Here is a 68,555-nt window from a genome sequence, read left to right on the forward strand (position 1 = left end):
TGTGACTGTGTAGACCTTGACTCAATTTTTGGTTTTGTCAATTGACATACTGTGGCATCCCACTGGTTTAACTGCCAGTTACGGTGAGCCACATCTCACAGGCATTAAGTACATGCTCAAACAGAAAATAAATTGAGATGATGTCAGAGGCATGTGCACGTATGTGGGTAGGAAATACCCATCTACCTAGCAAGAGAAGAATTACGAATAGGAGGACTCTCCATATTACATGCAAATAATATTCTTGCAACATTTATCAACTTGTGTCATCAGCTTTCTGCTGCTTAAACTCCTTACAAATTTAAAAGAAAAGAAATCTATGAATAAATGGAGGAATTAAAAAAAAAAAAAATCAAACAACATAAAATAAAAAGCTTCCTAAAGTGAAATGTCTGTTCAAAGGACTTTTTCAAGGTTTTGCTACCTTGCCTGAATATATCTTTTTTTTCAGGAAACAAGGTACTTACAAGCCTCAGAACAGAATACCTCTGTAATAAAAATGGATTAAAATTCTGCACACTCCTCCCCTTTGAAGTCTACAAGAACAAATTCAAACAACTTCGAGCATGACATGTTTAATTAAAGGCATAAAATTATTTTTATCAACATGCCTTGATGTGGAATTGAGATAAGATTTCTCTGAGGCCAGCTGTCAGGTCAGCAGCAGTATTACTATTACTAACTGGGAGTCCTTGGTTCCTGACCCTATGCCGATTCCTAGGGCTGTAACTACTGCCCTTTCGGCACCACTCAGGAAGACTCTGGGGTCCAAGGTAGCCATTCAACACTTGCACCTTGTCACGCTGTAGATCCACTCAGTGCTATGAAACCTCAGGAAGTGCAAACTACTCCATAATTTTCAAGTAAATTGAAAGCCATTGCCTAGTCTCAGCCATTCGCTTTGTGCCTGTGAACCCTCGGTATTTGCTTAAGCTTTTGCACTTTGAGGACACTACTTACCAGCCTAAGGCTGACCGGCACTGAGGTTTCTGACAGGCCTCCATCCCACCACGTCTCTGGGAAGGCCAAGCGTTCACTCGGCAGAGGAGCACGCCAGCCGCCGCCACGGCCGAGGCCGGCCGGGCTTTCCCGCCCGCTGCCTACGGCTGCAGTGGCTCCTCCAGGGGCCCAGGCGGCGGTGGCGCCCGGGCGGCCCCGCAGCGTGACCGCGGCCGCGGCCTCCTCCGCCTCTCAAGATGAACTCGCGGCTGCGCCACTGGCGGGAAGCAGCGACGCTGCTGCTGGCGGCGGGCACGCCGGCGACGCTGCCGCGCTCCCCACTTGGCCCTTTTGACTATGAGCTGCTGCTGCTGCAGCGGAGCTCCCGCAGCGGCTTCATGCCCAGCGCCCACGTCTTCCCGGGGGGCCTGGTGGAGGCGGCGGACTTCTCCGCTGACTGGCTGGGGCTGCTGCCCGCCTCGCCTCAGTGCGGGCTGGGCCTCGTGAAGCCGCCACCGCTCGGCAGCAGCCGGGCGCCACTCTTCGCTACCGACCGGGAGCGGCTGGGCTCGCCGCTGCCGGGGGAAGTCGCCTTCCGCATCTGCGCTATCAGGGAAACTTTCGAGGAGGCGGGAATCCTGCTGCTGACGCCCGGGCGCGGGCCGGCGGCGGGTCCGGCCCCTCCGCTGCCAGCGGAGCGCTTGCCCCCCGCCGCAGAGCTGAGCGAGTGGCGGCGCCGGGTGCAGGAGAATCCGGCGTGCTTCCTGCAGCTGTGCCGGCACCTGGGCTGCGTCCCCAACATTTGGGCGCTGCAGGAGTGGAGCAACTGGCTGACCCCTGTGGGGAGGGCTGGCCGCGGCGGCCGGCGCTACGACACGGCTTTCTACCTGTGCTGCCTGGAGAAGCGGCCGCCCCACACCTCCCAGGACGACCGAGAGGTGACAGCCTTCCTGGTAAGAGGGGCTGCAGCCCCGCCGCAGGGCTGGCGCAGGAGGCGGCGCCTGGGCTTCACCGCGCTCCTCGGCACGGTCCGGCTGTGCGAGCGTCCCGCCGGCAATGAGCGGGAGGGACCCTGCTGCCGCGAGCTGCCCGCCTCTTCGCCGCCCAGCCCCTGCCCTGTTCCCTGCACAGATTAAATAGTCGGACAAAGGTCCGGCTCTGCAGCCGTCCTGATAACGCTCCCTTCAGACGTGAGAAAGGGGGAGTTTTCATCTTCATGGTAATCCCCTTCCCTGTACATCTATCCTTCCAATCCGTAACGGCCACGGCCCTCTTTAATCCATCCTGCAGCTGTAACTGCTGGCAGAAGAGGGTGTTTCTTGAAGGTCTTTTTACATGAAGTTTTATGGCATAGGATGTGTGACACGTCAGATCACTTTCACCCTGAATTACCGTATCTTTCGAAGGTGGATGACAAGTAATCACTTTTTATACATTCTTTCGTGCAGTTTTCATTGGAGCGTTGCCATTATACCCTTAATGTTCAGTATGTTTGGAGAGATCCATGTGGCACGTTCAAAGTGTTCCATGGCTGCAAGATCTACTAATAATTTCTGTCTTTTGTGGTTACTTGGAGTATTTTAAGTAACATACAAGCTTGTTGAAATATTGTATTATCAAAAGCTTTTTTGGAGCTGTATTGATTTTATTACCTTCTTTTTTCAATTGGAGGGGGTAAAAGAATAAAAAACTTCATAAAGAAACTTCGTAAGAACAGCTCAGGGTCAGGCATATTAGGGTCTTTACATTTGAAAAGTTTGAAAGTAAGTTAGAAGTCAATGAGGAACCAGACAGTTCTGTAAAAGTTTACCTCACGATTTTGGTATTACTGATGCATTTATTTTTTGAACAGGTATTGCTACAGAAATTTAAATGTATCTGAGATCTTATCTTTAAAAGAGTTCATGTTTGTTATAATTTTGTTAGTAACTGCATAAATCTACTGCAAATGTTTATGCACACAATTATATTATTAAATTCACCATCTGTGATGAAATGAAGGTTACTATTTAAACTATTGTTTAAACATGCAGAACAACGCAGTGTTTAAGCATGAATAGCTGAGTGTTCATGCTCTGAAGCAGTTTCTACAAGAAGCATATGTTTAGAGGTATTTTTAATCCTTGAAGCATCAGTAGCAACCTCTAAACTGACTTTACATTCAGTTTAAGGTTTTCTATAGGTTTCAGTAGACTTTTAGCCAGGTCCCTAAAACCAGTCTCAATTTCAGTTTCCAAACTTGGCCTACCTATGTGTAGAATAAAAACTTATTTTTATAGGAAAAAGTAATTTTTATAGATGGCTTTTATTACATTTTTCTTTTTGTTGTTGTTGTTGTTATTTTGGTATAGTTTATACATGGTTTTTATTGTGTTCAGAAAACATGGACTGTGGCAAGCTGTTTTTCTGTAAAGACTTCATTGATAATGGCTTTTAAAGTTACTGATACTTTCTATCTGCTTGTTTTCATCTTAGTGGTCATCACCTCCAGAAGCCATTGAACGCTTCAAATCTCAAGAAATATGGTTTGCTCCACCTCAGTTCTACGAGTTGTGTAGGCTGTGCAACTTCTGTTCACTCCATGAATTACACCAGTTCAGCTTGGATCGAGCTCTAGAGGGATGTGAACGTTGGATGCCTGTGCTGTTAACTGCCTCAGATGGCTACATTCAGCTATTGCCAGGTAAGAAAACCAATGAAGGGTCTTTTACATATTAAAAAGCTTGGGAATTAATACATACTCAAGCTACATGGCAAACCCATTATAACTGCAAGGAAAATATTCTTTTAAGTCAAGTTACTGCACACTTTTTCTACTGTTTGACTCCCTTCTTTGAAATAGTTGATAATGGCTACTGTCAGAGACATGCTACTGAGTCGGAGAGACAGCGGAGTTATTTCTGTGCTTATTCATAATCCTTGTCTCATATGGTTGTCATTAATATGTTTATTACGAAATTCCAGCATTTCAACTTTTTTTATCTGAAGGATGTATTAGAACACCTCCTATATAGTCCTTTTCAGTGGGAATTCTCATTTACTTCAGTTACCCATCTTTGTAAAGGCAAGTGGATCAAGCATTGCTGCAGTATCAACCTTCGCAATTGTAGCGACAGGGCAGTGACCTACAAAGATACATGAATTAATTTCCCTCCTGTCCTTTCTCCTACTTGAGTCTCTCTCATTTCATAATCATGTACTTTTTTGCCTGAATGTATTTATTATTTTCTGCTTTTTTAGTTTGCTTTTAGTTATGCTTTCACCTGTCTTTTTTTGTGACTATTGACCTCTAGAATTTCTGTACTTGTGGTATATTAGCCCTGTTGTACAAGAGTAACATGCATTTATATGGCAAAGCACTGTTTTTTTCAACAGAACAGAAGAAAGGAACAGTTTCTATTCTTAGTCCTACCATAGCCTATCTTTATACGCTTGGAATTTGTCTTGTTCACCAATTATATAAACTCATATCGACCAGCTGTGATTATAGCCTATTAGTGTTATTGGGAACACTGAAACATTCAAATCAACACCTCAAATGTACACTGACTCAAATGTACATCACTGACATACTTCACAAATTTATAGCTCTATCTTTAAATCTGAATATGTTCAGAGGCAATTTACTTCTGTATTGTGAAATACATTCCCACTGAGTTTCATGTCCTGATAAATATTAAAAAATTGCTAGTGTTTCTCAATCAAAATGCTGAAAAGTAAGGTAGGCAATTTATAACTAAAACTTTTTTCCTGCCCCCAGGAGATGAGTTATATCCAGAAGATCCAGATTATACAGGAGAAGAGAAAATAATCATGTCAACAGATAAGAAGGTTGAAGATATCATGAAAGAGGGTAGTGTATTTCATAGAATAGTAATAAAAAACATCAACAATCTTGCTGTCTATGTTAATATTCAAGCAAAATATAAACATATGAATCCACTGATGATGAACTCTGACTGTTCAGATTACAATAGCAGATTATAATACCCATTTGGTTTAAAGCTAGAATATTTTTAATTACATACACATTCACTGTGGTTTTGGTCCTTTCTAACCATTGCCAAATAGTCAGGAAAATATTCCTTTGTCCTGCCAAAGAATTTTGTGTGTGTGGTTTGAGATTTATGTGTACCCAATTCTTTGAGTGTTTGAAACAGCACAGTTGTACCAGTTACAATGCTTAGAGGCTACTGAAAATTCAACATAATCATCAACTTAATCAATAATTAACTTAAATATGATTTGATGGTAATTATACTGAGCCATTACCACCTTATTCTACTTACTAATTGCAGAATGTGCTGCAACACTGGTCTGTTTGGTCACACAGGTCCTTTTCTCACTGAAAATTTAAGTATGTATTATGTTTAGAACAAGTATGTTTTGAGTTGAAGAATTCTTTTACTATGCCTCCCAAAGTTATCCATTAGACAACTGTAATACGTGTCTAGGAATGAATGAAATCTCCCATTCTATATCTGCTGACACATATCAGTCTATTCTCCCTTTCATTTTTGGGAAAACCAGTGTATATGTGTATATATGGATTTACTAGCTAAAACTTACTTTTTAAAAAAATTATTATGAAGTTGATATTTATATTCTATATACATAAATTTTTTCTGCTAATGGTAATCTATTAAAAACTTTACAATTTTCAAAGGTAGAGATGATTTAGACAAAGTCATCTATCAGATTGAGTGCATTCCCAACATTCTTTTTACTCATGATAATTTTTATCTTCAAGTTGTTAGCAATTTAAAAAATAGAAAAATAAATTGTTTAGCTCCAAAAAGATACCAACAACTTCAGGGAATAATATACTACCTTGGAAACATCTATTTCCATATTTCAACATCCCACATTTTGCTTCTCAACTACTTTACCAAATTTATCTCAGATTTAAGAACTTAAGAACAGAGGAAGGATTGCTGCTTGCTTTTTTGTTTTGGATTTTTGGTTGGTTGGTTTTCTTTTTTATGGAGTAAATGAAGTCTTTTTAAATGGAGTAAATGAAGCAGTGATTCAAGTTATTCTTTATCTGGAAGAAGAATGACTGATGACTTGAGATTAGCCAGTAAAGCTGTTCAGAAAGCTTTTGTTTCAGCTTTTGTTCTGTATTTCAATTAAAACCTTATGCAATATTTTAATTAAATTGAATTGATTTGTAGCATTCATTTGGATTGAAAAAAGTGTCCTTCTCTTCTCTCTGAACATGCTCCGACTGTTCTTGGTTTTACAGACCTTGTTGAAATTTGTACACCTCTACTAAACACAGATCATATGAAGCAGATATTATGTATATGGTTTATTATGCAATATAGTATCTCCTTCAGAATATTCTGGCTAACCCATGAAGACAACAGCAAAATTAAGAAAATGTGGAATAGAGGAAGCAAAAGTACCTTGTATTGCTGTGTTACATGATTTTTAGCTTTTTGAGATTAACACTGGCCACTAGTACTAGGAAGACATGAGGTAAAGACGTGCTTATGATCATAGTTGTGGTGTCTATAGTAACAAGTATCTTGGCTTCAAAATGATTCAGTTATTTCTTTATAATGGGCAAAGTCAGTCATCTGAGCAGGATACGGCAGCATCCCCATATTCTCCCCTATGGATACATATTCCTGCTTCCAGTGCCTATGCATTTATTTCTTGCATTTTAGTTTGACCAGAAGCTGGTCAGCTATGCTGGTCTCCTGCTTTCCTTGCCCGATTTCTTACACAGGGGAATTGAGAACTTCTGTACTTTAAGAAAAACATCCTTGAAGAGCTGCCAGCTCTCTTCTGCTCCTTTATCACTGAGGGCAGTTTCCCAGGGGCTCCCATCCACAAGTTTCTTAAACAACTGAAAGTTCACTCTCCTAAAATTCAAGGTCTTCACTTTACTCTTCATCCGGTCCATATTCACCGAGGTCATGAATTCAAATATACAAAAAAACCACATATATGTAAAAAAAAATACAAAAAATAAAGAAATTATGTAATCTGCAACAGCTTTGATTTTGCAATATAGTCTTTCATAGTTGCCTGAGAGCTTCCTTGATGATTTTTTAATTGTTCTGTACCTTATGGTTGTTCTACCAGTTTACTTTCATGGTAGAAGGTAACTATTAGGAGGAAATATTTCTAGGAAATAAATGATTCAGCAACCTAGACACAGGTTATTCTTACAGAAGTTTTTACACACCTGCATGTTGCTGTACATTATGCCTTTAATTCTAATATCAGTTTTGCTGTGTGTCAGAAAGAGTCAACTCAATACTAAATCCGCATCTTAGGTGAACAGTCTGCATTTCCATCTTCGATTGTCTCCTGTAACTTTTTTTTTTCTCCACCCAAAAAAGCAAAATGGTCCAGTAGAGGGAGCTTGAAGGCCAAAGGACAAGAAGTAACAAAACAAAAAAAGTAACAAAAATACACTATTTTACACAGAAAGTAACGATACATTGCTAAATAACTGGTTTTGAATAAACATACAGTAAATACCTTTTAATATGAAGTTAAAAGTAGTGATGATTAAAGCTGTAATTTCAAAATACCGAGCCACTCTTAAGTATGGGCTTCTGTCCAAAGAGGTGGGCCTTATTTCCCAGCTGCATGTTTCATGCCCTTCTCTTAGGCTGGCTCCTTGTCTGTGCAGCCTTGCACAAAACTAAATCAGGCCTGGAACACTTTTTGTTTTTAAAGTCTGCATGGAAAGAGTAGTATACACAGGATGAATTAAAAAATTAAAAAGTGGCTGCTCTATCACAGAACTTGAGATACTAGAGTGAAGTAACATTTTCTTTAAAGCCTAAATGCTATGGGACATTTACAATAGCTGTTTTCTGTTGCGGGTATGTGTAAGTTTAACTAGCGTGACTGAACACTGATAGAGAAATGGCAGGTGCTCTTTCTCCCCACCTGCCTAACCTTGCACACCTTTCAACAATACGCTCCACTTCCGACTTTGCGGCCTCTGGAATAAACCCGTGCCGCAGGAGCCCTGGCCGATACCACCTCACGGTGCGGGATGCGACCCTGCGTCGGGGAGACACCGCCACAGGAGCAACTCCAGGCCGCTGCCTTCCAGCAGCTCCACCGCGCTCCTTGCCCGGCCCCTTCCCTCCTCCGCCTGAGGCGCCGCCAGTGCTGCGCGGCGAGCCTTGCTCCTCCACGCCCGGGGCAGAAACAGCAGAAAGGCAAGACTCTCCCTTCAGGCTCACCTGCCACAACAATACACTTAAGGAGCCGACAAAGCGCCATTACAGTGCCCTAACCTCGCGCTTCCTCGCCTCACCCCGCCGCGCGGCACGCGCAGGCAACACGAGGCGGAGCTGCGAGCGCGCGCATCGCCTCACGGGAGCCTGCGGCCTGCGTACGCATGCGCACTGGGCGGAACTGCGCTTGCGCACTGGGCGTGGCTTCGGAGGCGGGAGGGCTGCCTGTTTCTGGAAGCATCGAAAAAGAGGTAGGGCTGCGTTTGGGTGCTCCTGGCTGTGGTGATGTAGGTGGCTTAGGTTAGGAGGAACAGCGTGAAACTATGGTAGGATACGAAGGAGGTGGGGTGCGGTAAAGCAAAAAGCACAGGTTTTTAGAAGTTTTTCACCTACTCTGCTCTTTTTTCCTTGTACTGTGTCTGTTAGCGGTGGGTTTCTTAAATGGAGTAAGAGTGACTAGAGGGAGAGAGGTAGGGATAGCGAGTTGGTTGGTTTTTCTAGGAGTGTTTGTGTCGGTCTTGTGTTGCTGGAGAGGCATCTTTTTACCTTCTCTTGTTATGTCCTTCTCAATGGAGTAGTTGGGAGTGAGGGCTTTAGTGACCCCTTGCATCTTTACAAGGTAAATACCCTTAGCATTGGATGTGGGATTTGAGCAAATGTTTGCGTTCTCATTTAGTTCTTAATAACAAAGTGGGTATGTTGTTATTAGGGCAGCTCTCCTAATGTATTTCTTTTACATGGGTGTGCTTTATCCTTGATACTTTGATAGATCGTTTATTGGTTTTACACTTCTCAAACTGAGAGATTAGGAGAGATTGTTTATGCCTCTCATATGTTATTCCTGAAATAAAAATGTGTATTTTTGAAGTGGCTAAGGCAACATCTCATTTTATAGTATGTTATAGGGCAGTGTTAGAGACTTATGTGTAACCTGAATGGTATGCTTGTGTTGTATGATATCAGGTAAAGCTTCTAAAATAGTTTCAGCTGTTTCATTTTAAAGTCAAACTGGGAATAATTCGTACCATCTCTTAGCAAAGCATGTTGCTAGTTATGACCACGGTGTAGCTGCATTGCTTCTTATTTAGTGCTGGCTTGTTCAATGCTAGTTTTAGAAGTGGAAGGCCAATGTCTTGCCTTTTCCAAAGCATTTTATTAGGCACCTGCTTCTAGTGTGAATTCTTTTAAGTGGTAAGCTAGACATTGCAGTGATGATCTTGTGATGTGCTGGTTTGTGCCAAAAGGAAATGCAAATTACTTCAGTCTGTAGGTACTTTATTATTCCGTTGTAATTCCTAAGTATGATGTGTACCATTGCAGATGAATGTAATGTGACATACCGGTAAAAAAACTGTTGTGTTAAAATTATTTGCTAAGTTTGGGACTTTTCTTGTGTGTTAGTTTTGGGGTTTTTTTAAATGATGTGAGCAGTTCCCTCTGGTGTTCCTTGTCCATTTGGCCATGTAGATAGACTGTAGCAGCCCTTGTCTTCAATCAGCCTGTTTCTGTTGGCCTTTGAATGTAGGATAAGGAGCTATGTACTCTAAGTAGGTTGAGGATAGCAGGTATGTTTTGGTGTATTAAAAATTGATGTGGTTGAATGTAAATAAATCTGGATGGCACATCTGAAGTAAGCTTTAACATGGTGCTTCATTAAGAAGACTGGTTTGAACCCTTAGATATGTGTAAATCGGGTGCCTAGACTAATACTCCTGAGACAAGTAGCAAAAGTCTATAGGTTTGCTTTAGGTGTATGCTTTTTAAATATGCTTCAAAACAAATGACGGCTTTAAAAATGGTTAATCAAACATTTGTTGTTCTTTTACAGCAGTGTTAAGGAAGACTGTAGCTGAGAAACATGGAAGTCTTGCTATTAGCGGTATGCTGGTGGTTTTAAAGTTTAAAGGAATGCAGTTCACTTAATTCAATGCAACTCTCTGGAAGTCAGATTTACAAATAAGATGATGCCCCTGTATTTCCATTCAGCAGCAATTTCTTACACGTGTGGGGTCAATATGGATTTTATATGTTTTGTCATTTCTTTTAAGTGTTTATGTTGGTTTCATCTCAAAAGACATCAGTAGGGATGCAGCTAAAATCTAAAATGGGAGATGTGCAACATAATCATAAGTAGAGTGCAGTATAGTACTAGATTCTATTGAATCCCACAAGAGATAATGGAAAAATCATTTTCCCAGAATACAGCCAGGACAGCTGACCCCAGCTGATCAAAAGAATATTCCATACCGTATGATGTCATGCTCAGCAATAAAAACTGCAGGGAAGGAGGAGAAAAGGGGCTATCTGTGGTTATTGAATTTGTCTTTCCAAGCCAGTGTTACATGTGATGAAGCCCCGTTTTCTTGGAAATGGCTGAAATCTGCCTGCCAATGGGAACCAGTGAATGCATTCCTTATTTTGCTTTGTTTGTGTGTGCAGCTCTTGCTTTACCTATTCAGCTGGTTTTTATATCAACTCACTATAAAAAGTTTTCTGACTTTTACCCTTCCAATTCCTTCAATCATCCCACTGCCTGGGAGTGAGGGAGCAGCTGCAAGGTGTTTAGCTGCCTATGGGCATTAACCCACAACAACTGGGGACCCAGATGAGCTGAATGACTGTGATACGAAGGTTTACAAAGGCTGAGCAGAAATCTATGATCCCGTTTTAAAGAAACTGAGTGTCTTGGAGACTCTCTGAGCATGAAGAAAAGCCCATTGGTGGGATTTGTTTTGGGTTTTTTATACACACTTCCTGAAGACGATACAAAAGTAAAAAGCTTTATGTTTTCGCACTTTATCCACTGTTTGGTTTCTTCAACTCTTTAGGTAATGCTATTACCTTTTAGACTATGCATGCCATTAATTGCAGCGCTAAAGAAACTTGCAAGCTGAGAAGTCATTTAATGAACTAATGGTCTGAAGTTGAAAGATGTTTTGCTTGTTAATGTTCTGTATGTTAAGTATCAGTCACCATAATTCTTAAGGTGTGTCACTAAAGATTTTAACTTTTATTGTTACATTTGCTGCTCAGATGTTCTTAAAAACAGCCTATCATTTTAACAGAAGCTGATAGTATTTGTTATTGTTGTCTACACTTTGACCCAGATCGAAGATCCAGGTTGCTTTTGGGTTACTATGAAAGGATGTGGGCCTTACACAGTTGATGAAATAGAGTATAAAAACCTGAATGCTGAAATGAATAAGTTCTATGACAAATCTTATAAAGATGTGGATGAAGTAAAACCACTAATGGTAGAAGAAGGCCAGGTAAATTCACTGATATGCTGTGTAGATACAAAGAATCGGTTATTTCCAGTGGTTTGGGGGTGAAGTATCCAAGATGCACATTGATCTTTTTTTGATATTGCTATGTAGAAAAGTAGATAATGGCATCTATATGGCTTACAACTTCTTATCTGTTATATGGGTTATATCTTCTTATCTGTAAATTTCATAGTTACATAAGCTGCAAGGCTTGCATTTTAAAAAGAATATTAAGGGTGGTATAATAAATACTGTATTCTTTTAAAAAAATTTTTGAGTGTAATTTGTTCCATTTATAGGAACCCGCTGTCTTGTTTGTTCTTTTTCAGATTTGTGTGGTTTTCAGTGAGGAACTCAAATGCTGGTGTAGAGCAGTTATTAAATCAATCATGTACTGTACAGATCATTATCAAACAGAATGTTTTCTTGTGGATTATGCCAAATACATTTTTGTTAAATCAAAGGAGTAAGTGATTTTTTTTTTAGTTGTAGAACTAAGACTCGTTTGTGTTGAGCGGTCATTTTATTTTGTCATTGAAGTGTATTTGTTAGTTAATACGTACAAATACTATTGATATTTATTTAGATTGATAGTGGCAAGGCTTTGATTTAATTGAGGTGTGGGTTGGGAAACTGCTAGCCATATGATAGGCCCTTGCAAGTGTGGGTGCAAACCAGTCTTTGTTTTGTGAATTTTTAAAAAACCAAAACCTAAAACAGAAAGCATCTTTAAAGATTTGAAAATGAAATAATGGCAGCTTGTTATGACTAAAATGTATGATTGCCAGTTAACATTAGTTATATATACTTTCCTCCCTTATTAAGTAATAATATACTGAAAAAATTAGAAAATTATAACCAGTGAAGAGCATTCAAAAAGCATATATGGAAGCAAGGTTTCACTTGCTGAACCAGCTTTTGACATCTAGACACAAATGTGCAGGGTTTTTTCCCACTGCAGTTTACTAGCTTGTTTACTTTACTAAGAGCTGACAGTCTGTCTTAGCATGGTACAAAAAAGGTGAGTTTTCACAGGTTCCCAGTTTCTAATAAAACCACTATGAAATCTCCTGTTTCTAAAATCTTGCAAAGTGTGTTTTAAAAAATAACTGTTCCAGTGCTTAGCTAGATTTAAAAATAAATTTCTTTAATAAAACATGCAACTCTGAGTACAAGAAGCTTTATCAAATGTTATTTTGTAGTATTCCACAAAATTAAGAAAGCCTATTTAAAATATTTAAAAATAAATCTTAAGTAATGTCTTTAAATTGAATGTTGCTGTATTGGAAAACAACTTGACAGTGCCCTGAGTTTAAAATTATGTTCAACTAGAATTGAATGCATGATTTACTGCTTTTTCATTGTAAAATAAAAATTTGAACAGAAGTGATCAATATATGGATCTTAAAAGCTTGCTATATACGGTGTCTTGCTGATTATTAGAAGTCTCCAATCAAACCAAGTGTAAAGGATAAGATTATCACTCTAGTGATAGAATCATAGAATTGTAAAGTAGTTTGGGTTGGAAAGGACCTTTATAGGTCATCTAGTCCAAACCCCCTGCATTGAGCAAGGACTTTTTTAACTAGATCAGGTTGCTCAGAGCGCTGTCCAGCTTTATGTAAGACTAAATTCTTTCTAGGAAAATGAGTAGAAATGCAAATTAGTGTATTTATTAGACTTCCTTCTTGCTGATGTTAATCATACCTATTTTCTCCCACAGAAGTAATAACTGAAAAATGGAATATGCAGTTCCAAGTGGTGTATGTGGTAGTATGAGGGCTAAATATCGTGAAAAGACTTCAAACTGCAGTGGTGAAGGATCAGAAAGATTTCAAGTAAACAGGAAGTGTATTCATATCCAGAGCAAATCAGTTCACTCATTGCTCCTGGTAGCACCTCTCCCAGAGGGAGAAATAAAACGATTGTTCCACGATGTTTCACAGTGGGAGCCAAATGACTGCAACAATTGTGTTGTCAGATACAGGGTAACGGAAGGGTGTGTATGAGACCAATGATTTCTGGAGAATAAAATCTGCTCTGTAACACGAGGTTATTTCTGCTTTGTTTTTAAGCATTCGAGTTGCAATGGAAGTGTTTATGCAGATCCCATATAGAGCAAAAAAGTGTAGACTGTATCGCACAAAGCCAGTGACATTGCGTGTTGACTTTTGTGAAGATACTGCAAAAATAGTGTAAGTAGAGTTTAATAAATGTATTTTATTCATAAATTTCTTAAGTGTGATGTTTTGTTGCAGAAGGTTTTTTTAGAAGAGATTATGTTTCAAGAAGAACATAGGAAATCATATTTGGAAAATTGTTCCTGTTTCAGAGGAGCAGTTCTTAAATAGAACTGCTTCCTTAATGATTCTTCCGGGATCATTTGGGGTTTATTATTCACCTGCTTGAATCTTTTGATATTTACTTTAAAACCTTTGGAAGCTTAAACAAGTTTCGAGCTGTTCTTGTACTTTGTCTATCATCCCAGAGCTGTGTTTCTTGATTCTTAGCACATGAACTTCATTACTAATCTGTCCCTATGTGCTGTTTCTTAAAGGTAGCTCCTCTTACTCCTGATGCTCTTTTTTTTTTTTTTTTGGTGGTAGTTACATGCTTCTCTGAACTGAAGTTCTATAGCTGTTTATAGGTAGCTCTGTTTTTCCCCATTCTGTCTTTTTTTCTTGACATATTTTGGCTTCCTGTAGTGCTTTCCTTATATTCATGTCAGCTTTCTCACTGCAGTTTTGAAGGACTTGAGTAAGGTTTTCACTGGGGTCTGGTAGTGAAGAAAAATGCTTTTGTATCCTTGAGTTCCCGGATGCTATTGTCAAAGATCCTACCAACTTGAGAGGGACATCATTAGATCATTAGATCCACAGCAGGAAGGCTACTTTGGTTTCTGTCATTAAAGAATATTCAAAACAACATGTGGTCAAGCAGTTTTGGGGGGTTTTTTATACTCCTGTTTGGAAGAAGAAATTAGTATTTGACTTCCAGTATTCTGACAGAACAAATATTAGCATGGTGTGGATAGGAATAACATTCGTCTTGAGTGGACCATCATTGTGAATTATCAAAAAAGTAGCGGATTGTCATATTTTGTTTACAGTGCTTTTCATTTGATTCGTTTTTTATTTTTTACTTAAAGTTGCAGAAGATGGTAAAGAGTGAACTTGATTTTCTGCTACAGACTTTTCAGTCTTTGGCACTTCAGTGTAAGTGCTTGTTCGAAATTGCTCAATACCTATTTAATATATTCCACAAATGGATTCTTTCCTTTTTTTTTGTTACTCTGTTTCATTTCTAACCATCATATTTTATGTTGGATATAAGCCCTTATACATTGACAAAGCAATATCCAGTAATTTTTTATCAGTTCACTTTATTGATGAGCTGAAACAATATTGTCAAGACTGAAGTTAGAATCTTAATATTAAGAATGTGCTAAGGTGTCTAGTTGGTGCACTACTTACGATTTAGCGTGGCTTGAAATAATTTCTTCATGTGCATCTGAAGTTTTTTCAGAAATTACTATGTAATTTTGATGATGTGGAATAACTGGTTGTGTTTATTTTCCTAGACCAGCCAAAAGATGGGATAGTGCTGCTACTCGGTATTTTCAAAACCTTCTCAAAGGTAAATAAAACATCCTGCCAAAATTGTAATTGGCACTTCTATTTTGGGAAGAATAAACTGTTAGAGAAATGTAGTACTTGTGTTTATGTATTTGAGTATATTTAAGAATGTTGTACATTAAAAATAAAGAGGAAGGAGCTCCATAAGGTTTTTTGTATAGACTAAGGCAAAAATATTTGTGGAGCTGCATCAGTAGTGTGGGTTTGCATGCTGCATAAATTTTGGTAGTTGACTAGATGGTATCTGGTTCTTGGACAGGCTACATAAGGTAGCACTCATGTAACTTTTTTTTTTTGAACAGCAGAGCTTTTCTGTGTGTTTAGCTAAAATCTCTGAATCAGCATCAGAGCTGTGTTTCTGTAGTTTTGTACAGAGATGGCAAGCTCTGGTTTAGGAGCTTACACTCTCACAGTTGTTTTTTGACAAGGATGTAAGCACCAGCTCGGAAGATGAGTATCTTTATTATAGTTGTTAACAAATAGATTGGGCAGTTAGAACTGCTTTTTCTTCAGATTGCTCTTGTCCTTTCCCATGTTTGGTATTTCATTAGGTCATCCAGTCTTTCTCCTATCAAGCCTTCTATCTTGGTATGAGGCAGTTATTGGTATTACTAGAAAAGCAGCTCTTTACTGAGATTTTTCTAATCTTCCTGCTTACATGCTTCTACCTGAAAAAGTACCTGGTTAGTCACAAGTATAACAAACTCCACCTAAAAGGTATTTGGGGAGGAGAGGATGAGTTTATGGAAGCAATAAAGAGTCTTTAGGCTGATAGTTTCACACATTAAGTGCAACATAGCACTTCTCATGAGTGCAACATAGCACTTCTCATGGTTTACTTTCCCACTCCCCAGTCTGAGTATTGCTGTGCAAAGTAAAGGTTAGTAGGGAGCAATAATAATGTTGAATTTAATTTCACAGATATTCCCAGGCTGTACCATAGTAGCAATACATACTTTGTTTTAATTGCTAGCATATCATTAGTGTATGTAGAAGTGCTTCAGAATTTACTAATGGACTTTTATCAGCTAAATTTGCTTAAATGAAGAGCCTAACCAAGCTATACAAATATGCAAATACAACTTCTTTCAATAAAAGTGAATGTCAAGTTTGGAAAATGTCTATTTGTGCTACAGGTTGTCAGAGGCTAAAATATAAACTGTCTTTTGTTGTAGAACTAAGACTAGTTTGTGTTGAGAGGTCATTACTCTGTTTTGGCTCTTGGTCGTCCTTCAAAGACTATGGACAACTTCACTTTTGTAACTTAAGTTTTTATTGCCTTGTTACTTTCTAGTTTCATTTAGAAGTTATTACATTTGTACTAGCTTCTCTAAAGAAATAGATTATACATCTAATTGTGATTTTTGTTCTTGTTTATCTCGGAAAGTACAAGTGGAAAAATACTGACAATTTGGTAAAGGTTTAATCTTTTTACTTGTTTTTGTGTTTATTACTACATGTAGCAACTACCCAAATGAAAGCCAAGTTATGTGCTGTAGAAGATAACACATTTGATGTTTTTCTGTATGTGACAATAAAAGATGAAAAGGTAAGATAATTTTATATGTACAAACCTGTTCATGTGCTTTGCTATGTAAGTTAGAGCTTTGCAATTAGTTTAAGACTGAAAAGCATTACTTGCAAGTGAGTTTTGTAATTTGTCGGATACAGCAGAAGCTAAATCATTAGCTTATTAGAGGTTTTGTTTTATATTTCTGTTGCTTGTAAACTTCTGGAGGAATTCCAAGAAGCAGAAATACCATTTTTCTTTGTGAACCTCTTTTTGGAAGGTATTGATAAGCAAGTGAAGTCTAGCAAGTACTTCAAATGGACAACTATATGAATTATTTAGTGCACTCTCATACCTTTTTATGGTATCATTAAAGCTGTTTCAGTAAGGCAGTTGCATAGTATTGTAAAAATAAATAGAAGTTCGCACTTGCTTTTGTGTAAGACTGAGTCCTCAAACCGGGGCGGGGGGGGGGGGCGGAAAACAAACAACTAGTTCCACTTGCCAAAATACATAACTTGTGCTAAGTCTCTGCTGTAGCTACTGTCAGACCTTAAGCAGCTGTATGGTGGATACAAATGAATTTATTTGAATACTGCTTCTACTTGGAGTGTTTTACTAAAGCTGGTCTTTGTCATAGACAATAACTTTGAAGGTACGTATGAATTTGAATATCTTCTCTGAGTTCAGAATCCCATTTGGCAGTAGTGTCACTGGTCTCTGAGCCAATGGAGTTTAGGAAGTTTTAGGTTTAATATTACTTTCTTTTCTGCCGGATTTTGCATGCTGAATCAAAAAGAAATAAACCAGCTTGACTTATTGACAGATTTTTAAAAATTTTTAGGGCTTGTAGAAAAAGTTAATTGAGTACAGAATTTTAGGCAGAAGCATGGAACTGACAACTAATTAGCACCCGTTTAGAGAACATACAGGAATATATGACTGACTTTCCTATTCTGGAGTTAACATTCTTCGGAAAGCATTCACTGATACTGTGTATGTCTTACTGCTGTCATTTAAAGCTTCAAATAAATTCTAAACAAGTATGTGGTGATGATTGCATGTTGATACTTGTCAGTAAAGATTTTTTTTTTTAGGTATGTGTTAATGATGATCTTGTTTCAAAGAATTTTGCTCGTTTTGAGGAAGCTAAAGAGAATACAGGGAGTTCTGCAGACTATCAGGAGAACCAAACATCATCAAATGTTGAGTCTCTTCCAATGAAAATTGTTAATCCTGCGGTTGCTTTCAATCCAGTGCTGTTTCAGGAGAAGGTATCAAGAAATCTTGAAACAGGTGGGAACCATGTGTGTTGGAAACAATCATACATGCAATCCATCATGTGTCTTTAACCGAGTATATTGAACATGAACCTACTGTCTCGGTTCAAATCCAACAGTTGGATCAAATGGTATCCTAACAAGCGATGCTTATGTATCAGACTTTACAAACACCAATCAAATCATCAGATGCAGGAACACTGTAAAACTTTTTGTACTATTTGTACTTCCTTTGTAAGACGAAGGCTGAAGATGAGTTACATGGACATTTGTTGATAATGCATAATAGCATTAGATATCATGGAAATTACTTGTGGCATCAGTGATGCATTACTGTTTGAGTTTGGAGGGATTTACTTGAACAGAGGTAATTTTAAAACTAATGTTTGCCATGAGTTGTCCCATTTATAGTGATTCGAGTCTGTCTTACTTTTGAGAAGTATGCAATTTCCCATTCTCCTTGTTCACTCAGTTCATCTGCGTAGTTATCTTTGTGTAAAGATAGTTATTTTTGGTTGTTGTTTTCGCAGTTAGGAAATGATGCAAGCAACTAAAGTCAGTTGCAACCCACTGTACATAGAAATACTGCCCTTTTATCTGGTCAGATAATCAGAAATGTGTTTCTGCATTTTTTACATAATCTTTCTAGGTCTTGCTATTTCCAGTTCCTTTCTTGAAGAGACATACCAAAGGTCAAGCAGAGATCTAAATGAAAGTACTGTGTCTGTGAGTATTATATTTTATATTAAGTTGTCAAAGATGAATGAAATTAAATGTATGTAGGACAGATTAGGAATACGGTAGTCATCTAGCTTGGTTTTCTATTTAACAGATCTGGGGGACTGCACTAATTCTTGATATACTTAAGGAATATTCTACTTCAGTTTCTTTCTTTAAATTGCAGAAATTTAAAAAAAAAAAGTAGTAGTCCTTGAAAAGGTTGTGCCTCTTTTTGCACGCCTTTGCTATAGTTTTATGAAGATGATCGCTGGAAACAAAATAGTCCTTATGCTGTACTATGCTTAGCATTCATTGGAGTCCCTTCTTATTTGTAGAGTCATCTAATACTTTAAATGTCTAGTCTGGTTTCTTGCTATTTTAGGGGGGTTTTTTGCTTGTTCTTTTCAGAAACATTTTCAAAATGTCAGTGCTTACTGAGTGTTCAGTTGTGTGAATTGCACATTTGGAACTATTACAACATCCATGGGAGGGAAGGAAAATGAACCAATAGATTCCAGGAAAATAATCACCGTTGAGTGTATCCAGTCTTGGCACTTTTCAAGAGTCTGTGTGCTGTTCCATGTCCTTTTCTGCTAGATGCTTTAAAGGAGCAATTTGCTCCTGTGATAGCAATGGAACTACTACTTCTGTCAGGTCAGGGGAAAAAAAGGAGTTTTATGGAAGTTATTTTTAGCTCTGCTGACAGTTGAAGGATGACAACCACTCCGGAATTGAAACTGTAATAGCTTGTTAAAAATATTTTTGAAAGAATAATGATGATAGTAGTAGTGTGGATTGTTACTAAAGCTGAGCAGGATTACCTTTATACCCTTCTGCAAACAGCTGAATTACCTTTACCGGCCACTTAAATGATGCAGGTCTTTGACCAAGTCATGGCTGTTGATTGCTGGTGACTAATGATGAATGCTAGAAATTCCCTGTTTGTAACCAGACGTCTTTGGGGTAACTCTGCATCCAGTATCTGCTACTGGTTACTCCCTAGAGGATTTGCAGTGTTTTTTCGTTTTTTCACTTTAAGCTCATGTGCGCTGCCTTTGTAAGCATGCAGCTGGGTACCCTGTTCTTGTTTTTTCTCCTGTCTGTGGTGTGCAGGCTATCTGTGATTTTTTTTCTTAATTTTGTTTTAAAAATGAAAACGCTTAAAAACTAATTAGTATGTGTTCATGCTAGCTCAAGTCCCTGTACAACTGTAGGTTACAACTGCAGCTTGAGAGGTGACCATGAACTAATTTTTCTTTTTAGTGGGCGGTATTCTTGTCATACACTTGATTCTTAGTAAAGAAAATACTGTTCTGAAACAAGTTAGTTTTTCTGAAGTTTATTGCATCAAAATTGTTGCCTTACTCAAACTTACAATTTGTACAAAAAATCTCCAAAATATTTGGAGAATCCTAGAGTTAGGTGATAAAACCACTTTCAACTCAATAGACTAAATAAGTAATTTTTCTAATATGCTGCTCAAACAGTATTTTTGTGCTAAAAATGTGTTCATCTTTTCTTGATAGATTGTCAAAGCAATTTCAGGTTTGTCTTGCAAGGAGAACGCAACAGTTCACACAGACAGGTATGGTGCAGCATGTTAAATGTTTTAAATGGTTATGTAATCAGGTGAGTAGGAGCTGTAGTATGTTTCCAGTTATTATTCTTAGGCAGTTAAAAGTGGAGAGGGTAAGAGAAGATGCACACACATGATTTTGGGGAAGAAGGGAATTTGAAGCTGCTGATACTTATCCAGACTACAATAAAAATAGCAGCTCTTTCTAAACAGTAGCTTGACAACAAAGATATATTTTTTTTTTTTCCGGCACACTAAACATGTTAAGTTGCTTTTGTATTTTTAAATTACATTTTAGTTTTGTATTTATGCTGGATTTAATATTTCAATGTTTCTCAGGCTTCAGCAGTTCTTAAATTCTGATCCTCTAAAGACACACATAATTGAAGATGACCAACAGGTATTTCAGACATTAACTTTCATTTAACTTCTCTTGTGCAAATGTATTGTGTATATGTAGAAGGTTTTGGTAGTGTGGGGGCTGCAGGGCTTGTCTTTGTGGAAGGAGGTCAGGGGCTGATTCCAGCTGCATTGACAACAAGACCCACTGCAGGCCAAAACTGAGCTAACCAAGTTGGTGGTTCCTCTGTAAAAATATATTTAAGAAATGGCAAAAAAAGCAGGGGAGGGAACAAAAAAAAAAGTGAGAAACAGAGGCAATGCCGAGGTCAGAGGAGCAGGAGGTGCTCCATGCTGGAGCAGGTGTACCTGAAGGGACTGCAGTCTGTAGAGGACTCATGCTGGAGCAGAGGAAAGAAGTGAGAGGCAAGGAGCAATGGATAGAAACTGCTGTGTTCTAACCGCAGTCCCTGCCTTGTGCTGCTCGTTGCCTCTGGTGGGACTGAGTGCAACCTGCATTGATTATAAGAGGAGAGGAGTTTGGAGTGAAGTTGAACTTGGGAATGGGGATGGAAAGATTTTTCTCTGAAGTGTGTAAATGTTTGTTTGTTTGTTTTTGTTTCCCAAAAACCAGAGCAGTACTCAAATATATATTAATTGGCAACAAATTAAGTTAACCTAAAGTTAAGTCTGATTTGCCTGCATCAGTAACTGTTCAGTAACAACCCTGTCTCTGTTTTGACCCGTGAATCTTCTTGCTCATTCTCCCTGTTTTTCTCCCCCACGCATCTGGAAGGGGAGAGTGAGTGAGCAAGTGGCTGTGTGGGTGCTTGGCTGTGAGCCGAGGCCAACCCACCACAGTAAATTTTACTAGTTGTTTTTAACTGTATTTTGACTTTTTTTTTTATACCTGAGTGCTAGCTGTACACAGAACGTGTAGTGCATTCTCTTGAGTGGTTTAAGACAGTTGTGTTAAAGAAAAACTTATCAAGATTGTCTTAAGAAATACTACTAATAAATATTTCTCTCGCCACTGGTCTGTGTAACTTACCAGTATGTATGAGTCATATCTAAAATGTATTTGTGGGTTCTTTGGCTATTTTTCATCAACATACCACTTTTTAAATACAATAAATGCCTTTGAGTTGTATGTAAGCTAAAACCCTTTTGTTAAGTATCGCTATTGTCATCTATTTGTCATACCGTTTCAGAGTTTTCAAAACCTTAATGAAGAAAGAAACTTCATCTTTCTTAGCAACAAAATTGAGCCATCATCCAATCTGGAAACAGCACCACTTTTTGATGATCTGAGAAAGGTAATGCTAATGTAATACATCACACTGAATATCTTCTTAAGGCTAGTATCATACCCCAACTTCAGATATTAAATACTATAGTAATACCTAATTTTGATTCTCTAGGAGGTTGTTCACATGGTTGAATAAATGAAGCTTCAGAGGGATGCTGTAAGAATTGTACACACTTATTCTTTTATATCAACCACTGCCGCAAGTCATGGGATTTGAATTTTAATATAACAATTTAACTCCTCAGCCCAGAAGAACTCTTTCATATTGTGCGTTAAGGACATTTATTATGTAGTGGGTCAAAAGCTTTTAAATTGCTCAGTGTTGTCTTTTTGTCTTGTTTTGTTAGTGTTTAAGTACACAGTTTTCTTGTGTAACTCTTAATATGTCTCTCTGTAGGAACTTACTCGGAAAAAAATTTTAGGCCCTAACTTCACAGAATCTTACTGTTGGCCGCCAGTAGCTCGAGGATGTGATGTAGTTGTCATCTCTTATCAGGGAAACGATCCTTTCTTATATATTCCACCAGTCCTTACATTTTTGCAGTCAGGAAGTTGCTACAAAGCCTTGCCAAACAGGAATGGGGTATGTATATGTTAGTGGTAACAGTTTTTTGTTCTGAAGTGCAGATGTAGAATAATGATCCAAAAGTCAGTGGATGTTGAGAATGTATACATTTAATGTGATTATTAGTGTGTCTTCATGCTGCTTGCCAGTTTATATCTCTGCTTAGAGGCTTACAGAGGTGGACTGTGTGAATGTGGGAGTCTGTAACTTACATATCAAGTAATATCTAACCAGTGGTGCATGTCATATCACTGTGATACTTGATGAAGCTTTATTTTTAAGGGGATAGCATGTAGTCATTAAAATTTGTATTAGCTGTTTTAAATACTGTAATTGATTTTCTAACTTGTATTAAATCACAAAAGCATAGAATTATTGAGGTTCTAAGGGACCTCTGAAAATTGCCTAGTTACAACCAAGTAAGACAAGATCCTTCTGCTTCTGTTAAGTTTTTTTACTTTTTACTATATGTTGCTGCATGCTTCCTTTTTTGTCTCCAGATAACCTGGTGTATGGTTCCTTGGATCTGTAACATCTGCATTTAGGATGTGATACAGTACTAAAAGCTTCAGTTTTTAAGTACATAAAGGCCTGTGTAGCAGATTTTGGTTTTTTCCTAAGTGCTGAAGTAGTTCAAGTCTTAAGCTTCTGAACTCTTGTCTAATACGACGGTGTAAAATTTTGTATATGTGTATGTAGCCGCTAGCACTTATTTTATGTCCTGGGTGGAAGAAGGCACAACTTGTTTTTGAGCTACTGAAAACATACGAGAAATGTTCCAGACAGCTTCATCCAATGTTGATAATTCTTGGGCAGAACAAAGAAGAAGCTAGAAGTGTGAAAATCCGAGGATGTAAGAATACTTTCTATCTTCTTAATTATGCTTGAAAACAATGTGGGCTGCCTTAATTGCAGGAAATTGTGAAAGATGAAATTTATATTTCTGAAGTTTTTTGTTGTGTATAGTGGTAATTCTGTTTCTTTAATGCTGCAACTCTGCAGTGAGACATGCAGCTTCAATAGTGCCATTTAACAGTAAATGGTGTTAACGTTGTTCGAATATCTACATGTTCAGCATCTTTTTTGTAAGTTCCATAACAATTATTTTTAAGCCAAATTAGTGGTAGGGATTTACTGAAGATCATGCTGAATTAGGATTAATTGTGGAGTTTCTCGATTTAGAACCAGCGTTTATAATAGCTTTTTTTGATACATGAGCGTTCTCTGCTGGACAGAGGTACTGGGTCTGCCAGGGATGGAGTTAATTCTCTTTATAGTCTGTATGGTGGTATGTTTTGGATTTGTAACTGGAACAGTGTGGATAACACGCCAGCGTTTTGGCTCTTGCTGAACATCACTTACATGGCATCGAGAATTCTCTTTTTCCTAGTCTACCACCCAGTGAGTAGACCAGGGGTGAGCAAGAAGCGGGGAGGGGACACAGCCTGGACAGCTGACCCAAACTGACCAAAGTGATAGTGTATAATACAGTGTATGATATACATATAGTGTATAATGTTGTGCTCAGCAATAAAAACTTGAGGGGTGGGGATGATCTGATGAGTGGCTGGGCATCTGTCTGCTTGTGGGATGTTGCCAGTGGTTGCCTCTGCATCGCTTCCCTCCTTCACTTATTACACTGGCTTTTTCTTGACCCATGAGTGTTCTCACTGACAGTTCCTGTTCTCTCCCCTGTCCTGCTGGGGGCAGGGGGAGTGAGCAAGCATCTGTGTGCCTTTTAGCTGGTAGACACAGTCATCCCACCACAGTAATGCAGATGTGTATGTTCTTAAAAAGTATTTTTAACAAATACATAAACATTTCAAGTACATGGTTTTTATTTTTTTAATTGACAAATATTTGGGGGACACGTTTGATGCTGCTTTACTGCTTATATACACCTAACATTTCTTCTCTACCTTTAAAAAGAATATTGGAAAAGTGAAGGATTATAAAGGAGGTAATAGTTCTCTGCAGATGAAGTTGCATAAATGCCCAACTTTAAAATTTAGTTGGAAGTAATTTTTTTTAATGGTGGTTTCCAACTTGTTTATTGCAATAAATTCTAAGTAATTTGTGCATATAATTTCAGTAGTATGCAGAGGATATTCCATAGAGAAGAGGAAGCATAGAAGTAGTAAAAGAGCTGTTGGGAGACTTGCCCTATTTACATGTATTTACTTAAAACACTTAATTTTATTATTCTTGTTTGGTCTTTTTGTTAAGCCTTAATTGATAGCTGCATTTTTTAAAGCAGCGCTCTCTGCCAAGAAACGAAGAAATACGGGTAAAACTATGAAGGACTGTGCAAAACTTTCATCAGATTGTATTCTTACATCAGTTCTTCAAGTTGAAGAGCCTGGTGGATGAATTCAGATCTTCTATTAGTATAACTGTTGCTATATTTGCACAGATTAAAATTGGTGTGTTTGTATTTTTATATACATACATATGCACACACATATGTGCGTAGGTATCTAAGCTACAATGCGTGCTTTATTCCATTTGTAAAACTGAACTTTTCTAAAGGTGGCCCTTGTACCTACTGTCTATCTGTTCTGAAGTTTTTGTCTCTACTTCCATTACCTTACCAGAAAATGAGATGGCATCCTGCTTTGTAACCTTGTTAATATTCAGACCTTTCACTGTTTCAAAAACTCATAGTTTTACCCACTTGGGTCTTGAAGACATGCATAGGTGGAAAATACCAACAAACTAAAAAATGACTGTTGACCAGAAGTCAGAAAATGGAATTCAGTGTTCTCTAGTTAAAAAAATGAAAACAAACAAACAAACAAAAACCCCAAACAACCAAACCCCAAACCAAAACCAACAAAACAACACCAACAAAAAAAACCCCACCAAACCCAACCAAAAAAGCCCCCCCAACTTCAAGATGATGCATCTGAAATGCAAATGTGGCCTTTTTAATAAATCTACCATGTCCTCTGGTGTCTTCTTAGTGTTCTTTCAAGTTGTAAGTTAATGTGAAGTCTTTTCTTCCTACTTCTAGGTGAAGTAATTGTGACTACACCATATAGTCTCCTGAGACTCTTTGAACATCATACCTTATTGTTTTGTAGACTTTGTCATCTTGTTCTTGATGAGATTGAAGTACTGCTGTCTGATGCTACTGAACAGGTAAACGGCTTAAGTGTTCAGTTGGTAAAATGCACAGTTGTTGCATGTGTCTTAAACAGTGGCACATACTGAAAAAGACAACCTTCCTGAATCCCTGTGGTAAAGTTGAGACAAAAACGGAATTAAAAAAATCACATCTGTATACTTCGGGCAGAATGAAACACTGGAAAAGCAGAGTTGTAATCCGTTAAATTTTTTTTATGAGCGAGCTCTGTATTTTCCTGTTCTATGCTGCTGCTCTGTTGTGGTGTCTGACTTTGCTGTGAATGGTTTTCCAAGGACTTGCTTTTTTTATAACTTCATAGCAATAGGTTCAGTGTAGGGGTCTTTAATCTACTTTAAAGACTTGCATCATCTGTCTGTAAGGAACTTCCTTTTCCCTGTTACCAGAGCTATTTGAACAGCTTCATTTCAAGAACTGTCTTTATTGATAAGCGTCTCAGTCTCTAGAATGAAAGGCAGAAGTGAATGATCAAACAGTCTTGGAAGTAATCATTAAAACTTTCCTGAGGCACTAACGATAGTGCAGGCAAAAGGAGAGGCTGATTGCAAGTCAAAGAATCTTGGCAGAGGAACAGCATTAAGTTCCATGTTTACAAGGATGTATAGTATCAGTTTTTACATGTTGACTTAAAACTCAAGTTTGAGGAAATTCTGTATTTTTTTAATTGCTGCTTTGAGGCTTCATAGGACAGAGGCTTTCTGTTAGTATTCCAGCATATTACATCATCAGTATGCAAAAAAAGCTTTTTTCACTGTCATTGATTTTTTTTCTAAAACCATTAACTTACTAATATTACTTGTTTAAAATTTGGTGAGAAGACTGAAGGACCGTCTTTCTAACTGTGGAAAAGCTAGAGAAACTTCTTAATCGAGATACATTGCCCAATTTGCTATATGTGAAGCTGTTAAATGTGCCTTTGTAGCAGCAAATTTCAAGTCATGAATTAGATGAAATGTGATCCTTATCCAGTGGGACATTACTTCTTTCTGTTCAGGCTGTTCTTTCTGTTGTGTTCCTGTATTTCTTGAGATGGAGTGCAGGTATACCGTATGAAGGTTGTGGGAAAGGTAGTTTGTAAAATACTGTGCATGTATCTGCCGGTTTTGTAGGATCTTCTGAAGTGTCTCAGAAGTGTCAGTCTTGGGGGGAGAAAAAAAGAAGAGATGCTCTTTCAGATGGAAGTGATTGTTTGATGATGTTCGGACTATTGTAGCTCTTCTAAAGCATTATGTTACAGAAATGTTACATTGTTAAAAATATTGCTGCTATGGGTAAGGTTAGTGCCAGGTTGAGAGGGATCCCTTAGAATTGTGCCAGAGCCCTAGAATACCTCTTAGTATAGGATTTGCCAGAAATCCTGATGTTCCACAGCTGATTGCTTGTCACTTATGCATCACTTATGTGAGGTGATGTCATCAGGATGTATTCATTCTGTCTGAAAATCACTAGGTTTTTATTTTTTAATAAATTATTTTATGGTGCACACGCGCCCCCCCCCCCCCCCCCTTCCTTTTTTTTTTCCAAACTACTCTATTGGCAGGTTGGGCTTATCTTCTGTTTGCCTCGTAGTTTTTGCTGACTGCCTCTGACTTATTGGACCTGCTTTTGCCTAGGCTTAGTGTTTTTCAGATTGAAACAGATCCTTTTCCTGAGATTTCCATCTTGTCTGGGAAGCATCCTGTGTGCGTGCACTTGCTGTTCCTTCATACTGTCCTGTCATTTTCTTCTTGCTTCTGAAGTCCTTCAAATAAAATAAAAATGCACAAACCAAATGCTTCATTTTGGGATGTGAAATTTGTGTTTTGCTGTGATGGTGTTTTTGTGACTGGAAAAAAGTGTCCTGAAACAGCATGCTTTTCACTCCTGTTGGAATAGGATAAGAGGGTAGAAGAAAAAACTTCTTTTTTTGTTTATAGGTTTTTACTATATTAGATTGTTACAAGAAAGCCATGATTACTGAAGAGTGGGAGTATTCACCACATCAGATTATTGCTGTTGGAACTCACTGGAATAAACATATAGCACACTTGATAAAGGAGTTCATGAATGATCCTTACATTGTGATAACAGCTATGGAAGAAGCTTCCATCTATGGAAATGTGCAACAGGTAAAAATTTGGGTATGATGTCACTATTTGTTTACTAAGATACTTTGCTGTTTGTGCTGATCAAGGTCAGTACATGTGGCTGCTGTTTATGTGGGTGGTGCTGCAGTCCTAACTTAGACTATCCAGGTGCACCTCCCATGTATGAACTGAGGTGACTCTTAGAAGACCTGTGCAAGTTAATCGCTGAATGAGCTGAAGGTCTTTTACCTTGCTTTGTAGGACTGAGGTTAAGATACTCCTTCAAGCATTTCATTGTTAGTGCAAATGAATCTGAATTTTATGTAAAGTGTTTGCAAATGGTATAGTGTTTGATCAGAATTTCATCAGAATGTTTCTGCAATTTCCAGAAAGTTAGTACATGTTCTTAGGTGACTTCTCGTTTAATTTCCAGTCAGTCTGGTATAGCTCTTAGTAATACAAAATATTGTAAATATGGTCTGAATTCTTTTGTGTCTCAAAATGTAATAATTTGGCGATAGAGAATGTTGGGAAGTGTCTAAAACTAGACATTCTGAGCATGACGTCAAACTGAAAAAATGGAATTTTTTGTGAGAAGTCTAATGGTTTGGCAGGACTGAAAATGTCAGTGTTTTGATGCTTTAGTTAAGAGTATTTCAGGTGGTTCAGTATGCTTTTGGAGTGTGAAGCTTTTTTAATAGGTACTTGAAAATGCCAAACTTAAAGATTGATAAATCACTTGAAGAAATGAAAAATCTTAATATGGGATTTCAATTCTGTGATAGATTTTAATGATACTTCTGGAAGCTGTCCTAAATGCATACCTTCTAAGAGAATCTTCTGTAAGTTTTAACAGAAGACCTGCCACTTACTGGAGCTGCCATTTATTTGGTTCGCTTTGGTATTATATAACAATGCTTAGAGCTTATTAAAAGGAAGAATTATATAGTAAAATACATATAGCCCTCTGTTTTTTGTATCTACTTCTAGGTTGTGCGACCTTGCCCGAACAGTGAGAGAACTGCTGTGTTACTCAAAACACTGGAGTTTACCCACAGTAATCTTCAGAAAGTGCTGGTATTCACTAGCTCAGTAAATGAAGCAGAAATGGTTCATAAGGTAAGAAAGTACTTAAATTTACTTACATAAGTGCTTTTTCTAATTGTTAAGGTATAACAAACTAAAATACCTTGGCTTCTGAGAATGAGAGGAGTGTGAATTTGGAAGTTAATTATTTCTGCTAAAAACAGCCCCAACCCCGCCCTTCTGCCAACTAGAAGAAAGCCTAGCTGACAGGAATGTCTGACATAGAATGCATTCATTACTAAATTCTTAACTATGTCTTGTCTCTCAGGTTTGAACTTCGAGTTGAATCAAACTGACTTTTTTCCAGTGAAAGTTCTGTCAGGTTTTTTAAACTTTATTTTGTACTGTTTCCAGGAGTGGTATGGGGGGGCGGAACTTAAGCCACTGTGTTAAGAAGTTCTATTCTGTTGCTTTCTACTCTGGGGTAGTTGAAATTGTAGAAGGCTGTTTCTTTGATTTGAAACAAACAGTTTCTGTCATCCTATGAAAGTCTACTAGGATTTAGTTAAGCTTCAAGTCATTGGGTACGGGGGGGAAGATAGCATGCTTAATAGATATTTTCTTAAACTGGCATAAAACTGCTTCAAAGATAACATCTGCAAAAGAACATGCTCCAGTTTCCCACCTTTGGGATTGTATACTCAGCATTTCAGAGGTAGAGACTAAGAAGGAATTTTCCTGCAATAGTTCCTTCTTCAGATATTACACCAATAAATACACAACTATAACAATAGAAAAATCTCTTCTGTACTTTCATTGTCTCTTTGCTGGTCCTCCAACAGTGCGAAGTAGGAGGAGTGCAATCTGATCTGACTGCGAAGTAAGGGATGGGAAGCAGTCTTAAGCCTGGAAAGGGTGATGGGGATGGTGGGGATGATATTGCTAAAAGAGACAAGCTAAGAGAATGTTAGAATTAAAACCTTTAGCGATAGCTTCAAGGATGGGATAGCAAAAGGATACGTAGCTGGACTGCTCAGATGTCATAGGAAGAGAGATGTCAGTCCTGAAACATGGGAATGTATCCCTTCCAAAGGCTGGAATAGATCCTTTGATATTTAAAGGATTGTTGTGGTTTAATCCCAGCTGGCAACTAAGCGTGACACAGCCACTTGCTTACTCCTCCCCACCACCCTGGTGGGATGGGGAGGAGAATCGAGGGGGGGGAAGGTAAAACTCACAGGTTGAGATAAAGACCGTTTAATAGGACAGCAAGGGAAGAGGAGATGATGATAATAGAATATACAAAATAAGTGATGCACAATATAATTTCTCACTACCTGCTGACTGATGCTCAGCCAGTTCCTGAGCTGCAATCACCACCTCTTGACCAGCTCCCCTCCAGTTTGTATGAGCATGACATTATATGGTATGGAATATCCCTTTGGCTGGTTTGGGTCAGCTGTCCTGGCTATGCTCCCTCCCAGCTTCTTGTGCACCTCCTCACTGGCTGAGCATGGGAAGTTGACAAGTCCTTGGCTTAGTATCAGTGTGTTAAGTAGCATTTATGTTTTAGTTGTTGCTATCAACATCATTTTCATACTAAATCCAAAACACAGCACTATACCAGCTACTAGGAAGAAAATTAACTTTACCCCAGCCAAAACAAGGACAGTATCCACCCCTTATTCTGTACCATCTATATCATGCCCAGGTTGTACACTTCCTAATACATTCCAATTAATTGCCACCATTTTTCCTGTCTTGATATCTATATACACACCGATGACATTCCCTTAGTCTATGGCCCGTCCCCCTAAAATGTCCTTTGAGTTCATTTAGTCCATGGGTTTAGGCTCTATCTGTTATAACAGCCCTCAGGGCGGGAGAGATGGTGTGTGGTGTTGGATTGTTACATGCTGAAGCCAATTCTGGTTCCATTAACTGTTGCACTTTGCTTGGTTTCATGAAAGCTCATTCTTCATTAATTGGGTGATCCTTACTGTAATATCTTTGATACGGCATACAGCAACTACAGAAATGTTGACATAACAGTATTATATAGCAATTAATATCATACAGTTCAAATTATTGGCCATTTTCACCCAAAATCAAATCCCCTTGAGGTACACACATAGGACTTCTCCAACCCTCTGCATCACCCACCTTGGTCCTTGAGCAAAAACAATCCTGTGGATGGACTTGCCTCTGCCTGACGCAGGAATAACGCAGACTGTCTTCCCTACATATTCTTTGTGTGCACTATGGGAAACTTATCCTCTTCTACAGTATGTGAAAGTTACGACTGGGCAGGGCCAGCTCAATTGACAGATCCGCTAATGTTTACTAACCAGGAGGCCTTTGCTAAATGTGTATCCCAATGTTGAATGTCCCACCACCCATCGCTCTCAGTGTAATCTTTAACAGTCCATTTTATCGTTTGATTTTCCCAGAGGCTGGTGCATGTGATACACCCACTCAGTGCCATGCTTTTTGACCGAGGTGTCTATGAGGTTGTTTTGGAAATGAGTCCCATTATCTGGCTCGATGCTTTCTGGGGTGCCCTGTCACTATAAGACTTGCTTTTCAAGGGCCAGGATATTATCTCAAGCGGTGGCATGGGGCACAGGATATGTTTCCAGCCATCCGGTGGCTGCTTCCACCATTGTGAGCACATGGCACTTGCTTTGGCAGTTTTGTGGGAGTATGATGTAATCAATCTGCCAGGCCTCCCCATATTTATATTTCAACCATAATTCTCCATACTAAAGAGGCTTTAACTGCTTGGCTTGTTTAATTGCAGTACTTATTTCACATTCATGGATAACCTTTGCAATAGTGCTCATGATCCAGTCCACCCATTGATCACGAGCGCATCTGTGTGTTGCATCTCTTCCTTGATGGCCTGAGGTGTCATGGGCCTTCGAAGCTATAAATAATTCACTCTCATGTTGCCAGTCCAGATCCACCGAGCCACTTCAGTCTTAGCAGCCTGATCCCACCTGTGGTTGTTTTGCTGTTCTTCAGTGACTCAACTCTTGGGTACATGGGCATCTACATGGCATACTTTCACAACCAGATTCTTTAGAGAGGCAGCAATAGCTTGCCATAACACAACAGCCCAGATAGGTTTGCCTATACAGTGCCAATCACTTTGCTTCCCTTGCTGAAACCACTCCCACAGAGCATTTGCCACCATCCATGAGTCAGTACAGAGACAGAGCACCGTCCAGTTCTCTTGGTCAGCAATGTCTAAAGCTAGCTGGATAGCCTTCACTTTGGCAAATTGGCTCAATTCACCTTCTACTTCAGCAGTTTCTACAACTTCAGGCCATGATAGTCTACTGTTAGTCTCCACTATCCATGAGACTTTTGTATAGTTTTTCCACAGCCAAGACACAGGCCCATAAGGAAGAGGAGAGATTTTCTTCACATTGCTGGAGTTGTCCAGCCAATTCATCCACTGTTGGTCCCTCTTCATCTTTCCAGGACGTTACTACCAGTGAGTTGGCATACAGTGGTGATGCGCTCCATACAAACTTCAGCCATATGGGTTGTGTGCGCTGGACTTCCATTTGGTTCTGTGTTTTCTGGGTCATTATAAATCACATCCACTGCAGCTGATTCCTCAGATACTGGATACCTCTCTCCATGGTGGTCCATTTGCCTGGGTGACATATAACATCTACCTTGAAGGGATAGTCTTCCTTCATGCCAGACAGGAGTCACCTTCAGAAGCTGAGGGCTTGTGTCTTTTTTGCAATCGTCATGTTAATGCCTCCTTCCCTAGACAGGAATCCCAGCTGCTTGGCTTCCCTAACCTCTAATTCCAGGCTGCTGGCCCTGTTATCCCAGCATCGGAGCAGCCAGGTGACCATGTGCTTGCCTGGATGGTGGCTGAAGTCTTTTCACGTATCTCGCAGCTCACTCGGGGGTAGGAGTTGGGTAGTTATCTCTGGTTCTGTATCCTCCTCCTGTTCTTGTGATGGCCCTTCATCATCCTTTACTAAACGAGCTGACTTTAGTGTTCATTTCTTCTTGTTTATCGGCATGGGTTGGTTCTCTGTGGTGCCCGTTGGCAGGAGTGGCTGCAGTGTGCCTGCAGATGGGGTGGTATTTTTAAATTGTTTAACTTTTAAACAAGACCTGAAACACGTTCAGGAGTAGGAGCAACAGGAACGTGCTGGTTTGAACATTGCAAACATATTCAAAATTTTCAAGAGCTATTGTAACTAGTCTGGAGGAGAAGGGGAGGGTGAGGGAAGGTGTCTCCCCTGTAAATTTGCTCTCCTGAGGAGAAAAGGTAGGAAATGTAATCATTTTGTTTGAGATGATGGCTCCCAAAGTACAACCATGATGGCAATGTTGAGTACAAATACCAGATTAGCTGTTACAAGGTACATTCAGCACAATGATAACCTTGACACAGCTCTCAGAGATGATAAACAGCACAACAAGGAATATGTGCTAGATGTAAGGTGTTACATAGCGTAACTCAGAATAAGCACAACTTTGAGAGCAAATAAATCGACATTGTGAGCAACGACTATCAAACTAATATAATAAATGCTTATAACAAATTTGTTCTAACATGCTCTAGTCAGATTTGTCATTACCTGAACCTATCAAGCCCCACACCGGGTGACAAAAAGGACTGTCATGGACAGGACAAGAATTCTTATGTAATGTTAGTGTATCTGAAACATTTAGGTTTTGACTATTGTTAATGGAAGCAAATCTGGTTTTCTCTCGTGACTTTCTAACAGCTTTTCCTTGAATACTTGAGGGTTAATTTCTTCAAGCATACCAAAACCAACCTCACCACCATACAAATGAGTGTTTGTTGATGCTAAAGAAGTATTGAAGCTTTTTGTAGTAATCGTTGTGTACACCAACTTCAAATATCTTAAATGGTCTAGAAAAATATTTTAAGTGTTAACTTAGTTCATTAGATGTGCCAGTTTACCAAATAACCAAGGTTTTTGTAGTGATTAATTTGTGAACCTTGAACTTGTCATACACATAAAGCCTTTTGAGAATACTACATTGACACAAGTTAGGTGTAGGTAATTAGTTAGGGGGTTTTAGTGATTTTTCTGAGAGACTGAAACATGAGCCTGCATGTTAGATGATAGAATCCACTTAGAATAAGAGGACACCTTAATGATGGGCAAAGCTTCAAATGGAATTTGTACTTTCTAAACATCTGTTTAATTTATTAATCCATAGGAACCTGAGTTTTATTACTTTTCTTTTTATATAGGAAACTAATAAACTTAATCTCCATAATCTCAATTTTCTTTTTTTATATAAGCAACCTAAATTTCATTAACTCTTTCCCTTGGTGCCCTTTACAGTACCTAGGATATGCTAGATACTAATAAGATATACTGTTTATTAGTACAGTTATTGCTTTATTGGAAGAACATATTACTTTTTACTTTGTCTTCCAGGCACTGAAGAGCAACTCAATATGTTCCTTGAAAATACATAAAGAGAGTGAGTTTAATTTGAAGTATATTTTAGAGCAGTGGACAAAAAAGTATAGTTCTGGCACTCACGTTGTGTTAGGTGAGTATTTTCTTTTTGTCTTGTTGTGATTATGTCTTTATGGTGACTCATGTTCTACACTAAATACTTACACTAGGTTATCTCATCACTTCTACAAGGTCAGTTCCCTATGAATTCTTCCTAGTTATCTCTACTTACTAGTGCTACAGTTAGTCTTTTTTTCTCCCCCTGCCCTTTTTTTTGTTGTTGTTGTTCCTGGGTCCCAGGGTTAACTTTTGCAAGGGAAAACCTTCCTTAGTACAGAAAACTTAAAGGATTTTTTTTTTTTTTGATGCATTAGTTAAAAGAACTACTAGTACTTTCAGAGAATTTCTATTGTTTCACAATTGTCTCCTACTACAGAGGGTATTTTCAGTTTGAAATAGTTTAGAAACTCAAAAGACTTATGATAATCGCTTCCTATATGTTCTAGTAGAATTTTATTTTCAAGTTATCTGCAGTAGCAAAGACTCTTACCCAGTTTCAAACTTAATTTTTTCCATTTTGTACATCAAAAGCAAGAAGATTGACTTAATTGTATCTGCTTTATAGGTTCATACAAAGTTGTTAGCATTCCTGCATTACTTCAAGTGTTTTCTGTCTTTCTCTTGTGGAGTACTTGGCTGTGGGCAATTCTGTTTATTCCATGATAATGATATGAGATATAGAATTATGCTAGATTATTAGAAATGAAAATGAAATGCTCTTTCTGCCACATGCTTATGAAGTGTATTGACTGAAGAAATGTAATGCCTTATGTAAGCGTATTGAGAAGAGACCTTTTTCTTAATTCTTAAGTCAGTGGAAGGGTAGAAGGAAACAGCTATTGCTAATGTGATGTCATACTTCACATGCTTGAAGTATTACAGTTAACTTACATGCGTGTAAAACATGTGCTTAGTTTTAACAGATGACTGCATGCAGTCTTTGGGAATTACAGATGCAACTTGCGTGATACACTTTGGTTTTCCTTCTCCAAGAATCTTTGGTCAGCGTCTATACAGCATGTCTGACAACTTCTGTAACGTGATAAAGGTTTGAGTAAATCTTTAACAGGTTAATATTACATTTGATTATTAAGTGCTGGATACCTAAGAGCTTTTAAAATTAATTTTTTTTTTAGGATTCTTCTGTAGATCAGGAATATCAGGAATATACAAAGGCAAGGTCAGTCATTCTGCTAACAGAAAACAGTGTATGCCATGCGCTTTGGATCCTGCGTTATCTGCAGCGTGCAGAAGCTGAAATTCCACCAGAGCTGCATGATTTTACTGCCAAGCCTCTAGAAGCTGAAGAAGATAAGAAATTTTCAAGGCCACTGTGTGCCTACCTTAAAGCATTTGGGATTTGCAAGTAAGGAAGTACCAAATATTCTTGACACAGGAAGGCATTTTATACCCTGAATGATGACTGCTGCGTCCTTGATGAATTTTCCTGTTGGATACTTTTATTCAAACCAGGTTTTGATCATGACTTTTTGTTCACTGTTGCATCCATTTCGCTCTTCGTAGGTACTTTATGAAAACAACAATATTAACGTTGTTAACAGAGACCAATAATACGTAATCTGACATAGTAGCATAATTCATTATAACTCCTGCCTAGAGCTACTTGAAGGAACTTTAAGCCATTGTTTAGTATTGATTGATTAGTATTCTAACCATAATTGCATGAGGTGTGTGCTTTACGCTCTTCCCTATTATCTCCTTTTTCCTCCAGAAGTGGGTAAGTAGATGATGACTTCTCTGAACTATGTGTAACTGGATTGTAAGTAGTGCTTGAAGGAGGAAGCTAAGTGTTCTCAAGTATGACTGGTAGTATAAATAACTGTTGTTGAAGGTAAAAAAAAAAAAAAATTGATGTTGGTATTTGTTTTACTCTGAAACCAGTTTTCTGCTGTTTTTTGTTTTATTGTACAAACTTTTCCACCGAGAGCTTTTTGGTTATTTCTGTCTAACCCCTAGAGTCATTAGTGCTATTTGAGTCAGAAATTGAATATTGAGGGCTGACGAAATTTTAGTGTTTAAAGCTGTTGTAAGTCACATCAAAGTAGTTTACAACTGAAAACAAAGGGCTCTTTTCTAAAAACGTTTTCTTAATACGTAGGAATAGAACAGCGTGTCCAGATCGTCATCAAATTAATTTACAAATAGATGTGCCCCAGAATATACCAGATAAAATTATACGAACACCTGGATGTGTGACAGTAAGTTGTTATTATTTATCTTGGGTTTGGGTACCAAGACGACAGGTCTTAAATAGCTACTTAGCATGTTACCTTTTGTATATTACATTAATATTACTGTAGTATGTATACTGTATCTTGTGGATATTTGTTGGTTTTTAGCTTTTTTTCATCTCTCCCTTGCATAAGTAAGTGTGCCAGATTTCCCCTTAATCCTTAGCCTGAATTGAAATTGTTTTGCAGGTCATTCTGAGTTTGCCCCAGGATTTCTTCTGCATTGAAGATTCCCGTTCTATGGGCCAAGGTCTTATGTTCTGTTTATTCCTTCCCTCTATAAATTGGGACGATGTATATAAATACACCAAAGTTAACAAAGGTTGAAGTTCCTATAAACTTCAATTATACTTATTGTAGAGGAAACACAATCCTTTGGAATGAAGAGAAACTGAAGTGGGAGATGATACATGTTTTGTTGGAAGTGAGGGGTTTTTTCTAAGCTGACATATTCATGCAAACTTGCTGAAAAATGAGCATATTCTGGCCTTGTCATTTGACACTAGTGTTTTCATTTGCAGTATCCACAGAAAATGGGATACAGCTCCTCCCTTATCTTCTAGATGAAATGGTTATTTCTTACTAACATGTCAATGCTTTTTAAAAACCATTTTGATATAGACTGCTGTTCTAATTGGACTTTCTTCAATAGTTTCACAGTTGGGAAACCTTCATGGTTATTGGGTTGCCTTTGCTATGGTGATTCTTCACATCCCGGTAACAGTTTGTATCTCCAGCTCCCTTCACCTGGCTTTTCAGTCCCATCTATGCTGTAGTGTCTGCCTGTACAGCAGTATTGTACAGTCTCTCTCTTGTCTCCTTGTCAGATGATGATTGCTAAGGGCAAGTTTATAGACATGAGTGTTTCCTTCCAAAATTAGAACTTGCGTCTAAGAAGTGCTGGATGCCTTCAATTTGGATGAGCTGCTTCCGCCTTCTTCCTGTCCTGTCTTTTGCAGAATTCAGGTACCTTCAGGTCATGCAGTTAATAGGTGTCATCCATTTCCAAAAGTCATACATAGTGAGAACAGAAAATATAGAGAACTGGGAATATTCTTTGGTGTCACTCCACCTCTGCCTAATAAATACGCTTTTTTTGGTAGGTATGAGTTGAAACCCTTTGACAACCTGCATGCATCTGGTCTTAGTGCCGGATAGATTTTTCTGGATTTAGTGGACAAGATTTAGTGACACTCCTGTTAGAAACTTGCACTTGCCTGTGGTGCCCTCAAGACAGCAGTTGTGGCCTCTTCCATTTCCTCATCTACTTCTCCTGCTGCTGACTGCAGAGCCTGGGTGTCTGTCTTACAAATTAGTTATCGTTTTGATAAGTATTCACTTTCTTTTTTGTTTGGAACGCAGTATAATGTTTCCTTCCTTTAAGAACCTCCAGTCTCATTGTGCTTTTTTAGGATTTCTATTAAGTGGAAATTACCTTTCTGGTCTCCATACTATCCTGTCTGGCCTCATATACCCAGCTGTACCTCGGACTTCTGCCTGGCATGACCCTTTAGACAGAATGCACCCAGCATTTTATGCATTGGTGTTGATAGTAGTATATTCATAGTGTTTCATTTAAGTACTTTTAGTGCAAAAAGAGTGAAGGCCATGTTTTCCCAGTCAGTTCTTCTAAAACTCCCTGTAAGGTTGGAGAACACTTAGAATTAAGCTTGAATGGTGTGGAATGCCGTAGTGGTTAGTAGCTTGGCAGGTAATAGTATAGTTCACTGGTGTTCATTTAAGTGGAATACCACCAACTGAAGCCTAACAGTTGTTGCTCTATAAATTTCTGTCCACTGTTAACGGGACTATGGGCAGTTAGTATTATTAAACATATTATGAATAATAACTCAATCTTCTGAAATGTGTGTATGCAGCAGCATCTCTCTCACCACTCTGGGCTGGAAAGAGGTAGGTGATCTCGAATATGAACACTTACATTGCATTTATTTAAGAAATCCTCCAGTCCTCCTTTTTTTAATGTATTTTATGCTTTCAGATACTTCCTCTCCACATTGTAAATGCAACAAACTACTTTGGACGAATAGTAGATAAACAAAAGGACCAATATACAATTCTTGCTGAAGAAATTAATGAGTATTTTAAGAAACCTAGTAATAAAATTTCTGTTAAAAACGTGGAGAAGCTAGCGTTTTATGGATTATGTGAGAAAACACTTTTTCACAGGTAAAAATGTTGTTTTTTTAAATTATTCATGTGGACTTTTTGTATACAGAGTAGTTTAGAACTTTCACTGTTTAATTAAAAAAATGAACACACCCCCCAAACCAGTAAAAAATCACTGCTGTTCAAATCATTCAATCATTCTTTAAAAAGCTGTCACACTTTAAGTTACCAAATGGAAAGCCAAATGACTACCCACACACACACAGTTAGATATTTTGCTATGAAAATACCATTTTTTTGAAAAAGAGTATATTAAAAGAATTTTTACAACTGATTGTATGAATAATTCTGTTTCTTTTCCTACTGTTTGAAGGGTTCAAGTGGTAGAGATTTCCCCAAAAGAAGAGGAAAATTTGTTCTTTAGCGTTGTAATTAAATATATAGATGAAGGCAGAACAAGTCAAGTTCAGAGCTATCAGCTTCTTCACTTACCCACAAGGTTTCAGTGTCTGCCACCTCAGGCTGTGGAATTTGTAGTTTGTAGAGTGAAACCCATTGATAATGAAATTGAATGGAACCCAAAGGTAATATTTATCAGGTTTTTAATGGGATTTCCTTTATGTTCTTTAATTTCTCTGTGTGCTATTTTATACAAGAAGAGAGTTATGAACTGCAAATTCAGTTAACAAAAATTCAGTTAACAAATTTCATTGCTTATTAGTGTTACCAATAATATCTGCTCTTGGGCCAGAGCCTAAGTTGTCAGTTTTTCTTGTTTGTTTTCCTACGGGATAGTAAAGTGAAACTTATGGGATTTTCTTATCTATGATTTAAATGTCTGCTTCTAGAACAGGTTATTGCTGCTTTTGATTCTGTGGGGAGTAACAGAGGAAGGGTAGCCTCTCTGAATTGACCTGTGTTTGAATATTCTTCTGTTAAGGAAGCTCCTTCCTTAAAGGCTAATACTATTTTAACCTACAGTAAAGATGAAGTATTTCACCAGTTTACTCAAAACTGTTTTTATTTATTGAGTACCCTCTTCATTGTTAAGCTCAGTCATTAGAATTAAAAGAACTGTGGAATTATGTTGGTATACATCTCAAGTGCAGTGAAAGCTTGTTTTTCCTAGGTAACTCATTACATTCATCACAAAATTAAAGGAAAACTACATGAAGCAAAGGTAGTACATACTTTGGGAAATACAGCTTGGCTTGACCCAATGGTAGGTATAGAATTGTAGCAACAACAAAAGTATATTTTGGAAGTACTGATTCTGTAGTTCGTCACACATTCCTCTGAAAGAATGAAACTTTGATCCTCCAAGATTGTTTGTTGATATCTAAGACCTCTTATACTAGACTTAATTTATTCTGTTTATATTTCTAAGTCTTTGTCTTTTATTGTTCTTGCACTAGGTTAGGGTTAGTTTTATTCTAAAATTTTCTGCAAATTAAAAATGCTTGTAAGCTACTTCCTTAGTTTTCTTGATCAGAATAGGAGAGTGGGTGTTCTTGTTACTGGATTATTTTTTTTACAATTTGACTTAGCGTTAATGCATAGTGTTGTGAGTTTTCCTTCATAAACTGAATTTCCTTCTGCCAACATTCAAAAGAGGACCTGTAACCATCAATTGGATATAAAGACTATGATTCTGACCTTTTGGATATTAATTTCTTTTAATTTAATTTTATTTTATTTTTTACATCTTCTCATTGGGTAATCTCAGACATGCAATGAAATTGCTTTAATTACTGGTTCTCTCTGAGTTGACTTTTTAGGCTTTCCCGAAACTAAAATGTTATGGTCAGTGCCATGTTTGTATTGTTCCTCTCTGTTCCCTGGCCCGTAGGAAAGGCAGTACTGGCCTGGACCAAGTATTGCTGTTGGTAGTGCTGACTGGAAGGTGATAGCTAGGAAAAAATTAGTGTGTCATCCATGCAATGTTGTTTCCTCTGAGTATTCTCCTGTTCTCTCAAAACTTTGCAGGTAGGAGATTGCCTTAGGGCTGTGTTTTACTTGAGAGGAGGTGGGGTTTTTTTGAAAGGCAGGAGCCTATTTTGACAGTTATATCAAAGGACAAAAAAAAAAAATCATGTGCCTTTTAAGCCTTCACTAATGGAATGAATAAGCTAGTTGCATTTTTGTGATGTGTGTTAAGAAATAACTTCAGTTTATGAGCAAGGAGTTCTGTGAAGAATTGTTATCAAAGGTAGCTCAAAAGTTGAGGGATGTTTTTGTTATGATCCAGACAAATTCATCAGAAGGCCCTCCCTGTATCTCAGGATCATGATGTGTCTCTTGTGGCTGCTTGGCCCTGCCAAAGAGTACAGTAATTTATTCCTGTGCTTAGGAATGTATCATGCTATGTTTTCCATCTGACCGTTCAGTCAGCTGAAAAATAAAGTGGAATGAGGAAAATGATCTGGAAGTAATTCTCTTTAGTAGCTTCCTTTCCCATATGGCCTATCTCAACCTTTCTGCAATGTCTGTGCTTTTGGTTTTGTTTAGGGTTTTTCTTACTGTGCCCCCCAGCAGTTTTATTGTTACTTGGTTCTAGAAGTTATTCTATGTGGTGTGTATTTTGGCTGTAATTTGTGTAATCAGGGCTAGGATTGTTCACTTCATTGCCATCTTGGTTTTGTTAGATGGGGCTAGCTACTGGTTACTTGAGCCATTATCACAATGAAAAAGATGGTGATACTTTGAACACAATTAAATATGGGTAGGCTCCTGTTTGAAAATCAGAGAAAGCTAATTGCTTACAGGTATAATTAAATGGGGGTATGTTTAAAGTTTTATTTAAAGAACAGCTTAGAGTTGGAGAGAGACCATTTATGAACAATGGTTTCCATTTAGTATGTTTTGTAATTCAAGGTCCAGGTTACCAGGCTTTCAGATTTGAAGATGTCTGTCAATGAATACAACGTTCGATCTGAGATTTTGTCTACGGGTCTGGGAACTGACAATCCAGAACATATAACGCGACTTCAGAAGTTGTGTGGACACATGAAAGTATTAAATCATGCAAAGAGCTTGGAGCTTTTGTAAGTGTTTACAAATTTTTTCAGCATATACTTCACTAGCAAAAAAAATTCTGGTATTTAATTCTAACTGGATATTTTTATGATTGATACTACTGAATGTGATTTTTTTCATGTAAACACAGAGACAATAGTGTTTGTGATATGTCTGCTTTCCTCTATTCTTCAGATGCATAACCATCATGGAAAGAAAAATATCAATTCTAGAAAATGTTAAACTAGTGTTTGATGCAGATAGACAGACAAGTTTATCACAAAAACATAGAGCCTGAATTCAAATTCTGTTATCATTTATTATGATGAGTGGCTTTTTTGAATGCTTACCAGTCAGTACATAGTACCAGTCAGTACAGTAGAGCATATTGTTGGTGTTTTGTATGTATAACTGCAGGGTTCAAGCTGTAAAATTTAAACAGTTTACTTTGAAAGTATTAGGGCCATACACTTAATGAGTGAGGCTACACGGTGGTTTTTGCAATAACAGTGCTGTACTTTTTCTCCTTGCCTTTTAAACTTTTAGAACTGAGTAAATACTGTACATGGTGGAAGTGCACATCTCCCTGTGGTCAGTGCCAGATTCTACGACCCTTGATTTAAAATGCTTATGAGCAAGACATCCGTAGCTTTGTTGTTCTGGCCTCTGTGTGGCACCTTGTTCAGGAGTTTCTTTAGCTACTTATTCTTCAGTTTGGAGAGTCATCATTGAAAATATAGTTTAAATGCTTTTATCTGACAAACCAAGTTGGGTTTTTTCAATATTTATAAGGAAGAGAGAAATTTCAAATATTTTCTGTCAGAGAGTAAATATTGCTTCATAAACAAACAAGGTTCCTGGAATACTAGCAAGGGCATTGTATGTGTTGTCTCTGGGCTGAGCAAGTTAATAAGGCTGCTGTTTCTGTGACTTGGCCAGTCAACAAGATGAAGCCTAACCCCCTCCATGGTCCATTTCCATCCTAGATTGAAGTTCCTGCATTTCTGTTTAGAACTGTACCAGAGTTCAATCATAACCAAAGGATTTGGATTTTCCCGTATTTTGTTCAACCTTAAAAATCAGTATTTGAGAACAGTGTTTGCACTGATGCTTGGAAGTCCTTTTTTCAGGTTTTATTTCTTACAGAGGACTCCTCAGGCTCTGAGGTTTTTGCTGCCTCAAACACAACCTTTTTGAATTTATCTTCTCTTTCATGCTGTTACTGAACAGGAAGGTTGGTAATCTCCTAATGCCCACAGAACACGTAATGCCAGAGACCAGACAACTTCATCATGGCGCTGTGTGCAACAGTTTCATCTTGGATATCTGTAATGCAACTGCTTGTGTTACTTCCTGCAGATTCCACAAACCTGATGCTACTGTTAAAACATGCAGAACTGACTGCAGTCTTTTTTAGTAAGGTACAAGTTAAATAAAGGGGACTCAAACAACTCTTGGAAGGTGAAGTTGACTGAGTAACCTCATTTGTGTTTTTTGCAGGAATATCTTCTCCCTATTGTGTAATATGCATACTTACATATAGGTTATGCAGATTTTGGATGCTTCATTGCAGATTTACATTTTAAAAGAAAATTTTATAAGTCCTATAAAATAAATTTATACTTCTTAGTACGTGGCAGATCACTTTGCCTCTCCTTAATCTGTGCTAGTTCAATAAGCATTCTGTATTACTCTGTTTTTTGGCTAGGATTTGTATGTGTGATGTGGTAGCCTCTTATTGTTCTTCATGGCTATGAGTATGGCTCATTACTTAACAGGTACCCATAATGGTTATATCATCCTGTTTTTCTCTGGTCGTGATAATTACATCAAAGAATGCTTCTGCCCAGTAAAATATTTCATAAAGTAACACAAAGATAAAGGATACTTTCCATGCTATTTTGAAAACAGTCATTTTTCTCTGAACTACTTGGTGAATTGCCTATATTGCAGAACTCCTGCCTGACATCAGCAGCCCAAACCACCTCCTACTAGTGCATCAAGCAGCACTCAGTATAGCGGGTATGTTTTCTGTTCTTTTGTCTTAGCCAGTCACTTAAATTTTACATCCTAGCTACGGAGTGCTGGTCTTTTTGTGTTTCTTCATCAGTTTCCCTCTTTAGTTCAAAAGCCAACAAGATTCTTCAGTTAATTAAATGCCTGCAGTTTGTCATGTGCAGGGCAATAATATTATTTCTCTGACCAGAATGAAAGTTGTGTTCCACTCCTCCCACAGATACTAAGTCTTCTAAACCAGTGGACCTTAGCATACGTAAGGTGGACAGCCTTTCAGGCAAGCTTGGCATAGCCAGAATTTTGCATGTTGTGTAAGCAGCACTTGTCAGCAAGATCAAGTTCAGTCTTAATTGCCTTAACAAACATTTTTGTCCTGGAAAGACAATGGCTCACATCATCTCCAAGATGACATGGACCCTGGATATAAGCAGTATCCTTGCTATGGGAATAATCCCTCAGTTATGAATAAAGCCACTCTGTCTCTGGGCCTTCTTTACAAACCTTTTTGATGATAATGGAGGAGGTTTTGACCCACTTCTAATGCATAGGCAGCTCTCTAATTTACTACCTTGTTGACTGTTCAATAGATGCACACTCAAAGCACTAGATCCTTCAGTCTTTTTACATGGTCTTTGGATATTATCCCATGAAGACTTGGCAAGTACTCCAGGCACTCCTCATTAATGGTGTTTGAGAAACACAGGCTGTCCTTCACTGCAAGTGTTTCCACAGTTGGAGAGGTACTAGGCCTAGGTTGAAAAGTTGGTTTTCTTGCAGAAATATCTTCTCCTTGTTGCAGAATATGCAGTTACATGTTGCTTGTGTTGATTTTGGGTGCTTCATTGCAGGCTTCGTGTACAAAGCTTTTGTCTAACTTCATGCTCTATTTGCCCAGTTTTAAGCCCCCTACCTTTCAAGTCCTCCTTCAGTTTGTGAGGCATCTCGGTACTTGGTGGCTGTTTTTAGGGTTTCTGTGTGGTGTGTGAATAATTAAACATTTCTATAGAACTTTGGTTGCTTTAAGGTAAGACTAGGTTCTCTCAGACTTTGGCTTTCCAAAGCTATTCAGTAAATCATAGGACACTTGACTTTTTTTTTTTAAAAAAGTGTTTGATTCCTTCAAGTATATAACTCAGAAATAGTTTCTAAAAATACCGTAAGTTGAATTTGCTGTGCTATATTTTACCTAGCCTCAAAGATTTGTTTATTTGGAGAAGCTGCTAAGCCTTTTTTAAGGGTGGAAGTGGTTAAAGGCATTCCTCATTTAAGATAAATGTAATTTTAATCTTACTAATTCATCTCCAGAGTAATTAAGGTAAGCTATATCAGTTCTGAATACAAGTGGCTGCACAGGTATCTAATACTAAGTCTTCAGTATGGATTAATTTAAAAAAGTTAGTATTTATTTATGCAGATTGAAACATTAGGTGATGTCTTACTAGACTGGTTTCAGTCCTCTTACGCCACTATGGAAGAAAGTATTTTTTCATTTGGACAGATGACTCAGTGTCTCAAAAATTATGCAGCGCTGTGGTGTTCTCAGTAATGTTTTGATGGAGACTTCCGAGGCTGTGCAGAACAGAGGGTTGTGGTGCCTGTCTCTGAGCTGTCAAGTAGATGGACTCTGTTGCACTGTTTACTAACTCTTAAGCTAGCGAAGTCCCTAGCTCTACAGCTGGAAAGCTAGAGGTCTCTGAATATTCTGAAGTTTTTACTACTTTGAAATTAGAATGAAATATGACCCAAAAGCCCTCAAACCTACTGGAATTCTTTGTGAAAGGCAATAATTTTCCTATTTAGGTCTGTCACACACAGTAAGGCCAATAGATTTTTTTTTTTTTTTAAAGATTCAAAGGAAATGCTGGTAACATCAGAATTTTAAATGTTCTCCTAACTTGGATTGCTGTATAAATGCTTGTTACTGAGTTACTGAAGTTCAGCAACCCTGTGGTGAAATTTACGGTTTGCTAGAAGTGCATTTTATTGTATTTCTGTATATTAGAATGAAAAAGTTAACTTCAGAAGTATTTCCAACTATGATTAGGTATCCTTTAAATACTAAACACATTTAAGTCCTTTATTTTAAAAATGCCTGTTTCTGTGTTCAGAAGCATAAAGGAGGATACAGCTGGTCCAGAGAACACATACAATCCACAGAATATGTCAATACAAGAAAACTCTACTGAAAACTGTAATTCTTCTGAAATTACTTCTGGGAATTATCCATGTGGTAAACCTTTTCATAATTAAAATTTCAATTTTTTTTTTTTAAATTAAAACATTAGGTGCTTAAATGTCAACCTGAAAGTCATTTTACCAAATGTAGACTTCACTGAGTATACAGAATAGCACCATATAGCTAATGCTTACAATAAGCCACAAATACCTTATAGTTAGCAGCCAGGAGATGCTGTGAGAGTAAGCCATATTAACTAACTGTATTACTATTTGGGAAATAGTCTGTCCTTGAGAGACTCAGAATTGTTTAGCTCTGAATGGAATGTGTGAGCAGGAAGTCTCTCCTGTAGAGAGGATGAGTATTTTGCTGTCAAAGGCCATAGGTTTTAAGGAAGCTGAAATCTGTTGAAATGTGACGATCTCCAGATCATCCTCTGTATGATGCTTCTGTTCTTTTTCTGTGAGGGTGTTTTGTTTTTTCCTGAGATTCAGGGTGGTAGAAAATGGTGTGCTTTTTTTTTTTTTATACCTAATGCTGAAGAATTCAGTCAGTAGAGGCTTAAAAGCACATGGTTTGTCAGTTGTAGACGGGGGACGGAGGATGATCTGGCAGCAGTTGGCACCTGAGTTTGGAGCAATGAAAGCTGAGTGATGTAAAAAGTTGCAGCAGACAAAAATCAAATAAGATACTGGAGTGCTTATAGAAGGCTTTTTTCCCTGGTGAAGTAGAGTGACTGTAATGCCATGCTTCAGGCTGTGATGGTAACATCAATATTAGTTGTTTCATCCCTGAAACTCTTAGTCAATTTCTGAAACGCCATGTTTCAGGTTTCAAATAAATAATGCCTGGAAACTGGAAAAATCTTTACTTGACCTGGAAAACTCTGCATTTTTGGTGGTGTTTTTCTAATTTTCTTATGCCCACTATAATGATCTTTTTAGTTTAAATTTTCAGTTGAATTATTAAATTTACAAAATCTTTCCAAATAGGAAGAACCCAAATACAGACTTGCAGTAGTAATTTGATTGCTAGCAAGTTATTCTTATGATGGCACTGGGGTATTTTGGAAGTATCTGGTTTCTATAGTATAGACGAGTATAAAATATCTTTCTGTATTTCTTATTTTTTAGATGGTGTAGCTCAAACTAAGGAAGCAGAAGACTCTACCCTGCATCAGAGTAAATGGTATAAAAACTCAGAGTGATTTGTTCCTATGCTTACTTTTTAATGTGAATTGCCAAACAGGACAGTCATCCTTACTGAGATTATCTGTTTTGTGAGTAAATAGGTATCGTACAGGTAGAAGTATTCTGTTACATCAGTGTTGATCTTGAGAGATTACTGTTGCTGTTAAATATATATCTATATACACACATCATCTTGTGAATCCTTTAAGTAATTAAAATTGATCTTTTGCTTACTCCTGGAAGCTAACATTATCTGTTGAAATTGCATAATCTGATTAGGCACCGTAATACTCAGAAGTGAATGAAAACACTCTTTCAGCTCAGTCCGTGGGTATAAGTTGCGGTTGTCTGGATTATTTAGCCAAAGACTGTCCTATTTGAGGTCTAAATTGTAACTCCTACCCTTCTGTCTCCTGCGTATTGGTACTTAATGAGATTAATCAGTTTTGTGTCTCTCCCCTTAATGCAATTCTGTTCTTAAAAAAAAAAAAAAACAAACCTTATTATAAATAATTGGAGAAGCATGCAGTAGAAATGAATGCTCGGTTTTTGATTACAAGTATGCTGAGGGACATCTTAGGTGTGGTTTGTGGGCGAAGTCAGCAGATAGTGGATCCTGAGAAGTTTTTCAATTTCTTACACACTTTGTGACTAGCTAGTGCATCCCTTTGGCAGCTTATTCTTTTTTAATTCTACCTATTAATGCCAGTTATGGGTGACTGACTTCTTCTTGTGCAAGTACCAGAAGTATTTCGTATTTTAGCATGTTGGAAAAGTTCTTGGTAGGGTGATTAAATCCACATATATCTCCTTCTGCAGCTTGGCTTGCACAGTTTAAGATCGTCTCCGTTATGTAATACACGTTGAGGTATGGCTTAGGAGTTAAATTAATGAGGGTTGGGATATGACTGAGGATATGGTAATGGAAGTAACCTGAATGAATGGATATTGCAGTCTGCTAATAGGATTTGTCTTTCACTGGTTAAAACCTTTCAGCATTTGGGGGAAGTTTGAGGCATAACAGCTGTAGAATAAGCAGTTGAAATTCTTGATGAGAAATGTGTATTTGTGTCTATGGTCAGTTGAAAAGTTTACTTTGTCTTTCAGAGGTTGGTCTTACTACTTCCCTTTGTCATTTCAAGATTAAATAATGATAGCATCCTTAAATGAGGCAGTAAGTTTGATTCCTTTGGGTATCAAAGTAAATGGAGTGTGTCTCCCCACTTGAACTAGTACTAGTTCAGATGTACTCCTCCAAAGACTGAGATTGCAGTGCTTTTGTAGCAAGCTTAGCTGTCATCCTACCATGGTGCTTTCCTGACACTGTTGTTCAGTGTCAAATTATTATGGCTGAGTACACCTACAGATGCTGAAACTCAGCTGGTTTGTTGTAACCTAATGGGAAAATTCTGGCTGTATGTGACACAGCTTGTCTACAACTCAGTTGTTTTCTATTTTGGAAAAAATCCAATTAAACTTTCATTATTTTAGCTTTTATCCAGAAATAAAGTGGTTTCAAAATGAAGAGACTGTTACAGTGAAGGTAAAAATACCAAGTGTAGCAGACTGTAAATGGGAGTTCTCTAAAGAGAAGGTGGTTTTCAGGTAGGTTTAAGAAATTTAAGTATAATAAAATGTTTGACTGTCTGCTTGCATTTAACTTCATTACATTTTTTATAATGTAGTGCTAAAGGAGACAAACTTTATTTGGCTGACATGGAGCTGCATCAATATATACTCGCAGAAAAGTCTACATGTGTGATTAAGGATAAAGAGGCTATTATTGTTCTCAGGAAAGAGAAAAAAGGAGCATGGTCCAAATTACTGAAGAACAAGGTGAAATGGAAGTTAATTTGAGAATTATTGAATGTTCTGAACATATTCACTGTGCATTAGTGCAGGTATTTCAAACAATGTTTTTGTCAACAGAATCCTCACGTGTCTTTTGATTTTGAACACTGGGAAGATTTTGAAGATAAAAGCCCTTTTCCAGTTGGTAAGGAATGAACGAGTCGGTGCTGATAATGCATAAAGTGATTAGCATTCTCATTTTTCTGTAGGCTTTATCTGAAATAATCATTCATTTCAGATATGTGACACCTAGCTGACTTGCCTAAATTCCCTGAAAACAGATGAGAGGACCTCTAATAGCAAACTATAGGTAGCAGGGTATTTTTCTTAGCACAGGCAAAAAGCAGTTTGAAGTAGTTTAGTGGTTTGGTCTAGTTTATAGTCTGAAGTGCGGGGGGCAGGGGGTTGGTTTTGTTTGAACACTACTACAAATTTGTTCTGAAGCTCTTATTTTTTTCTTGCTTTATAAATACTACACTTTGTTAATTACTTCTAGGTACTAAAAAACTGTATTGCACTGCTGCAGTAACCGAAGAATTGGTTGACTCCTCAGAAGACAGTGGAACAGAAAGCGATGAGTAATTTGGAGACAGATCTTTTCCCTCTGATAAGAATTATGCTTCAAAATAGTGTCTCTTGCACAAGTACCTCCACTAAAATTGGTAAAACTAAACATATAAGTTGCAGAACTGTCCTTAGTTTTAGGAGGAAAATAGTGAACAAACTCCTTACCTTTCGGGCTCCGAGAAGCTGAAGAAATACTCCATAGAAGAACATTATCTATGTTTTCAGGTGCCTTCAGTTTAAGATTGTTGGCTTCAATGATGATGTGCACATATGTATGTGTGCTGTCCAAACAGGAAAATATAAAGATTAAACTTGGGGTGTGAAGCAGTTGAATTTATTAGTAATTATAGAGCTTCTAGTTTACTTTATCTGGGTGAATTTGCTGCGTTAGCAATAGTTAGTAATTCTTGGAAGTTTCATAAGTCTTGATGGATCTGTCTCTTGTTTCGCCCATATCCCTCTTATTCATACAGTATCTTTTTTTTTTTTGCAATTATCACATTTGTCAGTTCTGCATCAAGAAATGATGCCTCAACTCCAATGGCAATTTTTGTTACTTGATTGGAAATATGTTGACTTGGTATGAAATATTGTACAGTGCAGTTCACTGTAGTAACTAATTGCTGTACAGTTTTTTTGTGGAACAAGCACTGTGATAGTAGATTCAGTATTTGTTTTCAGTTTGACAATTTCACTTTTCACAAATGCTTTTATTTCATTCCCTCTCATTTATCCAGAGTTCTTCTCCTTTGTAAATGAACAATAAAATCTTGTCTGTTTAGCCCTAAGGCTTTGCCTTTTAATATACCATCTTTCAGTAAATAATTTTTCACTGTTAGATTTGTGCATATGCAGAACATCTTGCAGAGAAGTAGTAATGTAAAAGATATTGATAATAAATTAATCTGGTATTGATCTCTTTGCATCTGTAGATTTTTAAAGCACATTAGTTTCCCCAAAATAACTATAAGGTGATTTAGAATAGGGACTTCACAGATTTAAGAAGCTTAAAATTTTGTGAAGTTGTGTTCTTGACTAGGAAGAATATACTTGCTTGTTGGGGATTATTCTTTCAAGAAACATTGTGATGCCTTTATTTCAAGAATGGGAGGACTATTAATATGTTTACACTGACAGTTACAGTTTTTCTAGTATTAGCAGATAATAAAGCTGCTTCTTTCTGAGTATTTAAGAATACTGCTGATGCCAGGAAAACTGCCACGTGACAGAAATGGGTGTAGCTGTTAATGTATGGTTAAAAAAAAAAAAAAAATCAGTGTTGTTGGGAATCTGACTACAACTGAGCTTATTTCTAACTGTTGCCTGGGTACAGGTACTTGCAAAGCTGTTACTATTGTAAAAGTACTTAAAACAGCTACTGTAGCTGTATTTTGGTCTTGCTTTGCATTGTGACGCAGACAGAAGACTGACAGGTCACCTAATTGAAAAAAAGACTGATGAGGTAGGATTTTTTTTCCACATGTGTTCTTCTTTGACTTGTCTGATATCTAAATATAATGTGATTTTTCTGCTAGTAGATAAATGTAGTGGGTTATTTAATAGACACAAATGATCTGTAATTTTTGTTTGAAAAGACATTTTCTAAGTGCTAGGAGCAAAAGCTGGTTTCAGCCATACATTCTTAGCAGCAGCCAAGAGCCAGTCTACAAAGAACAGTGTAAAAAATGTAGCCATAAATTCAAAGAATATTGTTTTGGCCTCAAGCAATTTTTGATCAGGGTCTTCATCAGGAAGAGGTTTTCTGTGGACTTCTTACTTGAATTAGTTGCATTTTGGAACCTGTGTCAACTTCTGACATTTGTCCTGCACTAATGAATTCAGTAGTGAAACAACTTTTCTTGTGAAGAAATATTTCTTCTGTGTTTTGAAGCCATCCATGCTCTGTCTGCTTGAAGTCCTGTATCCTCAAGGTGTAACAGGAACAAGTAGTTTGCTTTTCCCATTTTCTTGTCACTTTCTTCAGTCTTAGACTGCCTGTGAATTTCCGTCATCTTCTTTTCCCTTCAGCACCCAATCAGGTCTCTCTATTTCAGCCTTCAAAGTTGTAGTAGATATTCATTCCTTATACAAAAGTATTCTATTGCTTTGGTCTTTCCCTGAACCTTATAGTTGTTCTGTTGGAAGTGACACTTTTACCAACTGGCGTTGGGGAACAGCAGTTATAGTAGTGTGACTGGGACAAAACACTGTGGCAAGTAGCCACTTAATATGTAATGACATACTTAAAATTTTTTATTCTCCATTGCCTTCCTTAGTACTTCTTAACCTTCTTTTTGCTTTTGTTTTACCCCAATTGCACATGGAAGTGATGTTTTCATGGATCTGACTATAACCACAAAATCTCCTTCAAATGAATCGGAACCCATCATTTTTATATGTATGTTTGGGATTGCTTTTCCATGTAGGTAAATGCAAAATTAAATATATAGGAACTTGAGTTTTATTTCTTTTTAGCTGCAGGATGATAGAAATAGCTTCTGTAGTTGAATTTGCCAGGCTAGTTAGTATGGACTTACGATCTTACGCCAGTTTCTTAATATTCTTGTGTTGTATATTTAAGATGAAGGTGCTTAGAAGTTGAGAGGACTTGTGCTTTCAGTATAAACAGTCTTTCTCAAATTAATAACTTCAAAATATTGACAAATGACTTGATAAAATTCCTTTCTTTATCTATTTGCACTGAGGGAATAAAGTAGTAAAGAATGTTCCCTAGAACCCATAACTTTCTTGGGCAAGGAAAGTAAAAGCTGCTTACATCTATATGTTAACATAGTACCTAGCTTTTTGTATTTTATTTTCATCAGCTACCAAATGGAGTGTTTCTAGGATGAAGTCGCCTCTGTATTGCTGTTCTATAACTTGGATACTGTTGGAGAAATGATATACCTGAGAAATTAAGCTTTAATTTATTATCATGTTTTAATTAACAAAAAAAAAAATCAATCTCTTCCTGTCAACCGTGCTTTCCATTTTTACTCTATTCCCACTGCCTCAGTCTTTAATTTTTTGATAGCTGGTGTTTGATCTGAGAAAGAGAGAATGGAGTTAGTCTGGTTTTAAGTTATTTCTGTCCTTTCTGTGTGGCCTGTTGAATGTGGTGCTGTAAATGATAGCTGCTTCGTTCTTTCGGCAGCGTGATCAAAAGCATCTTGACAGCGTTGCTGGCAGATTTTGCAATCTTCACAATGGGAAAGTTCCTCTTGCTTATTTTGAGTAGTTTTAATGCAGAAAACAAGATACTGTAATGTATTAGCAAACAATGAAAACAGCTCTGCTGGACGCTGATATCTGGCTCAGAAACCTTTTATTCTTATATTTAACATTTTTCAAGTACTAAAGTGTTGCAAAAATAATACACTAGTATGAACATAACAATTGAGAAGGTATAAATGTGTGCCAAACTAAACTGAATCTCCTTCAGCAGGAGGAGTATAGCGCTTAAAAACAGCCTGGTACATACAAAATATTTTATTCAGCAACTTCCTCTGCTGGAACAACTTCCAAAAGCATCTGAAGGTGCATAGTGATGGGCTCTGAGAAAAAAAGTTATTGTTAGAGGCTTTATGAGAGAACAGTGTTTCTATTCAGACTTCTATTATTTTTCCAAGTGAGAAAACTATCTTTGAGTAGTTGTCTGGTTTTTCTGTATTCATATCTGAAACTTAAAAAATAAGGGGTGGGAAATAAAAGCGATCTTCGGATTCAAGCTATAACATTCCAGGATTTCTAAACTTACTCTTATTTGAGTACACTGCTTCTAATTGCATAATTACATAATATTTAATAAAAGGGCGGGGGGGAGAAGGATTTTTCATGTCTGTAGAACAGACAATTCTGTCCTCTTCAGCTGGTTCTGCTTTCCCTTTTAGAAACATCTGTGTATCCTGTTTTCCTGGAGATAATTGCAGAGTTTCTCTTGAGACTATGCAAAATCATTTTACAAATGGTCAGACTGGGTTCTCACAACTTTCACTTAGCAGCACTGTGATTGTTTTTGATCTCAATGCTGTTAATGTTTGCCTTAGTAAGTGTAGTAAAATGTATAAACTGAGCTAAAAGCACAATATTTTGTGGCATAAGAATGTATGTCTGATAATCTTTAGTTAATGGCTGAAGCAATGTTTTGAAATACAGACAATCGAAAAACTAACTTAACAGATAAAATAGTTCTGTTCATCTTAAAAGTCAGTTTCTTCATGCTACTACAGTGATGTATTATTGCTTTTTTGTTAATTAAGTTTTGTTTTTCCTGAAGTCAGACAACACTTTTTTTTTTTTCCCCACAGGAAGGAATAAAATACAATCTTTAGTAGAGCTCACTATATGTCCCTCACTGTATGTCTGGAAAATTGCCTCCCTCCACACCCCACCCATGTGATTTAGATAGGATGGACCATATAATGAGCTTCATTACGGTAATTAATGTAAAGCTGAGCAATGTTTTGTGGAATTTGGACCTGGCTATTTGAGGTATACTTACTTAATATTTTTTGGGGCCAGCTGAATTTAAAATGAACAAAAAGTACATAAACTATAAGTCCACTAAGTATAAATAAAACACAGTACAAATAGGCCAGTTCAGGTGCACTGATGATTGGTGCCAGTACCAGTAAAATGGACACTAATGTCACTATGACTGGAATGATGATGGGTATCTGCAAGATACAAAGCACAAAATTACTTGTTTATTCTTTTGCTGTTCTTACAGAAGTTGCATATATGAAAGAAGAATGTTTTCATTGCCTTATGCATCTTTCTCTTTCAAAATTTCTGGAATTAGATGGGGCAATTGAAAGAGTAGCAAGAATACAGCTAGGAAATCTCTTCTGCTAAATAATTGACCAAGAAAAAAAAAATCTGGGACCTGACTCCAGTGCAACAACCTGGTGTCTTATTTTGGGTACTCTTTCAGTGGGTATCTGCTGACTGCAGTTTCCCATCCCTGAAAATCTGGCTAAAAATGCCTGTGGTCTGTGCAAGTAGAAATAAAGAACTGTGTAATCTTTTCCCAGTCCTTATGAGCTTTTTCCTAGTGTAAAACAGGAAGAAAGAGAAGATCTACAAATAAATGGCTAGGTTTCAGTTAAGAGGGGGAAAAAAACCAGACAAACAAGGAGGAGTCTGCCTGAGGATGTTGTTTGAATACCCAGATATTTAGGATGAGTTCTGTTTCAGTATTTATGGGAATGGAGGAAAGCCATACTGAATGCTGAACTTACCCTGATTGGTCTCCTGAGCTCCTTTCTTGTAAACCTCATAACAATGAGTGCAAGTATGGTTAAACCATAAAATATCCAGACTGCGAAACTAAAATAATTTATGAGTGTGTTAATGTCACCAGGGATAATATAAATAATAGCAATGGCCCCCTAAAAATGAAAATAAAAATTAGTATAATCCATTATAAAAGAAAGCTGAATTTTACTTATGTATCAGTATGGTTTTATGTTTAGTGTTCCAGACTGTGATCTGTGAATGCTTTCAGTTAAACATCTGGGTCTTAAGTGTATTGCAGCACCTTCAAAGATAGTGTCCACATCCTGCCAATGTGTTTATTTTTGTATGTAATCTTAATTCTATCTTAAGTCAAAAGACTTAAATTTGTATGTGTAAATCTCTTTTGTTGTTGACCACGTATCTTGGAGGAAGTGAAGATACTAATACATTTTTAGGTTATTAAAGTTACTGGGAGTCAACAAAGCAATTGAATTTTGAATGTATCTTGTTATAAATGGGTAAAATAAAAATAACAAAATCTTCTAGATTTATTTTAAAATGTATTTACTGAATAGAATTTTTTTAGTGAGCTGTAAATGCATTCTTACAGGGAGGAAATAAGGTAGTGATAGCTTGCATTCAGACATCCTGTGAAATAAGGGATTTGCCTAATACTAATAATTGATTTAATTTTTTAATTTGCTTTCATGCTGTGGATTCGTAAACATATTTTTATTTTAAAATCCAACTCTGGAATGAAACTGTTCAAATTGAGAATTCAGGGGTTTTTACGTTGTCTTTTTTCCTAATATGTATTCAGCAGTTACCACGTCTAGATAGTCAAAGATATGTGTCAAGACTGCTGGTAAGAAATTACAGAAGCATGTATTACTGCAGAATTTTTGTTAATTATTTTTCTGTACTTAGAACATATACTTACATAAAATATGATAGCAGGTGCTGGTGTTAAACGTTTAATGCTAATGTAAGAGAGCACTTTTAGCATGTGCCCTTCACGACCTGCAACATAAACAAGTCTGACAAAACAAAAGCAAGGCAATCTAGTTAGTGTGGCACCTAGACTTTAAGTGGCATTACTACCAAAAAAAAAAATTGAGTAGCATTAATTTTCATGTTTATTTTATTGTGTGGCTACATCTGACTATAATTTCCTCAGTATTTCCTTTGATATGCAATGGGATTTAAGAAATATTGTAGTGGACTGAAATAAAGGAATTAACCAGTATTAAAGCAGTGAACTTGAAACTAATTTCAGAAGCATTAGTTTGCACACTTAATTTAAAAATATTTTGGAAAAATATTTAATTTTAATTTGCTTCATATGGAAAAGCTACATTGACAACCTTCTGTCAAAAAATTGATCTTTACAGCTTTATCATATTCAAATGGATTTGAAATTTAAAATATTTTTAAATAGTAAATGGAAACATTGAACAACCGATAGAAAGGAATAGTTTCTCTTTCCAATTCTTCATCATTACTGGTGTAGTCATGTTCTTACAGGTAGGTTTTTTTAACTGTTTAATTCTTAGCTTTAAACTTCATGAGATGGAAAAAACCTTTTGTGTTGTACCTGCATTGAATTAAGTTTGAGACCTTTTTTCTAATTTTTCAAACCTTCATAGCCACCATTTCTTTCTGAAAATTAAATATAGCTGCAGTTGCAGGTACTTTTTAACTACATTTGGTACATTTGGATCAGGCTAATGTCTATATCTTTGTGTGCAGGTACATAAAAGTATATATAAATTTTTACATCCTTTAAAAATTTTTGTTTTAAGATATTTAGAATGGGAGCTTACCTGCCTGCAGTAAAACAGGTCCCATTGGCAGATCCAATTGTAGAAAAGGCCACAAAGAGAGGAACTATCCAAGAGGCTGGATAAAGGACTCTGTCTCCAAATGTCTGGGATATGGGATTAAAATGAATAATTTTTGTCATTTTAAGTACCATTTGGTATATTTAGTAATGTCGGAGCTTCTTTAAAAGTACAGCAAATGGGCATCTAAAGGTATGTTACCAATAAAAACATGTTTTGTATATTTTGTGTGGTTATTAAAGAATGCTTTGCCAAACGAAGACCTGAATTAATTCAAGAACCACTCCTTATAGAGTGGAATATTGTTGTCATGGTGTTTGAGATGCAGCATCTGTAGGAAATATGAGGAGACAGATGTAAAAGAATATACAGAAATTAAATTCTGTTAAAGACAGCTAGTTTGGGGATGTGTCTGCAAAATGAAAAGGTAGCATAGCAGCAGAGTGCCACGCGTACGCAAGCTGGTTTCAACCTATATAGAAGCAGTAGTAGCCCTAGTAGTTGACAGCATGGCAACCTAGGCTTTATGGGTGAACAAGTAAAGGACAAACTTGCTACAGTCTTTTACTATGCTGCAGTTTTTGCCGTTGCCATGGTATGTTTGTTGTTACTGCAGGATGGATTAGATCTAATCCATCTCCCTGTTCATGGCAGGGAGGTTGGACTAGATGACCTCAGAAGGTCCCTTCCAACCCAAACTATTCCATTATTCTAATGTAGGTACATTGATCTACTGTAAATGAATTTGAATTAAAACTTTTTTGGCAGGTGGGGTTTGGGTTTTTAGTTGGGGAGTTGTTAACATTTTTAGTAAGTCAAGCATAAAGATTTCTACTTGACTTTTTGCACAAGTGTAACATCAGTGTTGCTTCTTTGTCCACTAGTAGGACACTCATCAGTGCTAAGCAAGAAGTCTACTTACAGATGTATAGACCTCTTTATACAGTGCACTCTCCTTTTGCTATTTGCTGTGCTGTCTTTGTACTGCTTAGTGGTAGTGCTGAGATTTTGTTGTTAATTTAGCCTGAGTTTAGTGCTAGCTGATGTGTGGTGTTCAGATTCTGACTTGAGTGGTATGTTGAAGAGGACTAGTTCGTAAACAAGATACAACAACATACATACACTGCTGTACCTCTTGGTGCAAACAAGATGCTGAAATGCACTGAAGTTCTACGTGTTAAAATACTCATTTTTTAACTTTTTTAAAGTATTTCTACATTAGCATACTCCACTGTGCTACACTGCATTTTGCATGCATGTCACACACTGTTTGTTTTCCCAAAATATTAACACTAGGAAAAATTGTTGCATGACCTCTCAACAGTTGTTTCGGAGACAGATATCCCACAGAAAATTTACCAAGTGGAACTGAAGGGACAGATGTGCTAAGATTTTAGAAATGTACATAATCTTTAATTTTATCTGTAATAGTATGTCTTGCAATGTATAAATATATAAAAAGGATGTTTCTTGCCTTTTTTTTTAACAAAGCTAAGTGAATTATGGACTACTTGCTGTTATTTCTACAACAGCAAACTTTGATCTACTCTCACTTTGCATGTGCTAGTTTCTCAGAAGTACTGGAAACACTGAAAAGGGCAAAGCAGCAGCTCTTTTTGGTGCTTAAGGAAAACAGTCAAGCTCTGAGCTATAGCTGAAGATTGCTTTACTTACACTTTTTTTTTTTCCTTGGGATATGATAAAACTACTGTTTTTAGCGTTACTGAAATAAATTTTAATTACAAAATGACAGTAGATAATGGGGGAAAGGTGACACTGACAGCTTATACATAAATTAATTGTATTTTAAGAAAAATTACAAGGTTCCATTTTGCTCATGACTTTAATGCACACAGCCTTCTTCAGATGCTCTATTACAAAATAAAGTGGCTTACCACAGCAACTGCCTGGGACTGCAGGAGTTCTGTTGAAGTCATTACGGTGAAATATGAAATGTTTATCAGAACGTAACAAACTGTAACCAAGGGGATTCCAATAATTATAGATAGCGGTAGATTTCTAAAGAATGCAAAAGTAAGACTCCATCAGCATTGCTATATCACTGGTAAAGTTGTCACAGTAAACTGTGGACTCTTACTTTTCCTAGTATGCTCTTCAGGTGTATCTACATTTCTTTACTGTAGAGCCATGGAAATCAGGATTTTCAAAAAGGAAAAATACAAATTTATGCAAATTTATGAAGCCTGTAAGAGATGCTAATTCGCTTTGTTTTGTTAGTGCTCAAACCTTGAATAACCATTGCTTTTAAAAACAAGCCAAAATATATGCCTGCTTGTACAAAAATACTAAGTATTTGATTTTTTTGTTGTTAGAAACACTGCTTTCCTATGTCATTTTACCTGTAAGGATTTTTAAGTTCTTCTGTGATGTAATTGAGTTGATTCCTGGAAGGAAAAACATTCATACAATATTATTAGCAGTCAAGTGTTGAAATAATATATTATGAAGTCAGGTGTTACTTCTTTTTTTGTTTAAGTCATAAAACTGCAGGACAAAAAACCGTGTGAGCTTCTTATCCAAATGTCAGCCTCTTTATTCACCATCTGTTCCTCCGTTATCTTTCCCCCCTCGGAGTTTTAGACGTATCTCTGAGATTTTGAAATGAGATAGTCTTAGTTCTTGGATAAAATATCCCAGAATAGCAAAACAAAATTTGGCAGACATTTATCTCAAATTTGCAACATTGCCTTTGAACTTCAAGCTTTGCGATATCTGAGTCTTTTGAAATAAAAGCACAAGCATACCCACTGCAAGGACTGAAGCAAGTCTCCTAAAGTTTCACAATTGTTCTGTAAGTTGTATTGTCTAGAAGACTCTTATGAAAATCTTTTTAAGGATTATACCTATCAGAATTATAATTTCAAAATACTTATTTTTGCTAGTGCATATAGACCAGATTGAAACAAGATTTTTACTCATCCACTTCTGAAAATGCGAGGAGGAGTTGGTATTTACAGTTCAACAGGCAAATTTTCAAACAGTGGTGGCTGGTGGTTACATATTGATATAATTATTTAGGCACCAGCTTCCCTGCCCTCTTAAACCTAGGTAAATGTCTGAATTATCACTTACATCCCTGAGTGGAGCCAGTCAAGCTTGGAAATAGAAACTGAGAGAGTAATCTGTTTAAAAATAAATTCTGTTTTAAGCATCTAAATGGGACTTGCTTTGTTGTAAGTTAAGATTTATATTCTTAATCCCTTCCAAAATATGGATCTATGTGCAAACTTACAGTTTGAACATTTAACAATAGCATTAATGGATCAGACCTTGATATTATATTTGTGCAAACACAGCCCTAGACCAACTGGCATTCCCTTTAGTTTCAGTAAATGAAACGTGTAGATTATTTCCTGGACTGTGGCAGAGATTAAGTTAAATATTCCTGCCAGTAAATAAGTTTATTCTTATGAAAATAATTCTGGAAAGCACTCTTCTGGGTATTAAATATAAATGCTGTATGTAGAACATAAATGTAAATCTAAATCCATCCATATCTGTGATTATTTTCAAATGTGTTTTCTTAAATCTAACATGGTAGATAATAATGGATAAACAGATGTGGAAGTTTAAAATTGCAAGCTTCTCAGGGAAGAAGACTTAAATGTTTTAATTCTAAATGAAACTGAATAAGAAGAAATTTGAAAGCTGAACTTCATGAATTCTAACACTTAATGTTGTTCTTATGTCCTCCTGTACTAACCAAACACCACTGCATATTTCACAAGAAATAGAATTTGATTGGGTAACCTGTAGGGGCTCTGGGAAGGCTGTTTTGCCTAACATAATGAAATTAAACTGTGTTATATTCTCCTCATTACCACAGTATCTAAGCACCTTCACCAGCAAAGCAGTAGCCCTTTCAGGATCCAGTATAGCTTCTTTCCCTAATAAACAGCAACTTGAAGATTTGAGGGTTTGGGGGTGTTTTTTGGTTCTTTTAACGAAACTGGTGTTCTTTTTCCAGAATTCATTAAAGGATTCTTGATAACAAGTCAGATGTAACTTTTTCAGATCACATCTTTGAGTTCTAGAGGTAGAGAGTAAATCAGCTAAAGGTGGTTAAACTGTAGCTGTTAACACTAAAGATACCTTACCATCCATCATATGCCCAGAGTCCATTATAAAATGCCAAACTGACGGAGCCAACAGAAATTTTACTGTCCTTGAAAGAATCTTTAAAGTTTTCAGTTTTTCCTGCAAATAAGATGTAGATTACTGATCAGTGTTGAAATTAATTTCATTAATGCTCACCAGATAAAGAAGCATTCCAACATGTTTCATGTTTTGCAACATCTCACTGTTAAAATCAATTAATACCACTTTTTATTAATTGATCTGTAGTATTGCATTTCCCACTCACCCCCCTTCTCCAAAAGAAAATACAATGGTTCCCAAGAGATCTGGAACTAAAAGACTGAATAAAAGAGAGCATTATCGTTGTGCCACTCCTGTCAGTGGGAAATTTTTTAATGGTCACAGCAGAAGCCAAAATAATTTTTGCAAGTAAAGTATATTTAATTACCTTGTGCAAGGAGAACAATTCCACTTACAATAATGATTGTGACAATGATCATTTTAGCAGCTGTGAGAAAATTCTGGAGATAGCTTCCCAGCTTCACACTCAGTGAGTTCACTATTGTAATTATCACTGAAATAAATAAATTGATGAATTTCTGCATTAAATTTGTCAGAATTGAAAGAGAAGTCGCATCTTAAAACTTCCCTCCTCCCTTTATTTACTGTTTTGCTTTTCCCTCCCACTGTCTATATTATTGAAACAGTTTTTAACATAGTATATTTGATAGCTTTTAAAGTAGTGAGGAAAAAGTTTTCTGAATTAAGATTTTGATAGTACCTTTAAGAAAAAAATACACTGAAGTTGCACAGCATTCTGATAAATATAGAAACAATATCTCCACTTAATTTTGCTTCCTTTTGTTCTAGAGATAAGTATTCATTACACAGCTGTATCTATCTTAAAGAAACTTAAGACTAGCAACAAACCATTTTTAAACCAAACTCAACCCCTTGTTACATGTTGTTGAATTAGTTTTTGTGGGAAGGACTAGCTGTACTGTGTTCCAAATTTTTCTGTTGCGTTCAGTGTAGGGTTGCTTCCTGGTGTCTGCATGAAGATGAACCTACTGAAGTCTCACTGTGCTGAAATGCATTCGTTGATGGGGCCAAACAGAAATCACTGTGCCCTTATGGATCTTGTCTTTTTTAAAAAGTATGAATCTTACCAATGGCAGCTGCTGCAAGACACTTGATGACAACTTGGGGTGGATCACAACCTGGATAAAAAGGAGCTGATGCATATTCGGCAAAGCTGAGACAAATAATTGCAAATGAACTGGGTTTTGTGACGAGTAAGCTTGTCCAGGAAAACAAATATGCTGGAATTGGACCAAATGCCTCCATAAGGTAAGGATATTCTCCCCCAGATTTTGTAATCATTGTACCAAGCTCAGCAAAACAAAGTGCACCTGATTTAACAAGAAAAGCACTTATTAGTGGTTTAGTTCATACACTTCTTAAGCTATGACTGGCTATAACAGATTATCACTTTTTAATAGGTAGAAAAGTTAAGGAAATGGATTATATAATGCATCGTTACTCTCGTGTTTTGGTAATTTTACTGTATATGCAAAATAAATTTTTAATTGTGAGCAATTTTAAAAAATACACTGCAACTATTAAGTAAGTTCTGGACTGTAACTACTATTGGTGTTTAAGACTTCAGCAAAGAAAGTACAAGCATTATGATTTCATATTAGATTTCTGTTTAAGAAACAAATACTATAAGTATCTAAGTGACAACTGCACTGGCTGACCTAGCTTTTGGAAACTTCAAAAAATAGACTTGCTGCACAACTTTGAAGTAAAATGCCTATTAAGCTCAGCCTTTAAAGTTACAGTGATACTTCTAGGTTTATTGCTGTAGCTGGCATCTTGCATAAAGGTTTTTTGCATGTGCTATGTACCTGACATAATGACCAAAGAATTTGTTTCTATTTTACTTCTTGACGTATTTTGAGGTGTTTAGTGGTAAATTTTCAGATAATAGGATTACACTTATTTACACAATTACACAAATATAAAAACAGCATAAATACCTAGCTGACTGCCAGTAAATTTCACCTTTTGCCTGTGATTTAATTAGAAAAGTATTCTCTTTTATGAGTTAGACGAAGTAAGCAAAACTAAAACTTGCTATCAAAATGAACTGAAAATGTACTTTACAATTTTAAAAACTTAATTTATAAACAGTACATATTTTAATTTTTTGCCTGAGTACTGCTATTCTCATCAGGATATGATTGATTTTGGCCTAGGTGCTATTAGCTTATTTGTGAAAACAGAGTAGTATGCAGAAACAGTAGATACAAAGATTTAAGCAAAGATTCAGATTCTTTGTTGACTCGGTTACCTAATGTTGCAAGAATTCCACAGGCTGCCCAGATGGTTAAACAAGGACCCACAGCACCAACATTGGCAAGTACTGATTTCGGAGAAACAAAGATACCTGAGCCAATGATTGTACCAACAATCATACAGATTCCACTGATGAGGCCCACCTTGAAATAAAATGAGACATTTTGGTAAAGTAATTTCTAATAATTCAGTAATTACTTTTTGGTGTAATACAAGTATAGTTGCTACTGACTGACTTTTTTCAGCTCTCAACATACAACTTCTGCAAAGTAATATATTAAACTATGCGAACTTTCTTTTAAAGATGCATATACACCCTGTGGCATACTTCTGACGTTTCCAAAAGTACAGTTATTTGGACTTTGCCTGCCTGTGTCTTTGCTTTATTAAACCATACTTTCGATTATGTGGGTCTCAAATCTAACCTTGTACAGGTGAACATCCCGTTTCCCTGCTTTGACTCAACACGGAAATTCTTTTATAAGCACTTAAAGAACTCAGCAAATTTTCTAAACTTCGAAAATTCATTCTTAGATGGAGGGTTTTTTTTTCATTCTTCAGTTTTCTCCTTCAGGTATTTGTGCACAAGAATTATCATACTGTTAGGTGGTGAAAAGATCTCATGTTCCCCTGACTCTAGTGACCAGCATGTTACATGAAACTACTAAAAATTAAGGCATCTCCTCCTAAAAAAAACAGTGGTATGGGCTACTTAATTTTCCTGCTAGTTATGGCTAATCTAATAACATCAATATATTTCCAGTCTTGGCACCAAACTAAAATCACATAGAGAATCTTTTTCCAGGATACGTAAATTTAAAGAGGAATTGCACTCCCTCCTGAGAGCAAGTGGCACATCTGTTTTCTAAAGCATCCATCATTTTCTGAGAGAGGCAACTTTTCACTTGTCTTTCTGTGCTAGTGGCTATTTTATAGCTATAAACACTAACAAACTTTCAGAAGCAATGAGATGAACAACCCACTTCAGCCCCGGAGACGCACATGTGAAAAGAAACAGCAAAGTTTATGAAGTGTCTCACTTGATCAGCTTTGAAGCTATCAGAAAGAAAAATTGAAAGACCTTTAAAAAATATGTATTCTTACTTTTTAATTGTGTGTATATCAGAGCTATTTAACTAGTAGTTAGCAGCTTCCCAAAATGTAAAGCAACCACACCGCCAGTATAGTAGTACATCACTGCTGAGTTGGGACCCAGTTGCAGTTTTTGGATGCTGATGCATGTGCACAGATACCCCCGACTGGCTCCCTGTGCAGCCCCTCACGCACGCGGACTGAAGGGGGAGAAGAAAAAGTTTTGCCTGCTTTTGTAGGTTCATTGTTTGGGGTTCGTGACTCTGAATGGATTGTCCATCCTCTTTTCCGTTGTCCTCTCCTTTTCTTCTCCTCAAGCTGTCTTCACCCATTTGGTTTAGTTGTTGAAATCTCTAAGGAAATAAAACCAAAATATCAGGCTAGCATATTAATGTTTGCTTGAGTTTTGCAGATATATATAGGTCCAAAATAGTTAAATATTATTATGTAGTTAAATATTGCCAGAAAATGTAAACATACAGACACTGGCCCACAGGCAAAGGACTTCTGTCCAGCTACTTGCTTGGAAATGAAATTGAAGAGGCATTATGTCTACTTCACCTCATCCATCTGACCTGCTGTGGATTTTCCTCATACCCACCTGGCAGTGAATGTCTTCGTCTTCTGTCTCGGGTTACATTCAGTTGAGAGCATCTCCTTACTGGAACAATCTTAGGTTTTATAGCTAGTCCCTGCTTTGAATTCCTCCAGAGGTCCAGACAGATTTAATCTTTCTCCCAAAAGCTAGTCTGTTTTCTTATCTAGGAGGCTTCTTTCTGATCTTTGTTAAATTAGGCCCTGCCTCAATTCCTTGGAGGTGCAAGTATCTGCTAAACCAAGTGTTGTCTCCTGTAATTTTCTAATTAGCAGCTCTTTGCCTTCAGAGTCACCAGGCTTATCTGCATTGCCTCAGAGTGAACATCTTCTACTGAACGCTTTGTTCTGTTTAGAATTAGAATGTGAACAGTTTGTTTTCAAATATAAATTCAGACTTGTGATTTCTCTTTTGTGAGGATTTTGCTCATTTCCCATAGTACTGGAACAAAATACAACCTGAGATGGTGAAAGAGATGAATCAGGTTAGGTCCCGATTCTTAAATGTTCATTCAGTCAAAAGTTTCTTCTCAGATTCTACAGTAATATCTGTTGAAGATAACTGTACAGTTTTACAGACAGTAATTCAAGAATGCATCATGTTTAGGCAACTTGGGTAGTACCCAGTAATTCTTGCCTACAAAAATTGTAGCATTTTAAATTGACAGAACACCGATCTTCGTACTGCTGGTTTTCAGAAATATTTAATTTACAAAGACATCTGGTTTATGTTTTGAATTAAAGATTTCTTAAAAGAAATCATCAGGAATACAACTTCTAAGATTAAATCTACAATAGAAAATTGCCCATGTAAGGAATGCAGGGCTTGGGTCACTGAATTTTATTACAGCTTTGTGCCCAACTTCTCTCTTTAAAGTCTTGCATTCAGAATGGTATAATCATTGTCTTTGAGCCATACATACTTTCACTTACCTTATCTATTTTTATTTGTTTGGTGTTAATCAGGCTCCGGGAATCTTTGTATAGTGTATTTCTTTATTCCTCCCGTTAGATTTACCAGCCAGTTAGACAGCAAGACATGTCCATGTCTGAAACCAGAATAGGCAGAAGCAGCAGCAGCTTAAGTACAGAGGTTATAAAAGGTAATCATTAAACCCATTCTCAGCCAAGAAGCTTTGAGATAGGAACCACAGGTAAACCAATAGTCCAATTAGTTTATCTTTAAAAAAAAAAAAGGCTTTGTTCCATTCGTGAGAATGTTTGTCCAGTACCTAAGTAGTATATTACATAGTGAGAGTGAACCATAATTTGAAGAGTCTATTTTGATCATTTTATGTCAAGCAATTTCTAATTTAGAAATACTTTGGAAAGATAACCTTGAAGTAATTGCTGTATTATGGATGCATTAAAAACATCTGTCCAGATGTTAGCTGCATCCTATAAATATAGTTCATGTTTTTATCTTGAAGGTAGAGAAGTGTGAGCAGAAATCTTTCCTTTGTTTTTCATTAACCTGAGGGCAGCTGAGTGGGCAGCTTGTGTTCCCTTCACTTGCAGTTCAAATTAATTTTTCATTTTTGTAAATGTTTAAAAATCTTGCTTTAGTGAAAATGCTATTCTACTTGTATACAGTTGTATATCCAGGAAAATAGGTGTTGTTATCCTGAATGCTGAAATGCATTCCTGCTAGTCATCCCTAAAATACTTGCCAAAAAAAAAAAAAAAAGTCGTCCTTAATCATGTTTCACTTCATCGTTCTTGGCAATGCAGTCGTACAGCTCCTTTCCTGTACGACATCCAAACCACTAAGTCCTGATCAACCGGATTGGACTTCAGCTGACTCTTTTTTTTTCCCCAATATAAATCTACTGTTAAAAGCTAAAAGATGTACTGGTATTAGTCAGTGATGTTAAGATTTGTTACCTTGTTAAGATAATGCCTCATGAATGATAGTAGTACACGATTGGAAATAAGACCAAATTGTTGGACTTAAGTATCAAAAAACCTGTATCCTGGCATGATTTGACAGTAGTTTTTCTTTTTTTTTTTCTTTAAACCTTCTGTTTAAGCATGCAACCTTGATCAACAGGAATTCCTGTCACTTGTAATGTTGATGTAGATCTGTGACTAAAAATGGACTCTTAAGAAAATGTGAAACAGACTTAGATGGGTTTATATTTGCCATGTTTTGTGATGGTTGAGCCAGACTGTGCTGTGAATGACTTTCTCCAAGACTGAGATTGCAATGTAATGTCAGTAATGAAAACAAAAGTAAAGCTGTGGTTTTTTTACTCGCTCTTCCCTCTCTTTGTTTTTCTTGGTTAATTCTCGCAGAAATAGGTTTAAGCTTAAAGAGAAGCTCTTCCATCTTAACTAACTTCTTGTTCAAAAATTGCCATCTGAACAATGATTGGACAAAAGTCTTTTTTCACTACAGATAAAGAGTGTTAAAATTACAGTCTTAGTACAAGCATATGAAAAGCCAGATATCAACAGCTTAATCCTTTTTCTGCATCTTTTACAAGGACTTTAAAATATTTTCATGGTAATTGTGATGTAGGAATAAATAAACTAATGTTTTTATATTCATCAATTGCAGTTGCCTCATTTGGTGTCAGATATGTAAAGTATTTCTATATTCTGTATAGCTGATAATTTTGAAATTAAGACTTACAATCATCTAATCATTCCTATGTTATTCTTGAAATGCCACAGAAACTATTGAAATAGGTAATGTGTAAAGAAAAAAGGGGGAGAATCATGTTATGGGGCTAACTTTGTTCCTCAAAATGAAGTAGACACTCTGGAATTCCCAGACCAACAAAAAAAGGGTGAAAAAAACCTTGAATAATATTGGTCAAAAGATAATGGAGTATGTCAAATTTAATTCCATATTAAGTACAGTTTTGCTTAGGATTTTTTTTACTTAGTGTAGGTAATCCTTGTATCTATAGTGCAGATATATGTTCAACATATCTTGTGATGTTTTCAGATATCTTTTCTTCCTGCATCAATCAATACTCTGTTTCTTCAGATACAATAAGGGCAACATTGCAAATGTTGCTTGAGTTTTTGCCTAAGCAACTAGGTGTTTTGTTTTTTTTTTAGTCAACCTGGAATGTGTATTTGAAGAGGTTCCCACCTGTTCAATAGGTGTCTTAAATCTCTGCCAGTGACTTGACCTTAACTGGCCTGTGTTTTCTTCTAAAAATGGAAAAGTATCTTCATTTATTGTCTAGTTTTGTTTTAGGGGTTAATCTTCTTGGCATGCTATAAGCTTGTTAAAGGATTTGCAATTTTAGCAGCAATCCTTCTTTTCCTCAGCCATTTAAGGAAAAAATTAACATTGAGTTCAAGGATTCTACTGTTGTTTTCTTCATGGACAAGAGAAATGCCGTTTTACAGCCATGGGAAAAGATTCCTTCCCTCCAAATATATACATAGATGAAGAGATCAAGGAGTTCAAATTCCAAGGGGCTGTAGAAGCAAACACTCTGTGGGCTGGTCCTGTCTAAACAGTGTAGTTTGAACCTTTTCAAATGCTATTTACCAATTAAATTGTAAAAAGTAATTTTCAACTTTAATTCGGGGAAATAGCAAGGGCACAGTGTATAAATACACCTTTTATTATCATTAGTCACTAATAATAAAGGTTAATGTTTGTTAGAGTTGGTATTTATTGCTTGCAGTAATGCACGTGTTCTGCTTTGACCAATACTTAAGCAAATGGTAAGGATCATTCAAACTTGCAGATTTTAATTGTAGCTTAGCAGTATCTCAGAATGGGTACTTTCCATTCTAACCTTGCTACTTCCCAGGTTACTTAATTTTTTCAGAGGGCCAGTGTGTTTACTTGCACTTGCTCTTCTTTCAATCTTACTATTAATAGATATGCTGTAAGAAGTGATCTCACTACTGTCATTCTTAAATGTGTTTTAATGTTTTTCTGAGTAATTGCAGGCATGCTGCAAGAGGAATATGAGAAGACAGGTTTTTAACAGCTGTGTCGATGCTGGGTTATGCTACTGGATTGCAAGATCTTTCCATCTTGTTGGAGT

At 37.0% G+C, this 68,555-nt stretch overlaps 3 protein-coding genes across 3 annotated transcripts; 2 read left to right on the top strand and 1 right to left on the bottom strand.

Annotated features, from left to right (window-relative positions):
• The first annotated feature begins 1,188 nt into the window (after positions 1-1,188).
• Positions 1,189-4,950, top strand: NUDT19 (nudix hydrolase 19). The gene is made up of 3 exons (XM_082005553.1): positions 1,189-1,892; positions 3,415-3,622; positions 4,700-4,950. Exons 1-3 carry the CDS (start codon positions 1,197-1,199, stop codon positions 4,924-4,926), a joined length of 1,131 nt encoding a protein of 376 aa, XP_081861679.1. The 5' UTR covers positions 1,189-1,196; the 3' UTR covers positions 4,927-4,950.
• Positions 4,951-7,827: 2,877 nt separating this feature from the next.
• TDRD12 (tudor domain containing 12) lies at positions 7,828-49,327 on the top strand (the record flags this gene model as incomplete). The annotated part of the gene is made up of 31 exons (XM_082005645.1): positions 7,828-8,398; positions 9,976-10,034; positions 11,255-11,416; positions 11,743-11,879; positions 13,489-13,608; positions 14,994-15,049; positions 16,512-16,597; positions 17,656-17,854; positions 18,488-18,564; positions 20,085-20,143; positions 20,474-20,534; positions 21,685-21,789; positions 22,180-22,365; positions 23,047-23,200; positions 25,361-25,488; positions 27,409-27,600; positions 28,549-28,677; positions 34,035-34,152; positions 35,033-35,166; positions 35,255-35,484; positions 36,238-36,337; positions 38,370-38,557; positions 38,871-39,081; positions 39,627-39,719; positions 41,372-41,541; positions 45,637-45,758; positions 46,838-46,892; positions 48,386-48,499; positions 48,580-48,730; positions 48,824-48,890; positions 49,242-49,327. The coding sequence occupies 31 exons, from the start codon at positions 7,828-7,830 to the stop codon at positions 49,325-49,327; spliced, it is 4,320 nt and encodes a 1,439-aa protein (XP_081861771.1).
• Positions 49,328-52,801: 3,474 nt separating this feature from the next.
• Positions 52,802-64,274, bottom strand: SLC7A9 (solute carrier family 7 member 9; the record flags this gene model as incomplete). The annotated part of the gene is made up of 12 exons (XM_082005530.1): positions 52,802-52,866; positions 53,814-53,988; positions 54,553-54,702; positions 55,491-55,587; positions 56,374-56,477; positions 58,287-58,410; positions 58,752-58,796; positions 60,510-60,609; positions 60,938-61,063; positions 61,659-61,901; positions 62,846-62,993; positions 64,170-64,274. 12 exons carry the CDS (start codon positions 64,272-64,274, stop codon positions 52,802-52,804), a joined length of 1,482 nt encoding a protein of 493 aa, XP_081861656.1.
• Between the last annotated feature and the right edge of the window lie 4,281 nt (positions 64,275-68,555).

Source organism: Phaethon aethereus (genome assembly GCF_964289735.1).
Source record: "Phaethon aethereus genome assembly, chromosome: 13".
NCBI classification, from domain to species: Eukaryota; Metazoa; Chordata; class Aves; order Phaethontiformes; family Phaethontidae; genus Phaethon; species Phaethon aethereus.

What these genes read in the sequence shown, in the direction of transcription:
- NUDT19 (XM_082005553.1), top strand. Translation starts at nt 1,197, where the DNA reads ATGAACTCGCGGCTGCGCCACTGGCGGGAAGCAGCGACGCTGCTGCTG. An exon ending in GAGAGGTGACAGCCTTCCTG is followed by an intron (nt 1,893 to 3,414) that starts GTAAGAGGGGCT and finishes TTTTCATCTTAG; the next exon opens with TGGTCATCACCTCCAGAAGC. An exon ending in CTACATTCAGCTATTGCCAG is followed by an intron (nt 3,623 to 4,699) that starts GTAAGAAAACCA and finishes TCCTGCCCCCAG; the next exon opens with GAGATGAGTTATATCCAGAA.